Source organism: Ursus maritimus, unplaced genomic scaffold (genome assembly GCF_017311325.1).
Source record: "Ursus maritimus isolate PB19 unplaced genomic scaffold, ASM1731132v1 scaffold_8, whole genome shotgun sequence".
Classification (NCBI taxonomy): domain Eukaryota; kingdom Metazoa; phylum Chordata; class Mammalia; order Carnivora; family Ursidae; genus Ursus; species Ursus maritimus.
The window spans coordinates 47,498,287-47,570,375 of NW_024426996.1; positions in this window are offsets into that span (position 1 = coordinate 47,498,287).

The following is a 72,089-nucleotide window of genomic DNA, read 5'->3' on the forward strand; positions in this document are numbered from 1 at the left end:
GGTCCCTGCTTAGCGGGAAGCCTGCTTCTCCCTCTCCCTCTTCCCCTGCTTGTGTTCCCTCTCTTGCTGTCTCTCTGTCAGTCAAATAAATAAATAAAATCTTAAAAAAAAAAGGGAAATAAGAATGCTGATGAGTTGATGACGGAAATATGATATAAACTATCAACAAGATGATAATATGATAGAATCCTCCTAATTGGCACACCCAGGTGGAAAAAAATATGCTATTTAAGTAAGCATTCCCATTAACAGAGGCTTTTAGGGAGATCGTGTGCTGCAAAATACACACTTTTTTTTTTTTTTAAAGATTTTATTTATTTATTTGACAGAGATAGAGACAGCCAGCGAGAGAGGGAACACAAGCAGGGGGAGTGGGAGAGGAAGAAGCAGGCTCATAGCGGAAGAGCCTGATGTGGGGCTCGATCCCATAACGCCGGGATCACGCCCTGAGCCGAAGGCAGACGTTTAACCGCTGTGCCACCCAGGCGCCCCCAAAATACACACTTTCAATTAAGACATTGTATAAATAATGGCAAATACAGTAGTTTTTTAAATACAAAACTTTTGATTTCTTAAGCACATAGAGCAACATACTATAAAGAAGTTGTCTGGTAATTGATATAACTTGTTGCTAGGAGTATGCCTCAACATTTTTCTTGCAAATAAGATATTTATAAAAATAAATTCATGAATAAAAATATGTCCTCCAATTTGATGGCGACTGGTGTATGCAGCAGATGGAAGCAACCTCATCTAAAAGCCAATCAAAAGTGAGTTCATATCAGACGATAGATTAACACGACCAGATGCTGATAACCTGAAATTCAACCTGAGTCAGACACTATATTGCCACCCTACTAACAGATTAACTGCTAAAGAAACTCTGACCATTTTTTTAATAGGTTTTTACCCTTTTATCTATCCTATTTCTGTGCCATTTTTGCTACCAAAGTAACTGGATTTAGGGGCCAACTCTCTCTCCATTCTGTAGTTAGGGCTTCTCAAATGCTGATTTAAATATGATCGAAGACAACTCAAGTAGACACCTCTGATAGCAGTTGATTGATTCTGTAGTGTAATTTCCTTTTGCATGTATATTCTATAGGATACAGATAGAACTTGATAAAGAACAGACATGAATTATTTCAGGGCTTAAGTCCTGACAGTTTGGAATGGAGAACATCTTTAGTGAATATAGTAAATATAAAATTCTGTAAGTAACAGTGATTGGGTCTATGAGCCAAAGGACAGTTTTAAAAACTGATGACAATATACTGGCATATTGCAGAATTTGATGACATCCAGATATGTGATCTTGTATAAATTGCTAACTACTCCAAGTTTTAATTTTCTCATCTGTAAAATAAGGATAATAATTTTATCAATCTCAGATGACAGGTGGAAATTAACAAGGAGATAATCTATGTAAAGCGTTTGGCGGGGGAAGTATTTAATAATGTTAGTCCTTCCCTGCTCTTGATTTAAATATAGTTTTTCAATAATAATGTAAGAAATGGATATGGAAAGAAGTGTGAGGGGATTATTTCTTTCTTCATCTCTTTTCAAGAGTCAGCTTTGTTTTCTGCCTTGTTACCCTAATTAGAACAATTGAGTGGGTGGCCTCTCTTACTCTCCCAACACAGTGTACAGTTAATGAGTACTAGTACAGGAAGACGACCAACCGGCTTAACCAAAAATTTTGGTTTAAGGTGTGCAGCGTGTTGATTCAATACATTTATGTATTTCAGTGTGGTTACCGCCAGAGCATTGGCTAATTCCTCTATCACATCACATAATTACTATTTCTTTTTTTTGTGATGAGAACAGTTAAGATCTAGTCTCTTTGCAGTTTTGAAGTTTATAATAGAGTATTGTTTATTATAATCACTGTGCTGTGCATTAGATATTCAGGACTTATCTCTAGTTGCAAGTTTATAACCTTAAACTTTTCTCCCAATTCCCTCATTTCACCAGCCTCTTTTAACCATCGTTCTATTCTGTTTTTACAAGTTTAGATTTTTTAGATCTCAGTAATATCATATGGTATTTGTCTTTCTCTGTCTGATTTATCCTACTTAGCTTAACACCCTTAAGTTCCACCCATGACAGTATTTCACAAGGAGCTTCGTAGGGTGGCACTTCGGCAAGGTTGCCTGAGGGGAGAAGTACTTCACAGCAGGAGAGCTTCTGAAGGCAGCATGAGGACACCACCCAGAAGGAGAAGAGAGCAAGGGGATTTCTGGGGGAGAGGAGAGCAGGCTTGCCCATCTGAGTCATGTCATTCAGCCACGGTAGGAGTCTCTGGCTCAGTGAGCTCCAATGCATCGGCAGTCTGGGGTGTGTCATAGCTATAGAGTTTGTCTTATCTATGACTAGCAGGTGTTAAGTGCCATTTCACGGAACATACAAAGCAGGCCAGCTCAAAATAGTGAAACATATGCTTATTTGGACTCCATTTAAACCAATTGGTTGTGTAAGAATTTGAGTTTGGTACTGATGGGTTTTGAGCTAATGGTACTACTCTACTGTAAAGCAGTAAATAACACAGGGGCCATACACAGGGACCATCTTTGGCTCATTTACATAGCAGCACCCAAGATGGAAGCTACAGTCCTTTATAACCTAATCTCAGAATTGATATATCATTGTTTCTGCAATGCGAAAATGATCAAACAAATCCTGGTATAACACAAGGGCAACTTACAAAAATAAGAAATCAGGAGTTAGAGATCATTGAAAATCATCTTCGAAGCTGTCGACTACATCCATAAGGAATCACAGCCTAAAAGACAGGTGTGAGCTACAATTGAATTCCAACCTTTTCCTCTTGCTTCTGGTGCCAGACCTTGCCAAGAGTCAATCTCCGACCGTCTGAATATTTAATTCTGGCCATTTTGCTTTCTAGTCTCTTACTCCAGGTTTCTTATCCTTGGCTGAGCTAATCTTCTGGATTCAATCCTTTTCTTCTTTGAACTCCTGGCTCTTGTTTTCCTTATCTGATCTTCTGGACTTCAACTGAATAAGCCCTGACTCATTGCATTCTCCCAGGTGTCATGTAGGGCTCAACTCTTTCCCAGTTCCCACAAACCATCACTGATTACTTATCACAAAATATGACATGGAGCTGAACCTCTTGAGCACAAGGCTCTATAAAAAACCTCCACCAACTTCATACAAGGAAAATAACTAACACTGTATTATCATATATGATAATAATAAAAGCAAGAATCTTTTCTCAGGGTTCATTCTTCAGTGGCTTCCATTATTCCCCCAAAAAAACCTCTGTAATAAATGAGGATCTATCCAGTGAAACAGTTGTAATTCTTACTTCAGGAAATCAGAGTCTCCACTGTAGACCAGCTGTCTGTTGCTTCACTTGTGTGGGTCTGCTGCCCTTGACTTCATTCATAACAGAAACTCACATTCAGCTTGTTCTCTGGAAAGAAAGAAAAGCATCTGACATTCAACTCTTAGTATCCACATTGTTCTAGAAAAGTTGTTACATGACCTTGAGCAATGGAGAATCTAAAACAATAATTCTATTTGAATCTGAGTTTAAAAAGTAAGTTTTGATACTTATATCTCACTATATTATAAAATGCTCTTCTTTTTTCTATGACCTCTCAGCTTTTTTAATAGAAAACTACTTTCTTATACCTGCCAAATGAGACCATTAGTTGTGAAAATAAATTTATTTGAGAAGATGTGTGTCATGATACTAGTTTTCTATAAAAAATGAATTTGGGAAAGAAGGAGCATTTCAAATACAGTTAAAATTCCTGAGTCCAGATTTCCTGAAAGGATTCCCCCCCCCTTGTTTGCACATGTCATAAAGATATTGAATATATTGTATTCTGCTTTACCCTGATATAGATGATTCCTCTAAGTTGTATTTAGTGGTTTCCTCACCTGATATCCGGTTATATTATAATTTTTAATGTTACTAAACATGTAGTGAACAAGTTGTAGCAGTAAGTATGTCGATGAGAAATATGTCCTTGCATCTTAGAACATTTGGAACAAAGAATCAAATTCTTCCAATGATGAAAGGTGTGTGTATTTGTTTACCTGTGTGTGTGTGTGTGTGTGTGTGTCTGTGTGTCTGTGTGTCTGTGTGTCTGTGTGTCTGTGTAGATATTGAAGAACTGAGGGGATATTCCTGTCAGTTAACATATCATGAATGCTTCTTATTTATTAATACCACAACCTTAGGAAAATGAAGTATCCTGAGACAGTAGTATTGGCGGGGAGCGACACTGTCAAGTGCTTGCTCCCAGGGGAAACCGCTTACATGCTATCTGCCAACAGCTGTATCTGTCCTTAACAAAATCACTAGAACAGGAAAACTGTCCCTCCTTGGGACCATAGAAGAACGATGTGGTGACTCAGGAGTTGTCACTCATCCCTTCTTTGTTCATAATATATTTTTTAAGCACCTGATATAAAAAAAAAATCTCAATTTTATCAGTCTACCTGGTTAAGTTAGGGAAGATTGGAATAAATCATTCTAACGTGTCCTTAATTCCTCTTATTCTGTGAGCAGACATGTGGAACAATCCCTGTCTAGACAGAGCTGATGCTTTCTACTGTCATGCAAGGGTGATCTTTGAGTCATATTTCCAGAGGTGAAACAGATAAACAAATGTTTTGATTGAGATTAAAGATGCCTCTTTATTGGTTACCTGAGTGTCACACTTAATTGGGTTATTTATGGTTCAAATCTGTGTCTGCATAAGAAGAATACATTTAAATTTATTCAATGCTTATTATTCCATATTAGGCCCTGGGATAAACTAGAGAGTGAAAAAACAAATGAATAAACAAAAAGATATGGCCGTCTGTCAGGTAACTTAAAATCCAGCTAAAGAAAAAGACATCAACAAAATAAACATGCAATGGTATAATTGTGATCAGTCTTGTGATAAATACAGAGCACTAGGTAAGCAACGTAGCAGATTCTGCTCTTCTCCGGAGGGTCAGAAGTTTTTTCTTCGAAACTGACTTTTGAGCTAAGGTTTGAAAGATGTAAAGGGCTTCCCAAGAAAGATAAAGGAGAGATGATGAAGAAAGGATATGGAGAAAGAAAGCTAATGATAAAAAAGGTCATGTCAGAGTCATAAAATGAAAGCAGAAAAAAGGCAAGTATAAATGAAGTACAGAGAGAGGGAGAAAACAGCATAAAATGAGAACGGAGGTGTGGGTATGAACCAGGTAACGCAAGTCCCTAGTGTTAAAAACAAGCAAACAAACAAACAGGACAGGTCCAAAATGGAGTCACTTATGCTAAACCCCACACCAGCAAACCAAGACTTAATACTTAATCTAATCGCATTTCTGCCTCTCCCAGGAGTAGAATTTTAAACCAACCAGTCTAACATTTCCTGATTAACACCACTGAGGTCATCTGCAAGGTAGACCCCCCCACGTTTCCCCCGAAAGTGATTGGCCTTGCCTGAAAAAAAAATCCCTTATTTTATTTGTGACTTCTTTGTGCCTGCCCCCCTTCTGTCTATAAAAGCTTTCCATTTTGTACAGCTCCTCCAAGTTCCTTTCTACCTGCTGAGATGGGATGCTGCCAGGTTCATGAATCATTTAATAAAGCCAATTAGATCTTCAAATTAGATCTTCAAATTGACTCAGTTGAATTTTGTTTTTTAACACTATGAATATGGTGACCATACAACTTATCCTCCAAACTAATACATTTTGAGACTGAAAGGTGGGGATACTAATTTTTCCAGGATACAGGCATAAATTAGGACTCTCCAAAGCAAATAAGAATATGTAATATTTCTAAGTATGGGCCATGTTAAGGACTTTGGTCTTTATCATAAGAGCAATGGAAATTAATTAAAAAGTAATAAGCAAAGGAAAGACATAATTATACCGGTTCTTTAGAAAAATCTGTCTGGGGGTCCCTGTGTGGCTCAGTTGGTTAAACTTCCAACTCTTGATTTCAGCTCAGGTCATGATCTCGGGGTCATGGTATTGAGCCTGGGTTTGGGCTCTATGCTCAGCATGGAGTCTGCTTGTCCCTCTCCCTCCTTTTCTCCCTCCACTTGTGCTCTCTTTCTCATCTTCTCTAAAATAAATAAATAAATAAAATCTTTAAAAAAATACAGAGGAAAAAAAAAAGAAACATCACTCCAAGTTGGAATAAAAATGGAGGATGAGAGTCCTGTTAGAAGGCTATAGACCTTGTCTTAGTAGGAGATGCTAAGTTAGACAAAAAGATCATTGCAATGGGAAAAATGGTTCAATTATAGGTTAGAAAAAAAGAAGCCAGGTTGAAGATCAATTGTAGGCTTCTAATCTGCTGAAGCTAGATAAAAGGTGATAGGTTAGGACTGGAGTAGATTGTACTAAGGGCATTTTTTGCATGTTGCCTATACCTTGTAACCAGAGAGCACCAGAGATGCACCCGTAGTTGAATGAAGCTGGGTTCATTGACTCATTGCAGTGAGAGAGAATGCATACCGTGGAGAACTCTGTTCCATCTCAGTAAGAACATGGGAGAAAGAATATATAAAATTTGGTCTTGTGTTAGGTGATTTGAGGAAGGTGAAAAGAAGCAGAAATTTTTTCTGCATTGAATGCTAGTCAGAGAGTAATTCTATGAAGAAAACTGAGGTGTAAGCAGCCTGAGACACATTTCTAAGGTCATAAAGTGACAGAGCTGAGATTTTAACAAAGGTGCCTGAGTCTAGAGTTTACACTTTTAATTGCAACTCCGTAGTATGACATATATATATGAATTGTCATAAAAAATAAACTTCAATATTAAAAGAAAAAGTGAGTCCTGTCCCTTCCACTTACCAATTACATAAACTTGAAGATGTCACTTAACTCATATAAATTTCATTTATCTTCCCTCCAACATGAGACAGCATAACTTAAAAGTCTGTGGGAATTAAAATGCTGATTATATAGGAAAGTACCTAGCATTGTGTACAAAATCTGGTCGGCACACTGTCTATGGTAATTAAATTTTGATAAAATGTTCGTGGCATGATTTGGTACAAAGTTTGTCCTTAAGTTAAATGACATCAAATGAAAATAGAATAGCCAGGGCTGAAGGAAAATAGATCTGCAAAGAGTTCCATTTTCGATGTCCTATAAAGGTTGTATAACCTGTTTGAGACCAAAAAGTTAAGGGCTTGAGAACAATAAAGATGAAGAAATATTGAGCCATTATAAAAAACTAATCATAGCTATGAAAAGTTAGTAGAACTAATATCTAATCAATCTTCTAAAATGTCCCTGAAAAGAAAAAAAAAAGAAAGATAAACGGGATACTGATATGTGCTTAGATGACCACAAATTCCACAAGTCCTCTGAGTTTGTTGGATAATAAAGTTATCTTTTCAAAATATCATGAACGGCCAAAATAAAATTCATGTGGTTGTTATGACAACTCTTTCTTTTGCCTTTTAAGGCAAGGAAAATTTAAGAAAGTAATTAAGTTCCTATATTTCAGGAGATTCATGGTGGCTTGTGACTTGGCACTTATAAAATAAATATCTGGGCACTTAATAAAATAACACGTTAGGAGAAGGAAGTCTGTGGGTAGAATAAGGTATTTGTTGGATGTGATATTCTACTTGGAGTCTGCTATCAGTTATGGAAGTGGCCTTCAGTGATGTCTTCAGCGAACTGACAGGGAAATAGGCATCTTTCAAGAGCTGAGAAATGTGTCTTTCACCGGCTGTCAGAACCATTCATACAGCAGCATCAGCTAAAATGCTGGAAGGGATTGTCCAGTATCCATCTTTTAAAGTTTCATCAAACCCAGTCCACACTCTGAAAATATTATACCTTGAAGCTATTAAAAATATTTAAATCATCAAATTGTCAAGATGAAATTGAAAAAGGTAAGGCTGTTTTGTAAAAGACCATGTCTTTAATTTAGCCCAGACCAGTTTGAAAAACCCAAGGCAATGTCCTATAACCCCACTTGATGCATGATGGAGCGTGCATCAATTCCTTGAATGCAAGTCATTTTTTATATGTCACTTTTTCATTAATATGGAGAAAGCTAAGCACATCTCCACTCATCACCAGGAAACATAATGTTTTCGGTCATTTTTTTGTGCTATTCTTCCTTATGAAAAAAGAAAAAGATGGTATCTAAAAATCGTATCAGAAGATACCAAATTGTTTATATACAACCCACATTATCTCTAATATTCTAGAAATTACAGTTAAATGCAAAAAGAATTATGGTAGCTAGCTATTAAGGATTTCCTGTGGGGTTTGAGATAAATACGTTCCGATTGCTTGGGACAAATCTTTCTGTGATTAATCGTGTAGTATTTATAGCACCTGAGTTGTAACATCTCTTGTAATTGTATGAGTTTTGCAACATATTTGCTATGTACGCTCTAAATTTTTAAAGCACTGAAAATTGTCTTATATTTTAAATTTTAAATATTTGACAGATCCAGCATAGTTTTTCTGTGTTCACTGTTTGTTTGTAATACAGTACATAGGAAAGAGGAGAAATATAGTGATAAGAGCAGTCCTAGTTTGGAATCTAGGTTTTGCACCCATATGGTCTGGGATGGATTGGGTTGGGTGGAGGTTTGTTTTCACAACTGCAAAACGGACACCTACTTTGGACTGTTGCGGTGAGAATCTACCACAAAGTGGTGCTCACAAAGGAATATCCACTCTTACAATGTGTTTTATAAATATGAGCTGCTTCTATTGGACAAGGACTCAGAATATAATACCTCCTTAAAACACCCAGATTTTTATAGAGATTTCTATATGTAAAAGCAGGCTCTCACTTCCCTTTTTTTTTAACCCATCTCTCTGATCTCCTGCTTGATTTCCAGGGCTCAGAATACATATCATTCTCATATAGCATTGTTAAGGAACACTCCAAAATTCAATCTCTTTGCAATGGTGGTGGTTGTTTTTAATTCACCTTTTTCTACATTTGGGGGTAAACAAAAGTCCAAGACCCAAGTGCAGGGATTGAGTCCTCACTGCTGACCATAGGTGAAAATACTTCCCCAATACAGGGAAGTCCTTTCACCCACCCCAAAGATCCAATAGCTCACTTATGTCTAATAAACAGGGAGAATTCAACGTGGTTTTTGCTTTTGTTTTGTTTTTTTGTGTGTTGGTTTGTTTTGTTTTGTTTACCTGTGTGGGTGAATCAAGTACCGTGAAGGAATATTCTATGAGTGCCTAGGAAAATCAGGTACTACCTGAAGCTCAGAGCTACGTAAATTCTTCCATTCAGTGGAAGATACCACTCCAGATACCAACACTATCTTTCCTGCTGTAGAGAAACTTTAAAGATGAGAAGACCTACTCCCCAGTGTCACATTCAATGAAGAGAGCTCTTTTTCAAACTGACCAAAGATGGATATATTGGAAAACTATTGAAGCTTAAACTTTTGAGTCCTTTGCTTGAAACAGGTCTATTCCAAGACCATGGCAGAGCTCCCAGACAAGTGTTCACACAAGCATGTGCTTTATCAAGTGCAAAGTAAGACATTTAGCCACAAACCATGTAAAGAATCTTCTCTCTGATGTCCCATTGGCTGCGTTTCCCCTCATGTGGCATTGGAATTCCAGTGAGGAGAAGTTGAATTAGGAATACCATCACCTGGATGGTGTAGGATATAGCTACTTGGTTGGCTGTTAGTTTTGTGCACAGCTACGTTGGTGCTAGCTTCCAGGAGTATTCCTACTAGCCCCACATTATCTCCACATTCAGGTACAAGGCCAAAAGTTCTATTACTTAGGAATATACCCTACAGTGCCCAGCATGGAAAGTAGATGAGGAAAAGAAACAAGTTCTGGAAACAGAAACTGATTTTCAGGAAGTTTGTTCAATCATCATATATACAATTTTAAGCAGGAGATTTGGTTCTTTTTAACGCCTGGTTGAAATGGGAATTCCTTCCAATCAGAAATATACCTTCTTCTTTTTTGATGGAATCATTCTAAATAGAATTTATTGAGAACAAATTTGGAACAGGGCTACATATACTAATCACTTCTAAGTCACGTGTGTTATTCATCTTAGCATATAGGGTCATTTTAGCACATCTAATGCATCTTGTCCTAACTTCATGCCATTCACATTAAACATGGTATATGACTAAAGTGAAGAGAGAACTTTCAAATCCAAGTAATAAATAGGCTCCTGTTTTATTTGATAATCCAGCTAATAAAAATGACTATATCATAAGAACACTTGTGGAAAATACCAATTTATTTCTGATTTGAAAAGAAATACTGAAATCAATAAAACAAACAAAATTAATAATGTGACTGTGGTAGTGATAGGCAGAATAATGGCCCTCAAGATGGTCTACATCTTGGGGTGCCTAGGTGGCTCAGTCTGTTAAGTGTCTGACTCTTGGTTTCAGCTCGGGTCATGATCTCTGGGTGGTGAAATTGAGCCTTGTATCAGGAGTGCTCAGCGCACAGTCTGCTTGGGATTGTTTCTGCCCCCCCCCCCATTCATGCACGCCTTCTTTCTCTCTCTAAAATAAATAAATTAATCTTTAAAAAAAAAAAAAGATGTCTGCATCTTAATCCCAGAACCTGTGAATATGTTACTTTACATGGCAAAAAGAACTTTGCAGATGCGAATAAGTTAAAGACCTGGAGATAAGGAGATTATCCTAGAGTGTCCTGGATTATTCCTCTGGACCCTACTTAATCATGTATTTCCATAAAAGCAAATCATTTTTTTCCCAGTTATGGTCAGAGGGAGAAGTGACGAAGGAAGAAGGGTCAGAGAGATACAACATTGTCGGCTATAAAGATGAAGGAAAGGAGCCCTGAACCAAGGTACATGAGTAGTCTCTAGAAGCTGAATAGGGTGAGGAATTAGATTCTCTCTAGAGCTTCCAGAAAATGCAGTCATGCTAACGTCTTTACTTTGGCCCAGTGAGACCTGTGTCAGATTTACAACACACACAACTGCAAGATAATACACTTGTCTTGTTTTTAGGCATCAAGTTTGTGGCAATATAATATAGCAGCAATAAACACGAATTCAGTGCCTCTACAATCATCTTAATGAGTATGGCCAATTAGAAGAATATTTGATGAGTTATTGCACTAGAAAATTCAACATGTCCTTAAATATTAAAGGTCAGATATCCAAGTAATGTAGAGTGGCCAAGCGCTCTAGTTGTTGGGGTATCCAGGTTTACACCTGCAGTTCCAGTGTAATTAATAATAACACTCTTTTTACGCTCAAAGTTTTGATTAATAGGTTACGTCACCACTCTAAAGAAATTTGATGGAGATTTTCCGTATTTAACAACAACTTTCAAATTTACCTGGACACTACAAATTACAAGTTGCAAAGTTAAAAGAAAATGTTCTAAGCCAGGAGTTGGCAAGTTATACGTATGGTTCCGATCTGGCCCACTGCCTCTTCTTGTATCATTGCCAATGAACTGAGAATGATTTTGACATTTTACATGGCTACATTTTAAACGGTTATACAAGCACCTATGTAGTATTATTGATTTTGCCTGTTGGTCCACAAAGACCAAAATCTCTACTATCTGATCCCTTAAGAGAAGCCGTCAATAACGAAAACCAAATTTTGAGTAGTCATATTAGAAAAAAGATAGAATTGTCTATTCTCTCTATAGGAAATGATTGTATGAAGTCATTGTTTTATGGGAGATGATTAAAGAGCCTGTAAACAAAAATACGGGGCAGGGGGCACCTGGGTGGCTCAGTCGTTAAGCGTCTGCCTTCGGTTCAGGGCATGATCCCGGCATTCTGGGATCGAGCCCCACATCAGGCTCCTCTGCTGGAAGCCTGCTTCTTTCTCTCCCACTCCCTCTGCTTGTGTTCCCTCTCTCGTTGGATGTCTCTATCTCTGTCAAATAAATAAATAAAATCTTTAAAAAAAAAAAAGAAAATACAGGGGGAAAGTGTTACAAATATGTATAAAGAAATTAAATTTTTTAATGTTGTTAGTTTTAAATGTTACAGTGTTTGTGTCAGCATACAAAATTCATAATTCATTGTTTTATTTTTTCATTTAAGATAAACATTTATTTTCAAACTTCATTTCCCATTTGTAATTTTTTTTTATAGAAGACCCTAAAAATTAAACAAGCTTTAGGTCTCCCTAACCTGGACATGCCTCTACAGGCTGGATAAGTATCTAAATATCAGTGCCCTTTCATTCTTTTCCTCCCCCTCCTCCACGGGGCAGAAGGCATCCCAGGAGGCCAGGTCAGTGCAGGCTCTCGTGCCATCACTTTCACAGGCACGGGAAGGTGCCAGTCTCAGGGCAAAGAAGGAAGTGCTGAGTGTGTACAGCACAGCTCAGGGACCAGGACCCCGCTGGGCTACACCTGCTGAGAAGCTGAGTCTGCGAGGAGTCAACAGCCTGAGGCCATGCTGCTCTGAAGGTACCATCGGGGAGCTTGAGCTGTGTCTGAAGGCCAAGCTGTCTTTCTCTGCCATTCCCCAACTGGCCACTAGAACCTCTTCCAGCTGTATTTGTTTAGATGGAGGGTTAACACTCTGGGTTCTGTTCAACTGCCAGTGCCCCAGCAGGCCAGAGACCCGCAGATGCAGCTCTTCGTTACACCAACATGGCACTGCTTAGGGCTGGGTCTGAACCAGCAGCTGATGTGTCTGGAGAGCAGCCCCATATCCACGTGCTTCCGAACACAGTACCACAGCAAGCCCCATGGCCATGTGTCATGCTCCTCTTGTACAAAGGTATTTCAAGGACCCTCACAAAGACCCCAACACAGCAGTTTTCCAGCATGCCACGCACACCTCTGCCTTGACACTGCATTTGCTTCTCTCTGCCTGAGGTTCGCTTTGCCCTGCTCAAAGCCACCACCTCAGACAGGCTTTCCCTAACAATCCTGTTGAAAAAAGTACTTGTTATCACTCTTCATAACCTCAATCCAGTTCGTTATTCTTCCTGGCCCTTCACACAACCTAATATTTTATCACATACCCAGATTTTTTTTTCTCTTTCTCGCTGATAAATGACACAATTGTAGGGACTTTGCCTATTGTGGTCCCTATTGTATTTTCAATATCTAAAACAATATCTGGAACATGGAGGGACTCCAACATTGTTTACTAAATGAATGATTGAATGACATATGCTTTCTTCAACTGATCAGGGACATAACCTCTAACATATTCATGTAACAGAGATACGCTGCTAGAAATCACAGCAAGGTGATCTCAAGTCTGTATAAGAGGGTATTTGACAGCTTCTTTCCCTGGAGGAAAAAAGAATGACAACCAACTTTGGCAGACTACACAACTAAATGTGATCTTGGATAGAGTGGTCCATATTATATATTTTCTTAAAAAAAAAGCAGAACATTAGAAGATGTATGTTTATTTCTAGATAACACAGCAGTGTCATGGCAACCGTGGCTCTCATATTTGTATGGCACCATTAATGGTGCTTGTTAAAACAAAGAGAGAAATTACTATATCTTTTGCCTGAAGTTGGAATGATAATATCAAACTGAAGAAAAATATACTTTTTGTTTTGTTTGCTTGCTTGTTTTGTGTTTTATTGTATAGTCCAAAGATTAAATTGTTGAACAATGATGTATGCATGGAAATAAACAAGAAAAGTAGAAAGTTTTGACGGATATGGAAATTTTATGAATACTACAAAAGAAATGCTGCCCACAATTTATTTTTCCTGTGATTTATCAGGAGTCTTCAATCTTTTGGCAACTAAAATTGGATAGTGGAATAGAAGCCATCATAGGAGATGGAATTATTTGCCATTCTGGCTGTTTCTATGCAGGTAAAAAAGCTGCTACTTTATGGAAACTCAGCAGAGCACCACCTCCAGCGGAGGCCAAAGGGTCATATTGTACCTTACAGCACCAGCTTCGTCTGATAAACTCTAGTAACACTTAACTAGCCCTCATCACAAATGCTGAGCCACATCAAGAGAGGACAACTAGAGTCGCATTCCAGGAAGACATAAGAGTTACCAGTCAAATGAATCCAGAGCTCACAACAGACTCTGAGTTTATAGATCAATAGACCAGACCTAAGAGCTTTGAGCTAGACTGCCTCACTACTGCACGGTGAATAACCCCCGATACGATCCTGTTTCGAGAAGCACTGAGATGTACGTTAACCATAAAACCCATCAATCAACAAATATATTTAAGTACCTATTATATATAAATAGTGTGTGAGGCATGAGGAGGAGGATAAAGAACTTAGAGAGAGGGTTTCTACATCTTATGCCTCAAGAAGCTGAAAATTGATTTGGAAGACACAAACAAAAGCCAGATACACAGCATGATTTAAGTGACTAATGCATGGCACTGAAGATTAAAGATATAGATTTCTCGCTGAAAGTCAGGGCAATCAGGAAAGATTGGCTTTGAAACATGGAGAGTCTTTTGACAGAAAGGAAAAAGGAAAAGAAGGTGTTCCTGGCAGGGCGGGAGATGACTCAGTGAAGAGGCGTTCGACCAATTTGGCAGAAACAGAGTGTGCACGTTGAGAAGTAGAATATGAGATATAAAAGGAAATTTTGTGGGGCCTGAAATGACAAGTAAAATAATGTGTCATGTATTCGAGCACTTCCTCCTCTGTATTAGATACAAAACTCTTTTTACAGCAAATATTTTGTGATAAAACCTTTAATAATATCCTGAGGTAAATTATAAACAGGTCAAAAATACAAATGTCACCTATAATATGAAGGAAAACATATATGGGAAGTAATTTATAAGGCAATAGTATGTATTTTGTTCCAAAAATGCTTAAACATGTCTACAATAGACCCACAGTTAAGTTCAATGGCATCTATATGCAGAATCACCATGGATGAATGGATAAATGTCTAACAAAGTGTTTAGTATTGTGTCTAAAAAACCATGTGTATCATGAGGGTTAGCGATGTGATTTCAGTGATGTAATTCCAGAAATATTAAATAACTCTTCATCGAGTTCTAAAAAAAGTCATCTTTCAACGTAGTTATTAGTGGCAGCTTGGAGAATGTATTATATGTTAAAATGTATAAAATATTTTATGTTTTTTTTGAAAATAGGGATAGTTTCTAGATTTATGTCATTTTAAGTAGATTTTTTACCAAATGATGGAAATCATGCAAGATGTCATGGAATTCTTTGTTGTATGAATCTGTCCTACATGTTGCAGTCTGGCTCCAGGAGCCCCTCAATTCCAGCGAAAAACAAAACCTTGCCCACAAAATTCCACAATTCTTCTTAGAATTCAGTGTCACCCTCACTGAGAAACACTGGCGTGAGCAACAAAGAATGGTGAAAATGTTTAGAAAAGGAAAAAAAACGTACAAAATCTGGTGGTGCTGAATGAAGAGTAGATATCCCTGGTGGTAGTAAGAGAAATTATGCATTTATTGCAAAACTCCTGTTGGAATGGAGTAGAGATTTAAAATATGAAAATCGCAGTGGAAATATGAAAGAGAATACAAAAATAAAAGAGTCATAAAGGGAAAGAATCAATAGCAATTGATGAGTGATTGGATGTGAAGAATGAAAGGAAGGGAGAGTCAGAGAAGTTTTGTTTCTTACTTTTTTTGTTTCTCTTTGTTTTTGTTTTTTTGAAGTAGCAAATCACCATTGCTTTTTTTTTTTTTGATGACTGTCAATTTTAAAGAAAACTATGTTTTTAGACATTTTTTTCATTTATCATTGGGTTTCTCACCTTTAAACATTGTGCCTTAAAGCAATGGAGTGAACGTAGTTGTTTCTGGAAGAGACCAGCTAGTGTTATGTTGCGTGATGCTTCATGAAAGCTAATGGACACTGATTCCCCACACTCCTGCCACCCTAATGGTCACCCACCCCATTCCAGCGATGGACAGCTACAGCATACCATGTGCTACACCTGTCTGCTACATATATCCTAAAGGCATTCTGCAGACCAGAGTAATTTTCTGCTTAAACACAACCACAACTTACTCTTTTCCATTTTAATTAGCATTCAACATTTGCAGTGGGGATCATGCTGAAGAGTAAAAAGGTGATGGATAAGTAATCAAAATACATCAAAAATGTCATGTAACTTTTGGAAAATAATAGGATTATTGACTGAAACAAAAAAGTTATAGCAGAATGGATAACTGGTATTTGGAATAAGAGGGAGGGTTTGATATTACAAATGTTATTTCAAGATGAAGATTTATTTTAAAACAACTTTATAAATAAAAGCGTACAAGCCTTCTTTTAAAATTTGTGTCTCTGAGAACTGATGAGACCCTCCAATTATAGAAGGAAGTTTTTGCTACGTTTACTGAATTTTTTTCTATATTTAGTAAACATTAGTGTGTGATATTTCTGCAGAAATATATGTTGTCCCTGTGGGAAAGCCACATCATAACAATACTTCTGTAATTCATTGTAGCTAGGAACTTGGATGGGATATTTAGCTATCATTAATACACTTTGTCCATTATTTTTCCTTCTCACCTCTTCCGAATATGTAGTAGAATTACATTAGGGTTCCATCTGACTGAGTCAGGGCATGTGACAAGCTCTAGCCAATGACCTCTAAAAGGAGTCGCAGATATGCCTTCTAAGCTGGTCCTAAACTGGCAGTGTGAAACATCTCAGAGCTCATATTTGCATATTCTCATGCATCAATTCAGAAATGTTTGAGAGGGAGGCTGCTCCTTCAGTCTGGGATCCTAAATGTCCATAATAAGAGGAACCCCTTTCCAGTATATGTACAAATTATGCGTACAGAAATAAGGTTGTTGTTTTAGGCCAATCCAACTGGAGAGTGGGTTACTACTGTAGCATAACTTGGCCTGTCTTGATTCATGCAAAGTTGATGAATGGACATCTAAGAATCTCTTGGAATTATATGTAAAAATTTGGCATGAAATTATTTGTCTATCATCTTCAAAAGTTTTGGACATAAGCTATCTGCATTTGTATCCTAACTTCACATTTTAATACCCGCATGGCCTTGAACAATTTACATAGGATCTCTGTGCCTTCATTTGTTTATCTGTATAAAATGGACAAAAACCAGAACCTCTACATAGTATCATTAACGCTGTTCACAAAACTCCATCCTCTCTTCTTCCTGGCATACTGCAGAATTGTACGCCACCTCCCACTTGAAGCTAGGATGGCCCATGTGTCATGGTCAGGCTGAAGAAATGTGAGCAAAAGCAACATATATTGCTTCTGGGCAGAAGTATTAAGACACAGTACATGCTTCACCATTTTTTCTATCTACTGTGATAATGAATAATTTTATTTTTATTTTTTTAAAGATACTATTTATTTATTTGACAAAGAGAGAGAGAAAGAGAACACAATGACGGGGAAGGGCACAGGGAGAGGGGGAAGTAGGCTCCCTTGAACAGGGAGCCCAACATGGGGCTTGATCCCAGGACAGACCCTGGGATCATGACCTGAGCCAAGGGCAGACACTTCACTGAATGAGCCACCCAGGCACCCCCACGATGAGCAATTTCAGATAATTAGCTACTTCCCCATCCCAGATCTTGACCTGAAAACAAAGCAGTACGGAACCCCCAGTCACCTTTGAATGGACATGTATAGAGGTGTTAGGCCTGGGATTATTTATGATCTGAGCATCACCTAGCCATCAGGGTTGGTTTCTTCTGAAGGCACTGAGGCAGAATCTGTTTCGTATCTTTCTTCTAGCTTCTGGTGGCCGCTGGCAATTCCTGGCATTCCTTGGATGGTAGCTGTATCGCTTCAACTCTGCTCCCATCTTCACATATGCTTCTTCCTGTGTGTGTCTGTGTTTTCTCATCCTCTTATAAGGACATCAGTCATCAGAATTAGGGCACATCCTAATCCTGCATTATCTCATCTTTACTTAATTATATTTATAAAGATCCTATTTCCAAATAAGGTCAAATTCACAGGAGTTAGAAATTGAATGTAACTTTTAGATTTTATTTATTTGAGAGAGTAGAGAAAGAGAGAGAGTATGAATGGGGGGAGGGGCAGAGGGAGAAGCAGACACCCTGATGAGAAAGGAGCCCGATGTGGGGCTTGATCCCAGAACCCAGAGATCATGACCTGAGCCAAAGGCAGACACTTAACCAACTGAGCCACCCAGGTGCCCCAGAAGCCTCTGTTTCTTTATCTGTGTTAATTTTAAAATGAGCTATTAATAGATAATTGTTCAGGTTTTCTCTGGCTTCAAAATTAATATTTAAAAATATATTGAAATGACCAAAAAATTTTGTGTTATAATTTAGTATTTGGAATCAGTTAAATTATTCAACTCATCAAACATCTAACTTGGTCTTGATTTTTCTATATGCTTTCTTGTTTAGCTAAAAGATAATCTGTTACTCTTTTCTTACAAAGGTAAAATCATCGCTCACATGCTCTATATCCAGCCACAGCATCCGTTCATTCATGAACTGACTAAGGTCAGTAGACTCTAGTTTTTGTCTGTTTGGTAACTTGCAGTTGTTCATCTATAGCAAGTGGTATTTGTTTAGTTTAATGAAGACTTCAGGTAAGCATAGCGTCACTAATAAGAACTCTACTAAAGCAATTACTGAGCACAAGGGCACCAAAAGCAAATTCTTTCTGATAATTATCTTTTTTCTTTGCTTCTTCTCTTATGCTTTTGTTCCATATTGTCTGCCATAGTTGAGGGAAGAATGCCTCAGAGCGTGTAAGGAAAATAATGCCAATAAGAGGAATCATCCTGTCAGATCCACAACTCATTAGGTTACCTTCGCAGTGTGATGGTGAAAACGTATACCTTTAACCAGGAAGAGATTGCGCACAGCCTTCAGTTTAGAGGACACTAACTTTATAAAGTCACTACCCATGAATGCACAAAGAATAATACCTATCACTCTGACCGGCACACTTAATTTTTGTGACAGAGATAAAGTTACTGTGGTGACTCTTTCCCTCAGAAAAGGAAATGAGTTGGCATTCCCTTGATGCCTCTACCTCATCGTCCTGTCCTCAGATGCCTGAAGTAGCTGCTCCAATCTGATTAGGACTTACAAAACACTCTTCCTGTATGTTTTCAAAAAATCGAATATGTTCTCAGTTTCGACTGTATCCATGTCTCACATGGCCTTTCCTCAATATACACTTTCCTGTAAACGCATGTAATCATACAAGTCTTTTTTAGACAATGTCTCTCATTATTCAAAGACAGGAAACTAGCAAAACAGGTTTGCACCCGAAATGGGAGGTTTGTTACATTAAAAATGTCACCTGTTTACATGAGGAGTCACAGCTAACAATGACAGCGGGCCCTGCTTATAGTTATTGTGAAATTCTCCATGACAAGGTTTCCAGACCCATCCACAATCTCATCTTGTGCCTCTCACTGGCCTCCCAAATGAACAGCGTATAGCTCATGGCATACAGCTTGGAGCTCGAGGCACGCTCAGTAGTCCCTCTCTGCCTTTATTCATACCCTTCTCCTTCCCAAATTGCCTTCTTCTCCCCTTGAGCTGTGTTAATTCTTATTTGGCCCCTGGTAGTGACTTCCGAGGTAGGAAGCTTTGTCAACTTGCCCAGGATGGAGCAGGTGGTCCTCCACAATCTTTCCCCAGCACCAGACACCTACCTAGTCACCATAGCCTCTGAAATGTCACCCTCTCAGAAAGATCTGCCTGAAGTCCTGGCTCTCCCTTCCTTGTGGCCTTAGGAACACATAAAATAATTATTTGAGTACTGACTTGGTGTCTCTCTCACTAAAATAAAGGCTCCAAAAGGAAGCACCATTTCTCTTTTGTTCACAGCTCTGCCCTGGAATTTAGAACAGTGTTTGGTATACAGTGGGTACTCAATTAGTACTTTTTGAGCAAATGAATGGAGGATGGATGGATTGAATTTGAATTTATCTGTTTATGTTCTAAAAGGGGCAGCAGATATATATAAGAAAACTGTACAGTTTTAAATCCTCAGTACCTACTAAGGACTTAAAACATAATAGCATTGCAGCAAAAGTCAGGAAACAGTTGAATTTAAACGACATTATAAATCAAAGGATCTCTTCCCAAGGTACAATGTGGAAAGGACTTTTCCCCTCATTTCAACCCAGTTAAATATTTTTGTTTTCAAAATGTAAGCTTTCAAATAGGTCCAACAATTTATTCTCTCTTACAGGTGTTCAGTGGTCATAATTTTTTTTACTTCAAACCAAAAATCTGTAGCTGACTTAAAATAAGGAGGTAACTATTATAAGAACTGAAAGATCCTAAAAATGTCCAATTATACATCAAATTGTGTGAATATCTGAATAGAAGACAGTGTTGATTATCAAACAGTTGTTTTGCTCAACAGCTTTTAAAAATATGGCTATGTAATTCCCAAAATTTTCAAGGAAAGTGAAAAGGGGCTCAAAACTCAATGAGGTCCCAGCAACTAATTAAATATTTATACTTTAGGGCACCTGGGTGGCTCAGCTGGTTAAGTGTCTGCCTTTGGCTCAGGTCATGATCTCAGAGTCCTGGAATTGAGTCCCACATCAGGTTCCCTGTTTAATGGGGAGTCTGCTTCTCCCTCTGCCTCTGCCCCTCCCCCTGCTTGTGCACTCTCTCTCTCTCAAATAAATAAAAAAATCTTAAAAAATTATATTTTACTGAATAAAGCATAGTTGGAAATCATCTAATTTCTTAATTTTTGTTATCTTCTAATGTGCCCTGAAAACTATCCCAAACTCAGAAACTTATACCCCCCTAATGGTTAGTTTCTTGATTAAAAAAAATTCCCTAAGACTGAACTATAAATTTTATGGTCAGGAACAAATAGACATTAATTTTTATCAAGACTCATAAAGCATTTTATCAGCTCCTTCAGGAGAACTAAAATTGTTCAGTTCCCGTTTAGAGAAGACACAGTCACAATTTCCAGACATGTACTGACCTGAAATATGATGAACCTGTGAGGCTGGGTACCATGATACTTTTCCCAGATAAAGTGCTTGAAAATATTGTATTTAAAATCTCTCTTCATTTCCTATTTGCTTTTTTGTCCTATCTTGTCTTATCTCTACCTTTTTTCTCTCTCCTTTCCCACTGTCAATAAAAATTGGTTTTCCCATAGCTGTCTCTTTTTTTTTTTAACAGAGATTTAATGATATAATTCACACTAAGGTCATATTAGTCAGCGATAGCTTAACATATATAACTAGGAGTATTTCTATTTGCTAAACCACAAAATATATCCTAAAGGGGTATAGTTTTTACACAAGACAGGAGCTTTTTAGAGCTTTTCAATCCATAGCCAAGTACACTTCGGTATGTTGCGAGTACAAATGGCCCCTTTACATGGAAACTCTATATGACCATTCATTACTTTCATAATGTCATAGTTTTTTTTCTCCGATGAATTTCTATGAATTTATGAAAACAAGAGTAGAACATACAGAAATCATACAGGGAGAAGAAAACTCACACGAATATGCTTTCACTCCCTTTTCTACTCTCTCTCTCATGTATAAAAACATGCAGACACACATGACTCAATTTAGTCCCACCGAAAGTCTCTTTTCTAGTAATCAACATATGAATTTTGGTCTAATGTTTGACCACAGGGGTTAAGAAATTATGGGCAAAACTTCTCAGAGTTGTAAGGTATGGAATAATAGGAAGAAAGTGTCCAGCATTATATTAGTGGGACCAAGAAGAGCACTGAAAACAAAGGATCATCAATGAGAATATTCAAGAGAGAGAGAGAGATAGCATGTTCTGGAGAACATCTTGGAAAATTCCAAGATATGAGAGATTAAAAACTCATTACATATTATATTTCACATCACAAATTACGTACAGGCACATTTTTCAATACAGTTCATTAGAGATTTTACAATTTGATTCAAAGTGAAATGTAATATACTCCATTAATAAAATGTATAAAAGTCATGACCCAAATTCGAATGAACTCTTTCCTATCATCAAATTCTTAGGAAGAAACAAAAGTGCTAAAATTGAATCACTTTTCAAGTTAAATTCCAAAGAACTGAAAGTCCAAATTTTCTCCTCCCCTGTGTCTCATCTTCACAGTCTCAGCAGGAGGGTTTTTGAGACTCCAACTCACAAATTTACTCTTCACCACTTCAACCCACACATATTTTTCTATGTACAACATACTACATCACTTTTTACCTTGATTTTAACAGCAACTATTAATTTTAAAGAAATATGTGTATTGCTTAATTTATCTCCGCTAGCCTTTATCTTAAACTAGTATTTCCTTGGATGATATTGGAAAGTAGATGATTAATAGTTGCCTCTGGAACACTGCCAAAGCCCCTTTCAGAGTCTGTCCTCCCCCCCTCCCCAATAGTGACTGCATGCAATACCTCCCCATTGATTTCTAAAATAGGAGTTGGATAATAATACCTTCAAGTATGGCCCCTGGATGACATAAAAAATATTCAGAAAGTGAACATCTCTCTAAAAGTCAAATAACAATTTATGACATAGACTAAAAGACTTTTCTCCTAGATGTGGAAGACTTTGTCACAAATGGGATGGATGACAGGGAAGGAAGAGAGAAGCATATGTCAAGAAAGGATGAAACAAGATGGAATTGAATAGAGTCTCTATAAATCTCTGGAAGGAAGATATCAGTGATGACCTAAATTACAATGAATATGAGACATAAGACTTTGAATGCTATTGAATTATAAATAAAACAGTAAGGTGGTCTCCACTTATATATTTTAGTCCCATCTACTATGGAAGCCAGACGGTAGCACACTGAGGAGCAAACAATGGCAGAAGAGAACAACACATAAGACAGAGCCATAGCTATGTAACATTTGATCACAGAAGGAAGAAAAGAGTAGAATGACAGCTTAGGGGTGACCAAAGTCCAATAAAAAGAGAACTTGTTGTTGCTTATGTAAAACATGACATTCTGAATCAATCGTATATTTCTATGTGAACTCAGAGTAAAGACAGCACGCGTACAGTCTGAAGTTTCCAGGAACAGAGAGCAGGCCGCATCCTGGTGGAGTTACGAGAGATGGTTAGAAACACAGGTAGGAGCAGAAAAGACAGTGTCTATAATTGGCTGCAGTTTCCAAAAATAATGCAATGCAGATAAAATCTGGAATAAAATGAAGTTAATTTGCTCCTGGTTTGCAAGGCTTTAACTCTGTTGCCTCTGTCAACTAAAATCATAATTCCTGTTAAGAGAGAGTCCTGAATTGAGTATTCTTCTCGAAGATTATTATTTCTACTCTATTTCCTTTTCTTTCTTCTCTACCAGTAGAACAAACAAAAAAAGCCAGCTCAGGAATTCACATAGCAAAGTTATTATCTCCAACCATGATAGAATATGCTACAAACACTTAAGTTTAATTTATATTCATTCATTCATATATATATATATATGTATACATATATTCATCTACATTAGATATATTCATTTCCTATATATAAATATACATAAATGCATGTATGTAAATATACATTTACATATGTGAATATACATATGTATGTAAATAATTTTGGCCACCCTGAAATAACAGCAAAGGAGAACAGTATTAATTGAAAACCCCAGATTTATTCAACAAAGTAATGGTGGTTGTTTAATATTAGTTAAAATATCTCTGTCATAAAAGCTATGTTTTAAGATCCTTATTTTTTTAATTTTGTGTAAAACACAGTATGTGCAGTGCCACTTAAGCCATCTGTCTTTCATATATGTTTTTGGTCTTTTTTTTTTTTTGTCTAAGAAATATTCTAATGAAGGCCTTGCTACTCCATATGTGTTCTGTGGAACCGAAGCATCAGTATATTCTGGAAACTTGTTAGAAAAGCAGGAATCCTAGTCTCTACAGTAAACCTACTGGTTCAGAATCTGCATTTTAACAAGATCTCTAGGTGGTTTATATAACCATTTGCCCCTTGAAACTGAGAAGCTCTGTTTAAAAATAAAGCACTCATTATTTAGGGCAATATAGTACATTTTGTCTATATGACAAAAATAGAAAGCTAGCTGAGCCTTCTGTAGTCTTCTTCACATAGATTTACTAAGATTTATGGTATCTAAAGTTGTAACTTTAATGTGAAGATATTTAATTATAATGTTATGTTCAGTTATGATTTTATAAGTTTTAATATAAGAAATTGCATTAACTCCATTTTAATACTATATTGAGTACAAATTCAAAAAAATGGCCCCTTTGTGGACACTTCATTTTGAAATAAAATTTGAAATTATCATCATTGGGTATGTTCAAATCTGTCTTTACAAATAGAATATCCCCGTAATTAAATATTAGAAAATAGATTTTTTTAATATTGAGAAATAGAATGAGCTAATATATGAAACATTTGATGAATGAGGAGCTAGTCTAGGATATCCCACAATCTTTAATTTGCACAATATCTAACTTGTACAAGTATAGTCAAAGAAGTTCGTTAAAGCGATGCATTAATTCTCCTGACTCAACTCTACAAGATTCTGCAATTTTGAAAAGATAAAAAATGACTCCTGCTAGAAATAGTTTGAGAACTGTATCAGTCATGTTTTGCTAAATAACAAACAATGTCAAAATCTCAGTGGCTTATAATAAACATATATTTTCATGTCCCTGGAGTGCAGGTTGGTGACAGTTCCATTGATCGAAGCTGGGTTGGGCTGGGTCACAGGAGGCTCCAAGCTTCCTCTTGCATTCAGGTCTCCTCCATCTGTCTTCATTCTGGGACTGAGTAAGCTGAAACAGCTATTGTTGAATGCTTTTTTATGCGTGGGTTGCAAGAGCATGAGAATTAATGTGGAAACACAGGATGCTTCTTTGGGCTTCTGCTGACAATTTGCACACCGTTACTTTTCTCCACATTCCATTGACTGAAGCATGCCATTTCACCCATCCCAGAATCAACAGAGCAGGAAAGTAGACTCACCCATAAGAAAAGGCACTGTAAAGTTGCATGACAAAGAGGGTGGATGCATAATTCCAGTACACGGAGGAAGGGATCCAATATCTGTTGGAATAATTAACTTAAAACTTTTGGTATTTTTGACCTAACTTATGTGTCCTGCCTCACTGTAGCTTTTTGAAAGCAAGATCACAATGGAGCCTTTGAGTTCCAATGTTCCCTAACCCCTTCAAAGAGTAGAGACCAAATCGGTTTGGCTGAACGTACCTGAGAAACAAATTTAAGAGAAAAAGAAATGGATTGGTCAATTCTTAAAACAACCAAGAGTGGAACATTAGGTTTAAAACTTCCAAGTTTGATCTTCAGGCTAAGTAATCATCTGGAATACAAAGTGGTCCCCAAACCATTTTTCTTTTATTGCACTGTTCTCCATAACCCTTTCTATGTGTGAAAGGTGTTTTTTTTAATTATACTATTTATTATTTTGAGAATGTGTATCAGTTTACTCACCTGTATAACATAAACAAATTATAACTACAACCTCTTTACATCTCACTGGGGTATTGGTAGGACTAAGCAAGATTATATAAGTAAGAATTTAATATAGTGCCGTGTACAGAATAAATGGCTCAAAATATATCAATTTCTCCTCCTTTTCCAAAGTTTATGTTTTGTCTTTATTTAACAATATTTTCAATGGAATGGTAAAGTTTATGCTTACTAGATTTTGGTATTATTTCTGCCTACCTTGTATTCAGACTTTATATTTTCAAATTGGAAGAGACTTTATCTAACTTAAATATAGCATTTTACAGACGGAGACGTTTATATCAGAAAATAGCAGGGTACTGTTTTAAATCATCCAGAAGATAAGCATCAGCATTGGGACCAGAATTTAGGCACCCAAACTGGCAGTCCGGTGTGTTCTTCCTACCAGGCTATGTGCGCGGTACACACATTTCAACATCTCTCCTCAAGCTCATCCCCGAAGTTCAAGAATGAGGTGCCTGATTCTTTCATACTTGCATTTCCTATGCCCCAAATGCACACCAGTGAAAACATACCCATTGCAGACCTTATTCGTTTGGCACTCTTTATGGGTTCTATACTTTCTTACAAGGCAGTGAACATACCTGAGTTTATTTTTACTAGGTTTGGATGTGTGTAAATGGCCATTTCTGATCAATCTACAAATACAGATGAATTAAAAGAATAGTAGGAAAAGCTGATCTTCCTTCCTCAGTGTGGTGTCTCAGGCTTGGGGAGAGTAGGGGTGTGTGTGACAATACGTTGCCCAACTTCTCATATTTTGCTTAATCGTGGAGACAAACTGGAAAATGTTGCTTGTTGGCAGCAATAGAAGGAATTCAAGTTTGGTGGGTTTGGGTTTTGGGTTTTTTTTTGTTTTGTTTTGTTTTTTTGTAAATTTCTCTATCTTTATTTAAATAAATGGAAATAAATAGACTTTGGCACTACCTGGTACAGCTGTTTGGCAGATATTCTTGAAGCAATTTCTGGTAAATTATCAGTTCAGTTTGAGCATGTATTTGCCCCAAGGGATTTATAATCATGAAACATCCATTTACAACAATATTTTAAAATTGCAGATACTTTCTAATTCTCATGATGTTCAAGTCCTTCTTCTAGATCATCCGTACCAATAAACGTGTTCACTTCCTAAGAGTGACAATTTAGAAATGGAATAATGCATGCATGATCGTGGTTTAACTCAAAGAAACTCACAGTAAACTCTATTCAATCTTATATCAATGCTGGTTAATGGAAATAGAATTTAAATACTTAAAAACCCCCAATTTTAGGAGATTGCCTGCAGTTATTTGTCAGAATCAGAGCATTGGGGCAGATTCAATAACAGAATACTGTCTTTATACAGAATTTATAGAATCACATTTGTACAGCAACAATTACAACAATACTTATTTTTTTCCTATGGCAGAAACATTCAAACAGTTCATCTAACAGGTTGACCAAACTGAAGATACGTTGCAGGAGGGGCATCACGCCTCATTTCCTCACTGCTTTGCCAATGATTGTAACAAAGCAGTTGGTACAGAAAAGTTAGGAGGTCTGAAATTTGGGTACATCATTTTCCATACTTTCAAGAATTATAGCTTAAGAGGCAGCATTGCTTTTACCTTTTCTGTAAGTAAGGTCAGTAAGATACAGCTGATGCTTAATAAAAGCACAGATAAAAATGGCCCATTGTTTCCTTACATAGAGATTTTGTATGAAGACATGGGACATTTACCATCTCTGTCTTGGTTTTAATTTTAACTTCCTACCCTAATATGGTATATGACATTCACCACTACTTTTGACTTGCCGTGTATAAAAAGACAATCACTGCTGTGCCACCATCGAGTTGATGGGACTCAAAGTGATGGTTCTGCCGGCACATATATCAGTTTGATATCCAAGAAAGGGTATGCAAAGAAATGGATTAACTAGAGCAGAACACAAAACGAGTGTGTGAATGTGTGTGCATGTGTGTGGGGGTGTGTACGTGGGTGTGGTGAACTAGAAAAAAAATTCCTAACTACGAAAAGAAAGAAGGATGAAAAGAAACAGAGTTATTTGAGTGATCTTGTTGGCTAAATGCTTTCCTGTGGGAGGCAGAAAACAGCAAGAATGAAGACAGAGCCTGGCATGCTTGCCTGATTCTGACTTGGGCCTCCAGAAAAAGCTAAATTTTCTCAAGACTCAGCCTACACGTAACTTGTTGGCCCTATCCAGTTCCAATCTTGACCAACCATGGTTCCTCTGGCTTCCCTCTTTGGCTGTTCGCACACTTTAATTTCTACAGGTAAACTGAATGTTGGGTTTCATGATCTCATCTATCTGTTTTTGTGGGATTCATGCCTTTATACCACTTTATACCATGCACATGGACTTGATTCTGCCCCCAAATGAGTCTCAATATAACACCCGTTCTCTTTCTCCCACAAGAGATCAAGTCACACTCAGAAGTGTTGCAAGTTTAGCCACAATGTACACACGCGCATGCGCACGCACACAGCACGTTCCCGCACACCCTCCACCTTTCCCTGGCTCTATCTCGCATGACCTCCAAGTGTTTTGACTCTGTTCTCCAGGCTCTGCTTGTTCTGCAGCCAAGCTCCAGTTCCAGGAAAGCCTCCATAACCCTTGGGAAGTCAGCCAGCCTTTCCAGTTTGCCTTCCCCAGCTATCCTGGAATTTTATGCATAACATTCTTTTTCACAAAACTACACCTTATCCCAGTATGTTCTTCTGTCCCTCTTTACCCAAGAGCCCCATCAGATACAAGTGTGTCTGATGAGCCCTGAGCAAGCTGGGCTCTTTCGCTTTTCTTTGTTCAATCTATTTCTACTGAAAGAAGGAAGGAAGAAATCTGACCTCTCACCTCCAAACACAGACACACAGACATACCCCTGCTGTTCTCCATCAGGCAAAATCCTCTTCAAACTATATAACATGACACAAATTTTGCCCCTTAATTGGATCATTCACCCCTACACTACTGCTAAATATCCCAATGGAATTCCTTCTTCCTTTCTGTGTTTTTCTAGTATTTTGTTCCTGCTATTACCATAACACTTATTAAGCATTATCCATTTCTGTATTTCTACATAATTTGTTATAAGTAAGAAATTATAAATACTTATTTTTTAAAAGATTTATTTATTCCAGAGAGAGAGAGAAAGAGAGCGAGCAGGGGGAGGAGCATAGGGAGAGGGACAAGCAGACTCCACGCTCAGCATGGAGTCCGAGGCAAGTCTCCATCTCAGGACTCTGAGATCATGACCTGAGCCAAAACCAAGAGTTGGATGCTTAACCTACTGAGCCACCCAGGCATCCCCATAAAATTATGAATACTTATTATATTAATTATTATCAATAAGGAGTTTGATACATACCATTGAAATTATTTATTTGCCTCTTCCATAAACCTGTAGTTCAGCAAAGTTTAAACGCCAGTTACTTCATGTGTGAGTTTCTACATGTAAGTTGTTTCTATACTTTTTAACAGTGCTTCAGGTCAAATTTGATAGTTAATAAAGCATAAATTGTGATTTTATAGCCTTATCAAAACTAGCTCCTATTGTTCTGAGTCTTTTGCTTCTTCAGAACTTTAAAGAGAAAAGTGCTTGGACCCTTATTTTGTCCACTGCTTTTTAAGTTCCAAAATCCTAGCTTCTGTACATGTCTTTCCAGAGTTCTACATAACTGAAGGTAAAGATTTATCTTCCCTTATGTTTAAGTGTCATAAAGACTAGTTTTTTCTCTTTCTTAACTATCAAAGAAAGTACAGAAGTTTCCCTTTATTTATGATCAGGTTCTTATTTAATCCTGAATTTTCCTTTTAGTGTTTTCTTTTTTTTACTTGTTTTCTTATGAATTAATCCCACATGAAGCGTCCCTTTCCTGCAGAAATTCCTTACTCAATCTTTACCACCTTCGATCTAAAACCTTCACTTATTCTTGATATTCTGGGGTTCCAATTTCATTGTGTACTCTCTAATTCGGGAACTTATTTTTCTATTTGAACGGTCTATACATCTATGCATGTATCTATGTATCTAGCTCGCTATCTTCAACACCATTTCCCTGCTTGATATTTTGATATTTACTCACGTTTAGCTTTCTGTCATAGTTCAGTTTATTGTGCATTGCCTAAGTCTGCTTTGGCTCTGTGGGGTAGCTTCTTTTAACAGTGTCCTGTAATGAGTAATACTCTTATCCAATTCCTAATCTCTCTATTCATCTGAACCAACCAGTTCTCTAAGATTTCATCTGTATGAACAAAACAAGATTAAAATAATAAGCAAACTATACTATTACACCATACTTATCAAAGGAGATTTTGAACAAATTAAAAATAGAAATACCATATGACTCAATAACTTCACCACTGGCTATTTACCCAAAGAAAATGAAAACACTAATTTGAAAAGATATATATACCCTTAGGTTTGTTACAGCATTATTTACAATAGCCAATATACGGAAGCAAACTAAATGTTCATCAATAGACAAATGCAGAAGGAAGATGTGGTGTATATATACAACAGAGTATTACATTGCCAAAAAAAAAAAAAAAAAAGGATGAGATCTTGACCTTTGGGACAACAACGATGGATCCAGAGGGTATTATACTAAGTGAAATAAGTCAGGCTGAGAAAGACAAAAATGATATAATTTCACTCATATGTGAAATCTGAGAAACACAAATGAATAAACAAAAAAAAAGCAGAATCAGACCTACAAATACAGAGAACAGACTGATGGTTGATAGAGGGAAGACGGTGGGAAATGAGCAAAATGGGGGGAGGGGAGTGGGAGGTGCAGGCTTCCAGCTATGGAAGGCAATAAAAGGAATAAAAGGCACAGCATAGAGAATACAGTCGATGATACACAATAGTGTTGTATGGTTTGTATGGTGACCCATAGTCACTACGCTTGGGTGAGTGGAGCATCACGTATATTGAAGTTGAACCACTATGTTGCATCCTTGAAATTAATGTAGCATTGTGTGTCAATTATACTCAAATAAAAAAAGAATTGAAGGAAGCTTTGAACATCTTCTTTTCTCTCTCCATTTTCCTTTTATGCCACAAATCAAAAGGGAAGAGTTTTCAACTCACTTTGTCCCCTCACCTTCTTAACCAGAAGCTACTTATCTCCAACTGTAACCATGAACCCCTGATCTAGAAGTCATCTCTGATTTTGAGTAAAATATTTATCTTTCAAAATTTTTGTGGTGAGCAAGGTTATATTCTCCGTAGTTATTTGGATAGAGCCTTAATGGAGGACTAACATTTGAGACAAAATTAAATTAAAAATGTAGTGTGTTTTATCAGAGGATCACAGATACAAGTTCCATGTATCTGTAACTCCAAATGCTTTTCTTTTTGAGATTTTATTTTTATTTATTTATTTGAGAGAGAGAGAGACAGATAGTGACAGAGATAGCGGGAGAGAGCACAAGCAGGGAAGGGAGCAGGGAGCCTGACATGGGGTTCGATCCCAGGACCCCGGGATCGTGACCTGAGCCGAAGGCAGACGCTTAACCAACTGAGCCACCCAGGCGCTCCTATGACTCCAAATTCTGACTTCTATGTGAGAACATCAGCATATTCTGAATGCATTTCAAGTGATTTGGGAGTTATTACGAAGAGAAATTCAAAAATTATTGTACAAATTGCATCTAAGAAATACTCTCCTCACAGGAAAGATGACAGCAAGCTGCATCATTCCCAGCGGTGCTGTTTTGACAGCCAGTTACCAAACAGCGGGCCAGGTGTTTGTTGAGGTGTTTCCGCCATCCGGCGAAGTATTGTTCCTCTGCCACTCCACGCACAGCCTCCTGCTGTGCGGTATCTACCAGAAAATGCTTTTCTTTTCCCTTATGTGAATTCCTTCTTTGATGCTCAAACTCAAATATAATGCAATGTTGCTACAATGTTGTCTCAGTAACATGAGCAGGGTCTGAAATTGACAAGTAAGTTTGTTCCTCTTAGACAGTGGCAGTTGTGACATTGAAATGTAGCCTGAACTTACTGGACTAGTTTCCCTGAAGTCTTAGAAATGACATTAAACAACAGGAACAACGGGTGGTGAACTATTCTTGAAGGATTTTTTTTCTGACACTGGTCCAGATTTTTCCTCTGCCTCATTTACCAGACACACATCTTTCGGAGCCTCCAGGATTGTTATTCGGGCACCTTGCTGTTTGTAGGACATTTGGCTTCTGTGTTTTAATACCTGAGCAAATGTTCAACGTGAACCAACACTTTTGTTTCCCTTAGGGAAGTTTTATCCTTTAAAGTGTTTCCAGTTTTCATTTCAGAATATCAAAACAATTTTCATTATATAATTCTGCTTGAAAATGAACAAGATAATGTATGTTGACGTTTAAACCCAGATTTATCCTTGAAGTTCCATGAAAGTATTAAGTTATATTTTTTCTACTGTAACAAAGAAGAACACATTTAACTTCATCAGAATAGGGGCAAATGAGATACTTATTTTCTGCTGCATTAGAGTAAAGTGATGTTTTTAGAAATATACTTGTTTTTCTTGAACAAAATTCTTCTAGGTCAATTCTGGGAAGAGTGTTCTAGGGCCAAGTTTTCCATTTAAATCAAACCTAGTAAAAAATTTTAAAGGTTCAGATATGCATCAACTTTTATGATTTTGCACGTCTATCCAATGTTAAATACATATTCCCTAGACTACAACAGAATGCAATTTTGGAAGCAAATAGATAATAAGTTTGATATTTACTCAAATTTGAATTAAGTCAAAGCTCTTTAATGAATTTGTGGAGAAATTCTCCGTTTTTATTTTATTTACCTTGCACACAGATACTGATAAGGAATAATTCTTTTCTTAGAGCCAGTCTGTGATTAGACAACTTCTCATCTCACACTAATATCTCACTTTCCTCAGAAATTTCTATTAAAGAGACTTCCATAAGAACACACTGTTTACTATCCTTATTCTAATATGCAGATATGCAGGTCACATACCCTTACTTAATTTTGCTGAAGAACAGAGCTTGAAGTTAAAGATCATTTATTTTTTGTATTGGTAATACACGATCAACCTACCCTGTTATAATATTCTAATCTCTCTCATTCCAAGGAGATAAAGAAGCATCACGTGAATTCTTTCAGAATTCAAGTGTCTGGACAAACATAGGCTAAAGCCTTTTCAGGGCTGTTATATGGAGACACAGGTCACAGAAGACTACAATATGGTAGAACTTTGAAGAACGTATGTGCACTGGAGCCAGAGCCTCTGAGTTTTAGCCCTAGCTCCACAACTGATGGCTATATAATCTTAGCTAGATCACTTAGCCATTTTGTAGCACCATTTATTTATCTGTAAAATGGGAATGATAATAAGGCTTCCTGGCACATAGTAACTCACCAACATTGCTATTAACTTTACTATCATCAATATTATAATTCAGGCATTTTTATCACAATCAAGATAGTAGAAATGTTTTATGAGGCAGAAGGAAAATGCAAAATGGAATTTGAAATTGTTTATTGATAATAAAGGAAAGCAAAAGTTTTCTCAGAAAGCTGAGTGTATGATTTGGACCAAATAGCTTATTGTAAAAAAGATGCATTTGTCACCTGGAGAAAGTCCTTGAGGTCTCTCTGTAAAATATAAGAATTCAAAAGGTAAATAGAGATTAGAGTCCAAGATCAATTCTAATGTACTTCATTGAACTTGGATTGTTGGATATTGCCAACCCATGTAAGCATCTTCATAAGATAGAGAATATTGATATTGCAATTTTTCAGGGAAAAATGTCAAGCCTCTTAGTATGTTTAGTATATTCAGTATTACAAGTCAGTTTTTGGTCTGAAGGTAGGAGATTCCAAGGTGTCTCTAAATCAGGCCAATATGTTTGCACTGTATTATATCACTTCTTAAATAATCATTGAAGCAAAATATTTGGCTTTTAGTATAAATTCACATTACCTTTAGGAATGAAATGCTTCAACATTTGAAACTATGCTAAGGCAGCAGCATTTGGAAAAGTAATGTTAATTACAGATGATATAGGGATTAAAATGCATGTAATCACTGGTATGCAGATATTTAATTTCAGACTAACCTATAGTAACAGTAACCATCAGACTAACCTATAGTAACGGTAACCAGCATATTTATTCATGTTCATTAAATGCACTGTAACTATCACAGATATTATAACCCACAGTCCGCATGCTGTCATTTTCTAGCAAATCCTATTCAGCATGAAAGCAGTTTCAGGTCACATCCTGGCAAAACTCACCTATTAAAATATAGCATTTTTGACAACATTCAGTTTGATCGATTTTTCTTTCTGTTGTTTTCAATAAGGTTTGACTACTCTTTTTCACCCTGATTTGTTTATACTGTGAAATGATGAACAGATTGATTTTGACCAAACACTCAGGTCAAGAAATTATATTCAGTAGTCTATCTGAGTCTTGCTTAGGGCTGTCAGCTGGAATTTTGGTAGAGGGAACAAAAAGAAAATTAAATTATGTTTATAAATATTATCAAACATTGAATTGAAGATTTTATTTAAAGATCTTGTTGCAATTCTTTTTTTTAGCTAATTAAAAGTGTTTATAAAAATGGTACATTACATAATTACATGGAATAGGTATACCTAGGAATACCTATATATGCTTTTCATCTACAATAAATAGTCCGGACCTTTGATGTGTATAGAACTGTATTTTAAAGCTGTGATTTAAGGAAAAGATCAGTGTCTTGATTAGGTCTTCGTATCTAATGGGAATGAGATAGTATACAGTGAGGAAAGATTTCAAACTTTGAATTTCTTTATTTTTTCTTTTTAAAGATTTTCTTTATTTATGAGACAGAGCGAGAGAGAGAGAGAGAGAGAGCAGGGGGGAGCAGCAGGCAGAGGGAGCAGCAGACTCCCTCCTGATCAGACAGCCCAATGCAGAACTCGATCCCAGAATCCTGGGATCGTGACCTGAGCCAAAGGCAGACGCTTAACCAACTGAGCCACCCAGGTGTCCTCAAACTTAGAATTTAAACAAATTTAGTATAGTAACGCTAATTGCCACGTTTTAAATAAGACTTTTAATATCACATTCTAAAAATTTTATGTATTTGAATGTTTTTTATAATTTACAGAATGCTTTAAGATATCTTGCCTCATATCAACCACACAGCAACTATATGAGAAACATGATAGAACATCGTTTAGCCACATTCTGTTGAGAAGAAAAATGTCAGTGAAATTAGCAAGTCACTTAAGAGCACTCCTGCCCTCTTGAAACCTGAATTACCATATCATGCTGAATCTTTCTTCAAGACTGCGGACAAATCCACATGTACAAGTGTGTTCTGCTATGCAACTAATGCTATGAATTATAAGAAACTACAAAATCTTCTTTATAAAGAAATCTCTTCAATTGCTTAGAAGGAAGTCATTATATGAGCTTAAAGTAAATTTCTATTAGTATTTTATTATTAAATAAGAATTTGTATATTTTTTCTCTTACATATATAATTACCAGTGTATGGAAAACATGATTTACAATATAAAATGAGCTTCTCATCTTGACCTCCATTACCATGAAACTGTTAAAATGAAACTTTCACTGTTATTGAAAAGAGATCTGAGTTTCTGGGCTTAAATCAACTTCATGGAGCTTCAGAGACAGACGGAGCTCTGATTCTTTAGGCTTGAAAATTCAATATAGAGTTGTTTTAATCCACTTGATTTGGATTTTAAAACTTAGACAATGATTTTTTTTTTATGTCAAAGAGTTAACAATTGAGAGCTACAGGTATTTTCCTGATGTCTGAGTGAGTGAATGTGTTGGATATATGTATACATAAATGCTTTTCTCAAAATAAGGAAACTCTTCCAAAAAGTTTATAGATCACCCTAAGTATTTTTGCACTATTATGCAATAATTTATGTCTAATCAATGTCTACTTTCATCAATAGAAGAGAAACATGAGAAAAAAAAATCCCTCCCCTCCTCTTCACCTTGAAACACTCACAAAAGGGAATGTCAGGATGAGGCCTTGTTGCTCTGTCAACGTTGACTAATTCAATATGGAAGCACAAATGCCAGTTCTAACTAATTGTCTAATAAAATCTTCAGACAGAATCTAATTAGTTACATCTTAAAAACCCAAAGGAAAGCAGCACTGAGTGAAGAATGTTATTTGGTCTATTGTCTACATAAAATTACCAGTTTAAAGTAGCCCTGAAAAGAAACCCAAGTGGTCTGGAATTCTACCAAAGCTAGGGTTCTATTATTATGTTATTTTTCTTGACAGCACCCTTCTTATGAACTCAAGAAATAAATTCATATGTACACAGAGGTGTACATGTGCACACACACATACACACATCACAAATATTTTAACATCTCCTAGAAGCTCTTCACCCCACAAAGAGCTAATTTAGTTCACCTTTATTCTCCTCATGTCTCTCCAGGGCTCTCTAACAAGGCTACCATCATTATTATTCACTGGTCTGCTTGAGCGACCCATGATACTGTATCTTTCATGGGAATACACTCTGATGGGACCATCTCAGAGAATGTCCACATTAGTGAGATGAACAGTGAAAATTACAAGCATCAAGGCAATCTGATAAGTGAATTACTCAGGAACAAATTCTATGACATTTATTACTCATAGCACTACAGAGCAGGAAGGGCCTCAGTAATATTTTTGTCTACTCCCTTATTTTAAAGATAAGAAAACTAAAATTCAGTATGATTTAGTGCATTTTTCCCTTAAATTATGCAAGATAACCTGTCTACAGGTATTGAGTGACATAGAACAAAACCTCATTTTGACCTTTACCTGCATGGGTTACCTGTCAATTGACCTAGCTCATACAAGTCACCTGTAGGAAAAATTCAATCCCCTTTAAATATCATAAAAAGTGCTTCCTCAAATGATTTTACCAGTCCCATCTCTCATCATTGGCTACCACCCAAACACGTTCTCTGCACCCATGGAGAACACTTTATACTTTTGAAACACAACTCTTCTCCCATTTATATATTTTGACAGTCTGCTCCCGTACCCAAGTGCTGAATCTGGGTGTTTCTACACCCCACCTCCTCTGTAAAACTTATGCCAACCCCGAAAGCTGCTGTGCTTGCTTGCTATTCTGTTTCCAGAAAGCCTGGAACACATCTCTATTATAGCATGAATCACACTGAGTTGGGATAAACTGTCTGCTTGTTTGTCTTTTTCATTTACCAGAGAATTTTGAGAGTAGGGACCACTCATGCCTATATACTGAGTGTCCAGCCTACTTCTTCACACACATTAGGCCTTCATGAAGGCTTGTAGAACCAATAAATAAATGAAATAAGGAGTAAAATCTATGCATTTATAATATAAATCTGGAAAGCTTCCTCCACTACATCATGCTGACTTGGTTAATCCTAAAATCCTATCTCTTGGTTTCTGGGTGTCTTTCCTATGCCAGCCAGTACTGTGCATGAGGCCAACTCAGCCTCAATTTAAACTTCCATTTAACTCAAATGGCATGAATCCAAACCTTCATTCACTTCAGTTGGAAAGTTTGGTTTGAATTAAAATGGCTTCCTTCCTTCATTCATTTATTCAACACACACCTCAGCTCCTACTAAACTCATCTGAGACAAGAGCAGCTGTCTCAGTGGTGCTTTCTGTCCCAGTTCCATTGCATTGTGCCATAAACACAAAGCTTTAGAGAGCTACTGTCTGGGCATTCCAGACAAGCCGGTTTGGCTCTCACCATTTTTTCAAATAGTTACTCTTTTTGCGTATTTAGTAGTCTACTCTAACCGTAGCCTAAAATCCAGACTGTACTTTTTCTTATGGACTACATTTACTCAACTATCCCCAGTTTTATTGTTTAGATTTATTTTCTGTAACTTCAGAGAAACAAATTACTAAATTGTAGAGTGTAAACTAAGTATCTAACAGCTTTCAAGGTTACCATACACAAGAATAAATACTGGCAAATTTCAATTTTAAGATAGAATTATTTAATCAGGACTCTTTAAGGATTCTGATGGAATTACAGAATTTTCTGTCCCAGGGAACACATCACATCTCCCTGCATGTTTAAATAACCAGATATGTTGCAGAGATGGTGTTTTTCTTGCCTGTATGTCATTGGAACCTAATCCAGGGAAAATCCAGATTATAATCCCTTCGTTCCAGGGAACTGAAAAAACGTAAAGGAAATAGTACAACAAGCAGGTAGGACTCCTAACATGATGAAATTAACAGTCAGAGCTAATTTTCTAGCAGAAATCAGGATTTAAAAAAATAGTGGACATATGGCTTAGAGACATATGGCACACCATTTTGAGTAGACAACCTAGATAAGGGAAAGAAGAATTATTTCAGCTCTCAGGTCTCAGGACATTGTCCCTCCAATTTCAATGAATATACACATATGGGAGTAAGAGACTTAAATTATTTATCTTTTTAACTGTTTATGGTGAAATAGCTTTGTATGACAGATTTTGATCAGCCTTTCCTCAAACTGTTCATTTCAAATGTGGCTAATATTTTATACTGAACCTGGCCAAAAAAAAAAAAAAAAAAAAGGAGTAACTTGGACTTTCTTCTTGGGTAACAGGCTGCAAGCCAGCTGCTTCTCTGAGGCCCTATTTCAAGGTTTTCTGATAAGCAGGGGAGATCCAACTTTACAGGTTACCAATGGTTCTGCCTTCCCATCTGGAATTATCTGAAAATAATAGATTTTATCAAGTGTAAAGTGGCAATTTTTCCTTTTGATAAGAAATCTCAGAATATATTCAGACTTGAGGCTAACCAAGAAATAAACTTAATCACATTCTCACCATAAAAACAACTGCTTCCTAAAGGCCCACATGCAATTAATAAGGTAAACGAAACATACCCACTACGGTAGTGGAAATTCTTACCAAACAAAAATAGTTTTGAACTTATAATCAGACTCTTTAAACTGGTAAGACTCCGGAAATTCAGCCTGATAGAATCACTGATAAGAAATTTATAATGAGCTTGTTGAGAGTAGCAATTTTATCACAGTCAAATCACTTAGGAAGTTGTAACGAGTCTCTATTTGTCCCTTCCCCAAGGATACATTGAATACACCCTTGATTTTCTGTCTTTCCTCCTCCAGAGTCCCTTCTTGCCACCATCTCTGCCTTTCCAAGGTCTACCTGGAACTCAAAACACAAGAATGGTTTCCTCTTTGCAGTGAAAACATAACATTTTTGAGAGATATTTCTCTTTCTAAACACTTAAGGACACTTATTCTCCCTTAAATTACTCATGCTCTTTACAAACCCTGTGTCCCTAAATGTATATCAAATTCTGTCTTACTCTTCTTTATATGCACAGTACTCAGAACCAAGTTCTACACACAGTAGATGATTATGAACAATACATTTTGAACAATTCCACTTGGAGACAGTATTATATGATGATTAACAGCAGAACTCTGAAATCTGATTGCCTAACTTTCACCATTTCCTCATTGTGTGACTTTGGACTAATGACTTCATTGTCATGCACCTGGGTTTCCCCATCTATAAAATGGATATGATACTCATAGATACCTCTGAGAGTTGATGTGAGAGTTAAATGAGTTACTACATACAGATGACTTGCACGAAGGAAATGTTTTATAAGTGTTAGAAATTACTAAACAAAAGAACAGCGTCTATATGAAGCTCTGATATGCGCTAAACACTGCACTAAGTACTTGACAAAAGTTAGCTCATGTAATTCCCAGAAAAAAATATGCTGAGGCAGATTGCATCATTATTCTAAAGATAAAAAAGTTGATGATCAGAGGACATAAAGAATAAGGGAGGAAATTGGGGCGCCTGGGTGGCTCAGTCAGTTAAGTGTCTACCTTCGGCTCAGGTCATGATCCCGGGGTCCTGGGATCAAGCCCCACATCGGGCTCCTTGCTCAGCAGAGAGTCTGTTTCTCCCTCTCCCTCTGCCCCTCCCCCCTGCCTGTGTGCTCTGTCTCTCTCTCTCTCAAATCAATAAAATCTTTAAAAAAAAAAAAAAGAATAGGGGAGGAAATAAGACAACTGGGATCGAGTCCACCTATGTTTGACCACAAAGTGCAGACCCTTTTGTTGCTAATACTGCTACCGAGGAGTATATATTGGGTGCCGAGGTTTAAAGTCCACAGCACCTTTTACATATACCATTATATGTGCTCTTCATAATGATTCTTGCATAGTCAGAGGTATTATTCTTATTTTACTAGTGAGAAGACTGAACTTTATGAAAACTAGTTTTTAAATTCAAAACTAATAATATACTTCAGTGATGAGATTATGAGCTGAGTCTCAATTCCTAAACCTCAATTCCTGAGGCTCTTTCTGCCACATGAGGTGTAATGAGGGCTCTTCTCTCTGGACATTATCTGCGAACACCTTTCGACTGTTCATTTAGTGACAGTGAGTGCCGTACCCTTCCTTTGAGAATACGAGCATATCTTACCTGCGTTCTGCAAAGCTCCCAAAGATGGCTGATTTTCTTCTCTTAGACCACGTGGAGCCAAATGATCGTTATCGTGTTTTGTTTTGCATGTTCTAGAGCTCCTTAACTTCTCCTGGCAGGTAGTCTTATGACTTGTCTCATCTGTCACCATTTTAAAAGCCTGTCACAAGCTTTTGTGAATCATAAAAGACCTAAGACATTTGTGCAAGAGTGTTCATCTACTTCTCTGTTCCTGCACACACTGCTGGTTTTGGAGTCAGACCACACCGTCAGACGCTGCATTTCCTTGCCAATTGGATCAAGCCTTCCCAGGTCCTGTTTATAGATGTATTAGATCCACTAGTGTGGGTAAGAAACATGCAAAATTATATTTTAAAAATCTATAATCTATAAATGAGAGGTACATGATGATATTCTTGTGTTATTTAGGACTTTAAAAGCAGAAAAAGAGCAAATTTCATGTTAGTTACTAAAAATCTATTATGAGTAATAACTAGTCACAGTTCTTAAGAATAAAGTTGTTTAGAGATATAATCCAGTATGTTGCATTCTTACATCTTTCATCTAACAAAAGTGATTCTGAGAAAACACTTTTTGGTCAGCCTATTAACAATTTCTTTCTTGCTCTTACTATCTTGACTACCAATAACCTCCAATACATAGGAAATTATTCATCTTTCTGCTTCCTTATTTTATATGCTGATGCATAGTTACTTTAATCTTTGACCAGTGGTTAATGTTTGGTATCATCTTTACGTGTATGTGTATATATAGACACACATACACACATGTATATATGTATATATATATACATACATATTTAAATAGGTATAATGTAAAAATACTTAGGAAATGTATTAGGAAATGAAAACTGTAATTTTCTCTTATTACTATCATCATTGTTTTATATCGTGGCATGGAAAAGAATAACACAAATTAGAAACATGTTGTGAATGTTGATTGAAGTGTTAATGATTAAATTTCTTTCATTAAAGTAGCTTTCTTTTTTAACTCCCTTCAGAAACACTTACCAGCCAGGGTGACAATTCCATTAACATTTATTGTATGCATTTCTTTAATTTTGTGTAATTCTTATTAATGTTTTTTCAATTTGTTTCCCTTTTCACAAATGTACCCAAGCCAAAATAATATATAGTGAACTAATTCAAATAGAAGGTCTCCAGGTATAATAGTGGCTCTTCACATTTATATGCAGCAATGCCTTTCTTCCAAAAGAGCCCCTTGATACCATAGGTGTATACAGAGATCTCAAACACTCTAAATATCTCTAGTCCCCAGACCATTTCGCCTCCTCACTCAATGTACCCTTTCAATTCTCATGAAAGTATGGATACTTTTGAGTTGAAATAATAAAACAGAATAAATAACAAACCCTGCTTACATAAAATATGTGGCATTTCAAATTGGGCTAAAATAAAATTGATTTAATTTCTGTCTCTATAACTTTGCCTTTTCCAGAATGTAATGTAAATTGAATCATATAATATATAATCTTATGAGTCTCGCTTCTTCCACTTAACATAATGCTTTCCATGTGTTGTTGTAAATACTAATACTCTGTTCCTTTTTATTGTTGAAAACTATTCCATCATATAGAATAGTTTAGCCATTCAACAATTGATGGGTCTTTGGGGTTGTTTCCATTTTGGAGGAGGTTGCTACTGCTTCAAACTGATGTAGTACTGAAAGGGATGTACATATGTGTGTATATATTTATTATGTTATTTATGTATAGATAGATAGATAGATAGATAGATAGATAGATAGATAGATAGATAGATGATAGAGTTTATATGAAGAGATTTACTATGAGGCCTTAACCCATACACTTATGAAGGATGAGATGTCCATGATGTGCCATCGGCAAGCTGGAGACCCAGGAAAGCCAGTGGTCAAGTTCAGTCCAGGACTGAAGGCTTGACAATCCGGGGAGTCAAAGGTATAAGTCCTAGTCCAAGGTCCACAGAAGATAAAATGAGATGTCTCACTTCAACAGTGAAGTGAGAAAAAAGGGGCAAATTCCTCCTTCCCCTGCCTTTTGTTCCATTCAGTCCCTCAGAAGATTGGATGATGTCCACCCGCATTGGGGAAGACACTCTACTGAGTTCACCATTTCAAAGCTAATCTCATCCAGAAATGGCCTCACAGAAAACACCCAGGAATGATGTTTAAACTGGGCACCCTGTGGGCTAAATTGACACCTACGATTAACCATTACATATTCAAAGATCCCAAATGCATACAGAGATGCTCACAAATTTTAAGGAAAAACTTCAACAAAAATGTGTGTAACTCAGGGATTTTTCAGATCTACTTTAAATTGTTTCCACCCCTGTTATCTGCCAGGTAGAATATCGGATATCAAAACTTCTGTAAATTCACAGGGGGCCAGAATTTTCACTATGACCTCTGGTTATGACCTCTGACTTATCTTTGTAATGTCTTTTGATTCACACAGATATTGAACTCATTTCATTTGTTTTTCTTAATTTGCATAAGACAGTCACTCAAATAAAGTATGTGTGTACGTGGAAGACTTTATTATTAAAAGTGATGGAATGAAGCATGAGAGACTATGGACTATGAGAAACAAACCGAGGGCTTCAGAGGGGAGGGGGTGGGGGAATGGGATAGACCGGTGATGGGTAGTAAGGAGGGCACGTATTGCATGGTGCACTGGGTGTTATACGCAACTAATGAATCATCGAACTTTACATCAGAAACCAGGGATGTACTGTATGGTGACTAAAATAATATAGTAAAAAAAACATTAAAGTAAAAAAAAAAAAATAAATAAATAAATAAATAAATAAAAGTGATGGAAGCAAGTGTAAGAGTTTACATTGCAACAACTCAAGTAATTTAGTCTTATGGCAATGGGGCACCTGAGTGGCTCAGTTGGTTAAGTGTCAGACTCGATTTTGGCTCAGGTCATGATCGCAGGGTTGTGAGATGAAGCCCAGTGTCAGGCTCAGTGCTCAGCATGGCGTCCGCTTGAGATTCTTTCTCCCTCTCCCTCTGCCCCTCCACCCGCTGGAGCTCTTTAAATAAATAAATAAATAAATAAATAAATAAATAAATAAATAAATAAAATCCTTAAAAACAAAATTTTATGGTATTGAATCCAGGTACTATAAGCCACTAGGACATTTTCTCAATTCAATTCCCTGCCTTCTGCCTTGCCTGACTATAGGTCCTCCTCTCTCCTTTCTACCCTCTTCTCTATTTTGTCCTTCCTCATCCCTGTTAGCACCCCTAAATTTCCCTCAGATTTCCATTCATTTCTGAGAAAAGAGCTTGGCAACTTGTCTCATTCCTTTGGCCCCTGATGACTCCATGACCTGGTGGCCTCATGTTCCCATGGCTGCTGCCTTCCCCAATGGCTGCTGCCTTCCCTGTGGCATGGCCCAAGACAGGTCCCCCACGAAGAGGAATGATCCATGTCAAAAAATACTTCATTCCCCACTGTTAGTGAGTCCAGAAGCCAAAGATCAGTTAACTTAAAAAATGAAGTGCATGTTAAAGCATTAAGGACATCAAGACTAGAAGGAGGCATGGTACTGGAAGTTAAGCTAAAACAAACAAAAACAGAGGACAGATTCAATGTCATGAAATGCTAATTTGTTGGTTTTGGTTTTATTGCATGAGTACAGAAAAACTGAATAAGCCTAAAGAAAGAAACAAGAGGAGAGAAAGCAGGGCAAGAGAAAATTATGAGAACAAGATTGTTACAAAAAATAAAGATGCAGCTGGCACATAATGGGTGTATCCACATGGAGACCTGAGACCATGAGAATTATCGCTTTCTATTCACTCCAGAAGCCTAATGTGTCTTACCTTTCTCTTGCAGCAACTTGACTTCTGTCGTAAAGATAGAAATACCCTAAATTTATGTGGCTGGGCTAAACCCGTTACGGGGATTGATGTCTTCTACTCTTCTAACTCACGTTGCCTGTTACAAAAGCCACTCCAGCTGGGTAAAGCAGCATCTTAATTGAGAAGAGCTACATACAAAATCTGGGTGATGTATAACCTTTGAATAACAAAATTTAAAGTTTGTATAGTATGTCCAATAGTTCAGTGAAGTAACAGGGATTGTAACGTCTGATCACAATGCGTTTGAATTAATCTTGGTGTCTTTATTAAGTAAACTTGAAGGTGACCTTTTATGTCACCTTTCTTTGTGAGAATTATTTTCAAAACTAACAGAAAAATAAGTATCGTGAAACAGCATTTTCTATCTTCAAATAAGTTAAAATGTAGTCTTAACTTGCAGCGTTTATTCCATCTTAGCCCTATGTCAACAGCATACACAAGTCTGTCTCATGAAATAGAATGTTAAACATTTATTAGATTTTTCCTTGAAGCATGAAATTTACATTTATCTCCAAGATTTTTTTAAATTGCTAGCCTTGTTTTGATGAAAAAAAGTTTCACCCCAATTTCCCCTTTTTGGCGATCATCATACGCTTGAATTTTCAATGCACGCATTGGAGAAAAAGCCAATTTATTTCAACTCAGTCAATTGGACACAATGTGTCATCAGTTCTCCTAGAGTGAGATTTTGGTTTTGTTTTTTTTTTAATCATCAGGTTAATACTCAGAGACCTGAAGTGCCAGCCTGAACATCAGCTTTCAATAGTATATTCAACCAAAACAGTAAGCAGCAAGAGGTTTCAATAGAAAGATATTGAACCTCACCACATCCATAAATGTCCATCTAAAATACAATTTGTTGTTGAATACGTAGCCTCTCACCGACTATTACCTTTTCAACATACACTTTCATTCATGTGCAATCTCTGAAGTCATGCCTTAAAATAAAGAAGTGTGCTTATCACTTTCCTACCTATAAACTTATATATGTATGCAAATGCTATCATTTGAATGGAATTATAATATCTTCAGAAATCATATATTGTGAATTAAACTACCATTTATATTTTAAACTACATACTAGCAACGCTTTTTGAACATGTGAAATATGCTTTCACGGTAACACTGTTCATGTTAAAAGACTTTTGGCTAAATTGAATGACGAGATCAGGTTCAAATTTCTTTTTTAACATTTAACATATTTTTAATTCCAGTTAACATACTGGAATGTTCTATTAGTTCCAGGTACATGAGACAGTGATTCAACAATTCCATACATTATCTGTTGTTCATTGTGACCAGTGCACTCCTTAATCCCTGTCACCTAGTTGACTCATCCCCTCACCCACCTCCCCTCTGGTAACTATCAGTTTGTTCTGTGTAGCTGAGAGTCTGTTTCTTGGCCTCTCTCTTTCTCTCTCTCTTTCTTCCTTTGCTCATTTCTTTTGTTTCCTAAATTCCACATGTGAGTGATATCATGTAGTATTTGTCTTTCCTTGACCAACTTATTTTGCCTAGCGTTATAGTCTGTAGCTCCATTCGTATGCTTACAGATGGCACGATTTGATTCTTTTTTATGGTTGAATAATATTCCATTATGGTTGAATAATATTCCATTATATACATCTCACATCTTCATCCATTCATCAATGGACACCTGGGCTGCTTCCATATCTTTGCTTTTGTAAATAATGCTGCTGTAAACATAGGGAGTGCATGTATCCCTTTGAATTAGTGTTTTTGTATTCTTTGGGTAAATACCCAGTAGTGTGATTGCTAGATGGTAGGGTAGTTCTATTTTTAACTTTTTGAGGAGCCTCCATACTGTTTTCCACCACAGCTGCACCAGTTTGCATTCCTACCGACAGTGCACGAGTATTCCTTTTTTTCCTCATCCATCTTGTGTTGTTGATTTTAGCCACGCTTACAGGTGTGAGGTGATATCTAATTGTAGCTTTGACTTGCATTTCCCTGATGGTAAGTGATGATGAACATCTTTTCATGTGTCTGTTGGCCATCTGTATGTCTTCTCTGGAGAAAGGTCTGTTCATGTCTTCTGCCCATTTTTTTAAATTGGATTATTTGGTTTTGGTGTGTCAAGTTTTATAACTTCTTTATATATTTTGGATACTAACCCTTTATCAGATATGTCATTTGCAAATTTCTTCTCTTATTCCACTGGTTGCCTTTTACATTTATTTTTTACAATCTGGCTCCAACAAAACTGTGCAAGCTAATTTCCTATAATTCCCATGAATTTACGCTTAATTTTATTTAAACTGGTGTGCTACCAAACCCCTCAAAACACCTTACCATTTCCCACCACCTGCTTTTATCCATGCTCTTCTCCCATTTGAGTAATCTATGTTCTTCCTTTCTGCTTGATTAAATTTTACACATATTTCCAGACCTAAGTCTATCTCCAGTTCTTTGGGTTGCATTTTTTTAATCATCTCTTTTTTTAAAAAATTATCAGAAGAAGTGATCTCAATTTTATTTCTGAAATTATCTAACTTTTATATACATAAAAAGTTATACTTGTTGCTATATTATTCAAAATAACCAGAGAAGGTTTTCATCAAATTTAGGTGCTATATCCATAATGGGCTGGTATAGGCTACATGTCTTACACAAATCTTAGGACTTCAAGAATGTGCTACCATCTTCCAGAGCAGCTAAAACTGGGTATTAATCTGCACCAGTACTGTGCCCATAGTGCCACTATACTGTACCAGTAGTGCAGGCTGTGTGACATATGGGAAAAAGAAGGTGGTGTACTTTAGAAAGATAGGCATTATCCCTCTGGACACTTGGAACAGAAGTATAATGAAGTTCATGTCTATAGGTGTACCATTAGTGTCAAATATACCATGGACAGAGAAAATACATAATGGTTCCAAAATGGTTTCAAATTCTCAAGTAAAAAATCACAAATGTAGACATTTTGAACTTCAGGAAAAGAACAGTAATTGTTTTTCACATAGAAAAGACTACATAGCATTCTCCCAGATGAGAAGTAAAAGGGATTTATTTACTTGATCTTGGTTGAAATTGAGGAGGTCAATAGCAATTTATATTTTTTCCAATTACACAAGTACTATTTTAAAATATTGTTTCTAGGGGCGCCTGGGTGGCTCAGTCGGTTGAGCATCAGACTCTTGATTTCAGCCCAGGTCATGATCTCAGGGTCATGGGATTAAATCCTGCATCCAGCTCCATGCTCATGTGGGAGGCAGCTTGAGATTGTTTCTCTCCCTCTGCCCTCCCCCCTTCCACACACTCTTTCTTTCTCTCAAATAAATAAATCTTAAATAAATTGTTTCTATTTTTATCTTGAATAACTTCTGATTGCTATTTCGCTTTTCAACAATATTGCACGTTTTTAAGGGCTCATATATAAATCATCAGAGAACAGTGATATGAGCAGAATAGGTGTGTAGAATCAGTGACTAGTCAAAATATTTCTACTAGGAAAATACCTACTTCAAGAAAGAATTAAATATACATAGGTTTGGGAGGAACACATGAAAAACCATTTATTCATTTATTTATTCACCCTTTCTACAAACACATTAAGTGCACATTATCATATACCAGGCACTCTACTAAGAACTGAGTTTTTGTGTGTGTGTGTGCGTTTTGTTTGGTTTTTTTTTTTTTTTTTTGGTTGTATCCTAACTCAGTGGCCTCATTGTAAAATGAAGATGCTATTTACCTCTCTCTTAGTTTTCTATTGTGAACTTAAAAAACTACCACAAACTTAATGGCTTAAATGACACAACTTTATTTTGTAATCCCATTGGTCAGAAGTTCAACATGGATCTCACCAGGCCAAAATCAAGGTGTTAGCTGGGCTGTAGTCCTTCCTGGAGGCTCTGGGGAGAATCCATTTCCTCGTTCTTTGGGTTCTTAGACGAATTCAGTTCCCCGCAAATAGAACTGAGGTCTTCATTTCCTAGTTGGGTGCCATCTGAGAACTATTCCCAGCTGCTAGAAGTAGCTGCATTCCATGGCTTATGGCCTTCTTCCTCAATCTCCAAAGTCAGTAATGCAAGCTGAGTCTCTCCTGCTTCTTCTTTTGTAGTCATATCTTTCTGACCTACTCTGCTGCCTTCCTCTTCTACTTTGAAAGGTCCACACCGATAATCTAGGATAATCTGTCCATTTAAGATCCTTAACCTTAATCCCATCTGCAAAGTCCTTCTGCCATTTAAGGTAGCAATTCACTGGTTACAGGTATTAGAGGATACAGGGGATCAATTCTTTAGCTTTCTTCACTATCCTAGGTATGTTAGGAATATCAGGTGTGATTATTCATATAAAGCACCCAAAGCACTGTACGGCAGACAGGGAGAGCTCAAGGACTGTCAGCTACCTACCGCAGTTCTCGCTGTTGTTAACATTACTATGATGTGCCCTTAAGAAGTTCACATACTAGCAAGAAAAAAATTGTAATAAAATAGCAAGAATAATTGGTATGTATGGAAAATAATCGAATTATGTATTTCAGGGCTAGATGTGTTTTAAGCTAATCTATTTTAAAGTAACCCATGTAGGAAGATATCCAGCCAAATGTTTTATTAGTGTTTAACCATAGTATGCAAACTGTTTTTCTCTCTGCTTTTTTCCCCAGACTTGAGGAAACACTACCATTGACAGGAACTGAGAATGGATATTTCCTGATAAAAACCTATAACCTAACTTTTATTATTAGATTATTAAAGTGAGCAATAAAAATAACAGACCAGCAAGCATAATAAAATCCCTCACATAACCACTGGGCATATTCCCAATAGGGAACTGGATACGAACAAGACATAAGACCTAAATTTTGATAATTACTATTAATGTAAAGATGACATGACTTTTCTACAAAATAAAAGCTATCTATAAAAATGCAATAGAAGTTAAATAAGTATATCTTACTCTCAACTTTGTGGAAAACATAAGGTCACTCTCACAAAGTCATGATGTAAATTCATGACAAGAATTTTAATACAAAGATTAGTTTTTATAGGAGCTAGAGTATGGTTGTGACTATTTTTAGCCCCATTCTACAGAAAAACAGATAATAGATAAAGCACTAAGAAGGTTAAGTGAAGTTTCTAAGATTAACACTGAGTCAATGCTACCACAAGAAATGAATGAAACAATGGATTCTTCTACCTCTTATCAGTGCCTAACTTGGACAATCTCATCCACTCAGCAAGAAGGCCATTAGCCTCTGCCCATATTTATAGATTGACTGAAAAGACGAGGTGGCAATTCAGTCAATAACCTTTGACACAAATTCAGACAAATCTTGTGCTCCTCACAATGACAAATTACTCAAGAAAATTAACTGTCGAAAGTGCAGCAATATGATGAAGATTGATTATTTCATTCTTGCAAATCTGCTTTGAGTTAGAGTAACAGCCTCATTTGGACACAGACGGCACCTGAAGGGAAGGACAGATCAAGTCTTCGTCGCAGCTGAAAAGGAGAAGATGAATTTTCACAGGATCACAAGGGTGATGATTCTTTTTCCCAGAGAAGGAGCTTGTGTTTTGTGAGTGCCTCTTTAAGATTATTTTTTATCATTTCAGCAAAGAGAAAGATCATATTTTAAAAGCAGTTTGCCACCACTTCTGAATGAACACATAAAGGCAATTTTAGCCCCTTGCTTGAACTTTCCTAAAAAGAAGAGCTGGAGAGACTTTACTTCAACTTTTATATCCTTTGCTGAAAAAATGAAATGGTTTTAAATATTTTTAAATTACATAGTGTTTTCATAAAAGGTACACATATTAGATTTGGGATTTTTTTTTTTTTTCTCCAAAGATGTAAACAATAGGCTACCGGCTAAATTCAGTGAGGAGCTTAAGTCTCTCCCTGAAATTCAGGTAGGTATTTTGGAAAGGATATTAATCATTTCCAGCAAAAAGATCACTAAAACTAAAGTTTCCAAAATCTGTTATTTATTTGATTTCACACTAATATCTTTACAGCCTACTGCCTTATAATAAGATATTATTTTATAGAGGAGATACTTGAAAATTTTATAGCATCTCCCCAAAAAGTAACTGGAAACTCACTGAAGCATCACAAAAGCAGGTCTGAAGTTATTCCTCTAAGGGAATGCTTCCCAATGTATTTTTGCCCCATTATTGACCCATAAGCAAATAGCAGGAGAAGAGGGGGAGAAACAAAACCGTGCCTGTGGAACACAGAGATAAGAAGTCTAAAAATCTTGTATTATAAAGGGTTGGCTATAAAGAAAATACAGAGGTAGGAGAAAGACAGGGAGGGGTGGGGAACGTGGGCAAATGACAGCCCAGGCTTATGTCTGCAGGGATACTGCGGAACTAGATGTGGCGGGGACACTTGTCAAGAGTGTGAAGTAGGATGTGTGTCCCAATTCCAAAGAAACAAACTCTTCAACTAAACAAAAAGGACACTATTGCTGCCCTGTGCATTCTAACTAATTAACCAAAAGAACCAGGGCTTCTCAAACACAATGTTTCAAAGAGAGGAAGAAATGCAGCCGTGATCATCAGGACGCATGGAATCCTGTAGTTAAAATAGCTGGACACTGGACACCTGTTTCCTCTGACTGGCCTGTTTGGACAGAATCTGGTACTAGCAGATGTTGTGGGTATTACGCTGTGCAGCTGTTAGAGAACTGTTATGCTTTGATGACTACTAACCATGCTAGAAGAAATCACCGAAGACCCAACAATTTTTCCATCTCTTTATTTCCATTGTTTCTTCTCAAATTAGGTGAGGCTGTAGAGAGGAATACAGTATTTCCCCAAACTAGAGTGGTTAAAAGAAAAATCGCTTTGTTAGTTTTACAAACTGTAGCATCTCAGGCTACTCTAATTCTTCGGACATTATAATTAGGTAAGATTCAATCAGGGATCCAGTCTTTTCAACAGAGGGAATCTTATGATTTGGACTGCAATGGAGCAGTGGAGCCTGAGTTCGCGAGTCAGAAAGCTATGGCAGGGTTTTTTAAAAGAATTATTTATTTATTTTAGAGAGAGAGAGTGGGGGGGGTGCAAAGAGAAAAAATCTCAAGTAGACTCCCTGCTAAGCGTGGAGCCCACCTGGGGGCTCAATCCCAAGACACATGAGATCATGAACTGAGCCGAAACCAAGAGTCGATGCTTAACGGGAACTCAGGCACGCCCCATGGCACTTTTAACACCAGTTCTATCATCTGGGTAAAAATTACTGTCTTTGGTTTGTACCTCAATTTCCTGAGTTAAAGATGGAAATAACCATAGTACTTGTCTGCTTGTTTTCATTTAGGTAATTTAGGGAAAGTGCTTGGCCCATCATTTGGAATAAACTCTTAATAAAATGCTAAAACTATTAGCATCATCCTTTACTTCTATTGTTATGCTGCTCATGTTATTGATGATTTAACATTATGCCTTTAAATTTCTCCGTAGAAAATTCCCATCCACCACCTTCGAGGCAAAAACACAATGAGAAATTAAGGGATTTTAATGCTGTCTTCTTCCTCCCTTTAGAAGACAGTTAGTGATAAAACACATGAATACTAATATGTTCAATACAAATACCAAAAAACCCAATAATGTAGACTACTGGTAGATTTGGGTGTCATTAGAACTATAGCAAACAATCATTTGCTTTCTGAAATAATTAATAAAAAAAAAAAAAGCCCCTTAACAAGTGCCTCAGGCTTTTAAAAAGCGCTTTGCTTTACAAAAACAGAAGAAAAGATTAATAGATCTTTCCTTGAACACAGATACTGTGTAAATTGAGTCATCCCAAAAGGTTATTGAGACACAGATCTCATCATGACCAACTTAGCTGGTGGCCCATATTACCTACTTTTGATAAAATTGCCATTATCATAGTTCACTGCAGTGGTAAGCAGAGTTTGTGCTGCAAGGCATCCCAGAGACAGAGTGGTAGACTCTGATGATACTTGAGGGCACACTACATTGGCTTTGGAGTTAGTGAGTTTGAGTGTGGTCCCAAACTTTGTTATTTTATAGATGAGTGACTTTGTAAACTTACATAATTTCCTTAGCTTTCGTTTCTCCATCTGTAAAACAGAGCTAATGGCATAAAATCAAAGGACTAGAAATATTAAACAGCCTACAGATATTAAATAAGATTATTATAAGATAATGAATACAAAATAGATGGCACAACCTTGATACATAGTTTTTCAATAAATAAATTTCTTTTTGTAAAAGAAAGAACAGAGACCTTAAATTAAAGTGGAAGATTTAGAATCCATATTTAGCAGTTCTTTATCCCTAAACATCACTTAAATGAAAATAAATAGAAGGTACCTTTTGAAAAAAAAAAAAATAGGGGAGGTACAAATCCCCAAGGGCAAAGAGAATGGAATAGAAGAGAACTCTATATTTTGGACGATGGAAAACAAATGGATGTATGATAACTGACTTAGCAGAGCAAAGAAAGTCAAATCTTTAGCTGGCAGGGATAAATCCAAGAAACATTCAAATTTGCATCACAGAGCCGTAAAAAGCATTTGTACATCTGAATAAGGGACTTAAGGTTGATCAAAAAACAGGAGGATTTCTTGAAAAAAATCTTAAAAGTGCAATTAGATCCTATGGTATTTTTGTGACATAAGCAAAAATTCTCTGAAAGTCCTCCCATCAAAAGGTGAAGTCTGTATACCTTCCCCTTGAGTTCAAGCAGGCTTGTGACTGCTTCAGCAGAGTTCGGCAAGACTGATACTGTGCAGTTTCTGGTGCTAGGTTATAAAAAGCCATACAGCTTCTGCATTGTTCATTGGGATACGTGCTTTTGGAGCCATGTAAGAGGGTCGGTACCGGTGAGACTATTGTGGTGAAAAGACCACAGGTAGGCATCCTCATTGACCATTTCAGGCATCGTCATCAAGATCTTGACTGATGAAAGTATCTTGGACTGGGATTGTCCAGCCACAGCTGTTCTGTTTTCCAGGTATTTGTGTCAATACCAGATATTTATGTCACCCTAGTTGAAGCCCCAAGTATCATGAAGGGAGAAGACCCACCCATGTTGTACCCTTTTTAGAATTCTGTACTTACAAAATCTGTAAACATAATAAAAATTGTTGTCTTATACTACTAAGTTTTGGATAAAGGATGTGGTTATTAGGTAGCAATAGCTAACTGAAATAGAGCTTATCAGGCAGGGTTTCCACAGATTCTTGTCTTTTTTTTTTTTTTAACATTTTAAGTAATCTTTACACCCGATGTGGGCTTGAACTCACAACCCCAAGATCAAGAGTTTCACTGAGTGAACCAGCTAGGCAACCCACAGAGTTCTTCTCTTTGCTGATGGCTAGTGATCTGTCCTTTCCCAAACTCTAGCAGTTTACTGGAGGGCAAAACAGGATTTCCTAGATATCAGAGAAGATATCAGGCATATTTGAGAACAGAAGTATTACATGAAAAACAGAGTATGTAGAAATTTACATACTAAATCTTACAACTTCCAACATTCTTCCTTTACTTGGCACCCACACACATCTGGCAGCTACAGTGCATATCCCAGGCCCTATCTTGGAAGAGTCTTGTCTTGGAAATCTGATTAGACCAAAAGAAAAGACCTAAAATATTAATTCCAGTTTCCCAATGATATGGTGCAACTGAAGATTCAGATAATAAAGCTTACTAGCAAGCCCAAAACTTCAAAACATCCTTTTCATGCATCACTCTTAAATGAGACATTTATCAAGGCTATTTTACAGAAGCAAACAAAAGGAAAATAGTTAACAAAATAGTAACTATCTCGGGAGATAAAAACTCAGAAAATAAATTAAAACCTCATTATCATTAATAGCCAAGGATAAGAGAAGATAACGTATTCATGAAATAAGACATAATGCTATCAAAATAACATTATGAAGAAAAGTTTTTAGCTCTTAGAAATATTACTGCAGAAATTAAAAAATTCAGTAAAATGTTTGAAAATAAGTTTTAGGAAATATCCCACAAGAATAAAAGTGGATAATTATCTTTCTCAGATTCACTTATTTTGCTAAGCATAATACCATCTAGTTCGACCCATATTGTTGCAATGGCAAGATTTCATTTTTTTCTGATGGCTAAGTAATATTCCATTGTATATATATATATACCACATCTTCTTTATCCATTCATCTGTTGATGGACATCTCATATGTGGAATTTAGGAATTTAAACCATTAAGAGTCTCTTAATCATAGGAAACAAACTGTGGGTTTCTAGAGGGGAGAGGAGTGGAGGGATGGGGTAACTGGGTGATGAGCATTAAGGAGGGCACATGATGTAATGAGCACTCGGTGTTACATAAGACTGATGAATCACTGAACTCTACCTCTGAAACTAATAATACACTATATATTAATTAATTGAATTTAAATTAAAGGAAGAATAAAAGTAGGAAGTTGGAGAAAAAATTTTTTTAAAAATAGTATTGGTGGTCCACAATAAAAAAAAAAATTGTTCCCAAGAGAAATGTGAGAAAATTAAAACAGAATCAATCCAAGAAAACTACCCAAACTGAATACATGTTATAAAAAGTTTCAAAGAATGTTCAGCCCAATAGATACAAACAGATACATGCAATCTAAGACCCATCTTTGTGAAAATTAAGAATGCTAGAAATAAGGGAAAAGATTCTAAAAATTTTCAGAGACCATAAGAGAGAAAGACAGAACAAGACAAAGAAAAAATGGGTTTGTGTAAAAAATTCAGATCAAAATAGCAGTGAAATTCTCAAGAGAAACACCATGTATTAGCTAGCTATTGCAGAATAAAAAATCATACTCAAAGTTAGCCACTTAGAACAACCAATATTTATTATCTCACGATTGTTCTGGGCCAGGAACCTAGGAGAGATCTAGTTGGGTGCTCTGGCTCAATCAAGGTGTGTTTGAGGCTGTAGTCATCTCAAGTATCAACTGGAGGAGAATCTGCCTCCAAGCTCACTCATGGCTCTTGGCTGGCCTCGGGTCCTTGCTGACTCTTGCAGACATCTGTTCTTTACCCCATGGGCCTCCCCCTAGAACCACTCAGAACATGGAGGTTGGCTATTCTCCTCAAGAGAGTAAGCCACTGAGAGAATGAAATGTTGAAGGTCCCAAATAGAAGCCACAGTCTTTTTGCCCAATGTTGAAAATGGCTATCCCACCACTTCTCCATAATTCTATTCATTGAAATTGAATAACAGATCTAATCCATATGCAAGAGGAGAGGACTACAAAAAGACGTGAATACCAGGAGGTGGGGATCACTTGGGGCCATTTTAGTGATGGCCTGCCACTTACTGGGAGTTAGAATGAAGTTGAGCAATGCTTTAGAAGTCAGAGGGACTAAATTTCTCTAAACTAGCATTCTATGAGCAAATGAATAATCATGCGTGAACAAAGATAAATAGCATTTTCGGACTTGTAAGTTCTCAAATTTTACCTTGCGTGTGCCTTTTCCCTGTGTGGAGGATGCTACGGTGCACCCCTGGCATCCTCCACACAGATGGAGGCACTGACTCCCCAGATGCTGGGAATACTGCCTACTGCCTGCTCACAGCTAAGCACTTCTTTGGAAATTGCCCTTGACTGAAGAGAGCATTTTTACCTAAAGCTCTGTTCCCTCCCTCAGGACGGCCTGCATCTGGTGACTGGTCAATGGGGGAAGGGTACAGATATTAAGATATCTATCCTCAATTTGCAACAATTCTGAAGAGCCATCCCAGCTCCAGAACTCCCTCTGGATCAGCTGAGATCTATGTTCTGTACTGCAGTCCAACTTCTCATTCTACCCAACTCTCTCACTTCTTCACAAGTGTTCCTGAGAGCATTCCTGAATACACTTCTTGCATACAAATTTCCTTCCTGAAGCTATTTCCTAAGTAACCCAACTAAAAACAATTCTTACCAGAAGTGGATGAGGAAGCAGAGTCTAAAAATGAGAGTTTGGAGCCAGATCATCACCAGATGGCTGGCGACAAGTACAGCATCATGGGTGGTAATTGGAGTGATGATAGCAACTGGCATATTATAACAGGGAAATTTTTAAATTGTGCATTGATTGTAAAGTGGGATGGGAAATCAATTAAAGAAAATGCACCAGCAGGTGCACCATCTCAGGCATTTGATAGGTTCTGAAGAGGCAGTTATTATAACAGCAACAGAATAAGATGGCAGTTGCTCATGCTACTGATGCTTTGGAGAAAGAAAATGAGGTTTAATGATGCCAGAGGCCAAAAAAGCTAAGAATCTGATCTAGCACTTAATTATAAGTGAGATAGAGTTCTAGAGGTCTATTGTGCTATGCAAAAATCAGGGTTCAGATTAGGAAGGAGTGGGACCCTAAAAATTTTATTGGAGACACCTGAGCTTCTCCTGAAACCTGTAGGCCTTTCAAAGTGACCCACTCCTTCCCATTAAAGTCTAACATGCTCCCATTTTTTAAAAGATGATGCAGAGGCCTCTGCGTTTTGAGACAACATACACCATTCTCAGGATCTATCTCTGCTGATCCTCTTAGCTACCAGACAAAAAATTAAGGCCAAATCACAATATAATCCAGAGAGATGGTAGCCTGTTAAAAGAGAAGTACTGAACCAAAAGAGCTATAGGATATAGCCAACACATATCAGTAAGACCCACAGTAATGTGTATGGCTGTGGAATCTGAAAGGGCTGGATCAAGGCAGGTTAGGTAAAAAATTGGATAAGGAGAATTTATTGATAGAAGGACACTCTCTCGCTTATGGAAAACTGATATAGGAGAAAGGCTACACTTGGTTTATAAATGGGTCAGTTCGGTACATGAATAAAAGCTGAAAATATATTGCTGATGCAGAAAAGTCCTACTCAAGGTGGCCTTGGAAATAAGGGTGTGCGAAATCATTCCAGTGGGAGAAACTTTTTGCACCACACCTGATATTTCACATTGTTTAAAAGAAAAGTTGCCCAAGCCAAAACACACATAAATTCTGGTGCAAAGTGACTTGATTTCTTATTCAAGGACATGGAAAGACAAAGAGTGGCAGATAGGAACTAAAAGTTCTGGAAGAAGCATGTGAATGGACCTGAGTGATCTTGAAAGTGTAAAGATCTTTGTATTACATGCTATTGACCATCAGTGAGTACTCACCATGGGAAAGGCTCTAAAAAAACCCAAGCAGACAGAATGGCTTCACCAGTTGACGTAAATCAGCCCCTGTCCTTGGGCATTATCTTGTAACAATCAATTCTTGACCAAAGTTGTCATGGTAGTGGGGATGAAGACTATTCATGATGTCCCACCTACCAAACTGATCTAGCTCCTGCTGAAACAAAGACCAACTCTGAGTCCCAACATGGCAACATCTCTTCCGCCACCCTCCTGGTGGCAAGTTGATGTCACAGGACTCTTCATTCTGAGCGGAGCAGCTTATTTTAATATATTCTAGGTATGTAAGAATTAACACATAGTCTAGATATGTATTTGCTTTTTCTTCTTGCATAACATCAATTAGTCTCTAGGGAACCTGAACCAGGACGCTCCTGAAATGACTGTTGGATGTGTTCCACAAAACGAAAAACTAAACCAAGAAAGAAACTCATTGGATTCAGCTATCACAAGTTCCAACAAAAGAGTTACAGGAGGGAATCCCAGGATGATGACTAGGAAAAATCCAAAATGACCATTGTGAAGCTATTCTAAAGAGATAGCATTCAGAATCTTCCAGAATAGGGGGCGCCTGGTTGGCACAGCGGTTAAGCGTCGGCCTTCGGCTCAGGGCGTGATCCCGGCGTTATGGGATCGAGCCCCACATCAGGCTCCTCTGCTATGAGCCTGCTTCTTCCTCTCCCACTCCCCCTGCTTGTGTTCCCTCTCTCGCTGGCTGTCTCTCTCTCTGTCAAATAAATAAATAAAAATCTTAAAAAAAAAAAAAAAAGAATCTTCCAGAATAGATTTCTTACACAATTAGTATGTGAAAAATCAGGCTAATGTGTGAGTGTGTGTGCTACATACACTATAAACATGGATGGAACCACATCCCTTACAAAAATCTTGGCAAGAAATAGATCAAAACAAATAATTCTGTACATAATTTTTTCCTAATTACTTTGTAAATTTATGTCTTGCCTTGTTCTTAAATGGATTTGGTAAACTCAGCTTGCTATAAAACTTTTATACATTATTTCCAATTTTTACTCCAACTCAGCAAGGTAGGAATTAATTTTATTTTTGCTTATTTCAGAGTATAATCAGTGTCTCTGAGGGGTTAAATAACTTGTTCGAAGTCACCCAAGAGGCTAAGCCTTACTCCAAACCAGAAAAATAGTTCTGTTAGAATGAATATAAGTGATTTCTTTTCTACTTCTATTTTTCAAACTTTCTGAAATACGGTTATGATGATTTTATAGTGAAAATAAGTTGTAAAATAAGAAAAAAGTAGACTTACTAGATGTTCAATACATATTCATTGAATTTTCAAGTGAAACAGCAACACAGAACAATTGTCATTCCAGATCCTCTGGTTCTATTTTAAGAGACTTGGTTAAATTGCATGCCAGGAAATTGCGTTCTTGGCCTAAATTGTCCATACAGTTTGAGCAAGTGTGTTATTTTCACTCCTTTATCTAATAACTCTGAATCATCGTGTTCAACAACTTAGCTATCTACATTTTGGAGATGGCTGAAGACATTCTTATTTAAGTAGGATTATAGTTTTTAGTTAACAGATAAAGTTTTCTGTAGTAGAAGGAAGCAGTCTTTTCAATTATAACAGGAAAATATTGTCATAATAAAAAATGTCGCATCTATTAGTTCCATTGGTAACTTTTGGGTCTTCTCTCTTTTATACAATGCACACTAAGTATACTTGAGATATAAAAAGGAAAGTAAAAGGGGTGGTCTTTGCAGTCTCTGGATAGGCGGCCTCATTCATAAAAGTAACTCATCATGTTCGCTGAGGAGATGAAAAAAATTCAAGAGCTTGATGAACTTAGAGTATATACAACTAAGCCAGTAATGTTGCCCCTGTCATCTCATTCCTTTCAAAATTATAAATGGATCTTATGAAAAAGGATTTTTTTAAAAGAATATGCTTTGTACTACAATTAGATTACCTTAGGAATTTAAACTAGACCTGTAGTCAGGTGCTTGAAATTTAATGAGATCATTATCCTCGTTTTAGCCACTCAGGATAAGAACAGCAGCTATGTATGTAATAGTCTCAATCTAACCTGTTTCTATTACCATAAATTAACTTTGGAAACCATTATTTCTGGGAGAAAATGAGTTAAATATCTCTGGGATAGCTTCACATGCAAAGAGTGTGCTGGGGGTAGGAGTGGACCTAATAACTATCATCCTTGTCCTCCAAATCAATTTCAGAACTAACTGAGAGATACATTAGTATAGGAGTTAAGCATACGGCAATCAAGACACCACTTCATTACTGATAATACCAATACTGGAAAATATGAGCTGGAGTAGGGTGCCAATGAAGCAAGCTAGCCTCCCCCCTCCACCCCCATAATTAGAGAAATGAGTGAGAAGACAGAGACAAACCATGTGTCACTCAAATGAAAGACTGAGTCACGGGAAGACATAAAGAAAGGCAAAAATGGCGCCTTCCAAACTCATTATCCTGGGCCCTTATGCATGATCAAACACCTATAAGATTTAACCATCTCATGAGATCTAGTTAATGATTCCAGTGAGGAAGATAAAAGAATAGTTCATAAGTTGACTAAAATGCTTGTTTCCTCCCCATACTGAAAATTGCTTTAATGGCAGAGATTGACATCTACATCCTCAAATTCTAAGAACATTTTTCTTAATAGTGAATAAAATAAAATTGTAAAGTAAGGACAAAAAATGGTTCAAGGGAGTCAGAGGTCACTGCTTAGTAGATATTCAGGGCCAGTGTCACAGAGGAGGAAGGGCTTAGTCAGAGTTTGAAAAAACAATGGTATGTAAAGAGCGAAAAAAAGAAGAGAAAAAGACTTTTCAGGTAGGGAAAAGAGGTATGAGTAAAACCACAGAGGCATGTTAATAATAAACAGTATATTTTGAGAAAATGGTAGACCTTCTGGGCTGGAGGAAAAAGGTCAAATTGTGATGAAAATGTAATATGATGGAATAGAAATGTAGAACTGGGCTCTTGAAGAAATTATTGGCTTTGCAAATGTGGTTGTTTTGTTTTATATTATTGTGTAGACAGAAGGGAGCTATTGAAGGTTTTTAAGAGAAGCTGTAATATAAAAATAGTAATTTAGAGCAAAAAATAAGCTGGCAACAAACTATCAAATGAATCAGAAGAATATTGAGTCTGGGGCAGAAATGAACAAATAGAATCCTTAGCTTTCCTCATCTAATTTTTCCCTTTCACATCCAGACCCACCATGGTAATTAGATCAAATGTATATGCTGCAGGGAAATTATTTTCAGTTTTAAAAATGTACATCAAAAAATATTTCTCTTATAGTGTGCAAGCTTGTTTTAGTTGATACATTTATGTTCAGCTCTTAAAATTAACTCCTGAAAATATTTAATAGTGAATGACCAAAGAGATTCGGATACAAAGGCCCTTCTTTGACTACTTTCCCTTTTCCCTTTCTTCTCATTCTATTTCTTAAAAAGTCTTTGAAAACTCATTTATTGGAAAATGTCTAGCAACTCTGATTCCATATGTGTGACTTGGCCTTGTTCTCTATCCTATTGAGAGAGTCCATCATCTCCTTTTTTCCCCTTCATCCAATTAATCACCACTTTTGCTTTCTTCTTTTTTTTTTAAGATGTATTTATTTATTTTAGAGAAAGAGAGAGAGCACATGTGCATACACACGTGCACACACAAGCAGAGGGAAAGGGAGAGAAAAAGACCCCCCACTGAGTGGGGAGGCCGACAAAGGGCTTGATCCCGGTCTCATGACCTTGAGACCATGACCTCAGCCAAAGTCACGAGTCGGTTTCTTAACCCACTGAGCCACCCAGGCACCCCACCTTTGTCTTCTTACATCCTAAACGTTTACCTTATGTGTTGTGATCACCCTGAAGAAGCAGAATGGACCCTGACCCAAAATTTGGTTCAGATGTCCAAATTGATGACCCCAGACATATACCAAGAGGGTATGGTAAGTTTCATTACTTAGAATATTAAGCTCTCTGAGGAATTAAGGACAGGCTTCCCAAGCTGGTCTGAAAATGGCTTGAGAAAGGAAGGAAAGGAGATAATCTTGAGGTTTTTGTTGTGGTTAGGATCTGGGGCCAGGATGAGAGTTTCAGTGTGTAGGTGGGGACTGGTGTGGTTTGAATTACCTTCCAGACACAAAAGAGAAAACACTAGACTTTCTTACCTTCCCCAAACAGGGGTCAAGGCTTAAAAGCTGTCATCAATCAAACAACAAAAACCGGAGTCAAATTCATTATAAGACTATGAAACACCATCTTCATCTCTCATTTGCACTAGTGTCCTAGACTCCCAATTAATCTCCCTTCCTCTAATCTCTGTGATCTGCCAATCCATCTTTCACCATCAGACCAGGCTTGCGCATTGGTAAATCTGATGATGCCATGACCCTGTTCAAAATTCTTCAATGTTCTGCATCCCTAAGCAGTAATTCTCAAATGTTCTCAATGAGAATTAGGGGACTGAATACTGGAGACAGAAGAAAATTCAGAGCAGTTCTCTGCAAGACAAATATTTTTGAAGTCTATTGTTGTTATCTTAAATTTCACGCTATTTTGTCTTCTCCTACAGATAGTCATATAAGTTTTAGTATAAAAATAATCTCCCACATACCAATTTAATATAGACTAAACATGGAGAGTACTCTCCTATCTTCCTGGGGAAGTCGCCATATTGATCCTATAGATTTTAGTGCTTAACCAAGCATACCCTTAGAGCATGAATACTTTAGTTACAGAAGCATAACTTCTACACAATGGAATATAAAGGCTGCTATTTTGTATAGGAGATCCTTCACTATCATAATCCATATCCACCCTCAGTGGATCTGCCTCTGCAAACTTTATACAACAAGCCCTCCATGCTCTTGTAGCAACAGTGACCCCCACATTGTTTCACTTCTCTGTGGCTTCACGTGATCCTCCCTCTGTCTACAGTTCCCTGCTTCTACCCTCACTAGACAAAACATTTATTTTGGGGCTCGGTATACTTAATTCTTCAAATTAAGGATTTTAGACCTTCTTTGAAGCATTTCCCTAAGTTATCTCTGAATATTAAACACATCTACATTATAGCAAGTATTATTTTGTTTTGTAATTTTTTTCATATCTACCTTCCCCAAAGTTTTCAGGGACAGGTACAGGGTCCTTTCAACTACATGAGCTGGCACAAAGCCTGCTGTAGACTGGTATTCAATACACTTTTGTTGAGTGAATGAAGAAAAATTTCTGAAGTGACATTTATGATAATGACTGTTGCTGCCCTTTCCCTCAGATGCTATTAAAAAAACATCTCTAGTAATAATATGGTTGAAATTCTTAATTTGCCTTATATGAAAGGTGACTTAAATATAGTTAAAATCACAAGGTACATTCATTTTTAAAGTATTATAAGAATGGCCCAAAAAGAAAAAAAAAAAAATGAAAGAAAACCTAACAACAGAACAGCAAACAGCAAAAAAGGAAGTAAAATAAAAAAGAAGCTTAGAGAAAAAGAAAAGTATGAGCCAAAAAAAAAAAAAAAAAAATCCCACTTGTCTGTGTAAGCTCCCAAGAGTAAAAACCAGGGGCAAAGAAATTCACACAATATCGCAAGGCTGAGTGGTATGGGAGGGGAAAGAGAATTTATACAAACCATGAGGGAACAAACTGGGGCAGGAGAGAGGTAAAAAAAATTTAAATGTGAAGCAAGCCCATGAAAATATAATTATATTTGCTGATAAGGGGACAGTGGGCTTCAGGTGGGTAGTGAGATAAGCTGAATGCATTATTATGTGTGTGTGTGTGATGGGAATATGTAAGTAAAAGATGAACTTTTTACTACTGGTTATAAGTTATAAGTTGCTAAATTTTTATCGTAGTTGATTTGTGTAATGTGTCCCCATCCTCAGACCATTGGAATTGTGGACCCCAGGATATTTGTTTTCTATAACCCCTTTCACTCACAGAATGATAATGAAAAGAATAAGAATAATGAAAATAGAATAATAAGCACAATAATAATACAGCATTTACAACTTATAGTCTACAAATTCAATTGTGTTAGAAAAATATTTCTTTTTCCTCTGACATAAAGTAATTCCTGTTTTGAGCCCCATACCACTCAGTTGGGAGAAAACAATCTTAGTCCTTCTTTGATCTCTCTTCCAATCCAACTCCCCAGGATTAAAAATTAATGAAAATATCAAGGAGTAAAGAGAGAAGAAAGAGAAGGATGTAGACCTCAGTAATCGGTTCCTACAGTTGGCCTCTAAGACACCCACCACCCTGCACACGCGTCGGTTCCCAGTCTGGTGGCTTTCAGGAACCCTTCGCTCTTAGATGGACAGCTCTCTGCTCTCATCTTTCCTTCCTAGAGCTTACAGTGATTTATTTCTAAATTCAGAGAGAATCCTTCTCCCCTCAAATTATGGGTCAAGATGTATTGCCTATATCCAGAATCCTCTCTTCTCTCTGGGAGGAAAGGAAACTAAAAGCCAAGAGAATTGATGACTTCTTTCAGCACTTAAGTCAATAGCATTTTGTTACATAAGGAGGGGTCAATAAAACCATAAGGGAAAGAAAGATTGTCATCCCATAAGCATTATCCTGACATAGCAGTTACCATTCATTGCCTGCTTAATACATGCCAAGCACTGACGTCATCCTAACTTCAGGCTGGTCAGTGTTTTGAGTGGTATTGCTCATCAAGAGGGTCTCTTGAATTGAAGAAAAGAAAATTCTCAGGCATGGTTACTAGAGAAAATATGAGTTAAATCCATTGAATTCAAAAGTGAAGACACAGAGATCAGTGGCACACTGGGGAGAGGCAGAGAGAACAAGGAAAAGGAGACAGAAGGTTTGCAGGTAGCAAGTTAACGGCATAATTGGCATTGGACCAAGTAGAGCTGAGGGCTCAGCAAAGATTGAACTAAGAATAAACCATACTTAGTAGTCTTTAGCAACAGGGCTTTCTCCTTATACAAATGACATTATAGTGGAAAAGGTCGTTTGTTAATTAAGTCAATAGTAACCAGCAAAGGAGTATTTTGCAAAAAGATGTTGTTTAAATAGTTCTGACTTGGAAGAGAATCTGGGAAGCATTTTTTAGAGAATTTTGTACATTCAACAAAGAACAATATAAGGAAGGAAGAATTTGAATTATATACAAAGAAATTAAATCGAGTCTGTGTAAGAGGGAACTTCTTCCATTCCCGAGATTTACCTTGTCTGCTAATGGCCCTTTTCATAGACCATGTAAATAAACTAAATATATACCAGATCTATACTTCTTCAATTGTCATTTCTGATGTTGTTATTGCATGGAAGAAAGCTCTTAAGGGCAAAAAGTGTTCATTTAATACTTGAAAGGTAGCATAGTATGCCACTCCAAAATATGCCGATAACGTGTAAGGGTTATTTTGAGCTAAAGTCACTTGAAAAACAGCAGGTGCCAGAAAGGCTGTCTGACCTCTCCTTTTTCTTTCTGAAAGCAGGAGATAAAAATCTCCATATGGAAGATGCCCTATACCAGAAAGAAAGTAACACTCTTATCGCCAGACACAGGAAGTCTCATACTTTTTAGAATGGCTATCATAAAAAGACTAGAGATAACAAACATTGATGAAAATGTGGGGAAAAGGGAATCCTTATGCACTGTTAGTAGAAATACATATTGGTACAGTCACTATAGAAGACAGTATGGAGTTCCCTCAAAACATTAAAAATAGAACTATCATATGAGGGGCGCCTGGGCGGCACAGCGGTTAAGCGTCTGCCTTCGGCTCAGGGCGTAATCCCGGCGTTATGGGATCGAGCCCCACATCAGGCTCCTCTGCTATGAGCCTGCTTCTTCCTCTCGCACTCCCCCTGCTTGTGTTCCTCTCTCGCTGGCTGTCTCTATCTCTGTCGAATAAATAAATAAAAAATCTTAAAAAAAAAAAAAACTATCATATGATCCAGCAACCTCACTGCTGGGTATATATCCAAAGGAAATGAAAACAGGATCTTGAAGAGAGATCTGCACTCTCATGTTCATTGCAGCATTATTTACAATAGCCAAGATATGGAAACAACCTAAGTGTCCATCAAGGGATAAATGGATACAGAAGATGTGGTATAGATACCATGGAATATTACTTGGCCATGAGAAAGAAGGGATTTCAGCCATTTGCAATAACATGGATAAAACTTGAGGGCATTATGCTAAGTGAAATAAGCCAAACAGAGAAAGACAAATACTGTATGATCTCATTTATATGTGGAACCAAAAAAAAGTCAATGTACAGAAATAAAGAGTCCAATGGTGATTAGGAGTGGCCGAGGGGTAGGCGAAATGGGGAGAGGTTGGTCAAAGTATACAAACTTACAGTTATATACACAGCATGATGATTATAGTTAATAAATACCATGTTATATAGTTGAATGTTGTTAAGAGAGTAGATCTTAAATGTTCTCATCATTTATGTGACATGATGGAGGTGTTAGCCAACACTATCATAGCAATCATTCTGCGGTGTATGTGTATCAAATCAGCATGTTGTGCACTTACACAATGTTACGTCTCAATAAAGCTGGGGAGAAAAAGAAGCAGAGAAGGATAAAAACACGACTGAGAAAAGTTTATAAATAAAAATAAAAGTGCCAATCAAAATGTGAGAGATATATTAAAAAACAACTAATAAAAAAATGTTTCTAGAAGAACATAGTAAGAAAATAAATTTTTAGAAGAAAACAAAAAAATGAAAAAATGCTAGCATCAATGTTATTTCATTTGGAAAATTTTCTTAGTTACCATAGAGATAGCCTCAAAGAGGGAGAGCCCATATATTTTAGGTGGTCATGAAATGATGTCAATTATTTTTTGACTTCACACATGAAATGTTTAGACCACATAAAATAGAAGAGCTGCTGTGAAATTATAAGATCAGATGTTTACTACGTACATACTATGCTATTTTACAACAGTTTAGCAAAATTCCATTTTATTAAAATAGTGAGTAGTAGCTTCCTATTATAGACATAATAGTTACACTTAAAATTCTTTATGTGTGTTATAAAAATTCACATGAACACAAAAACTCAGCAGTTAGGAATATTTCTTTACCCGATTTGGCTCCCTTTGTCTCCTACCTGGCAGTTGTGGAAGAAGGGTATGAACTCTGTGCAGGGGGAGGTGACATTTTCAGATACCAGGGAAGAGTGAACTGCAAAATGCAAAGTGAACATGAAGCTGAAAAATGTCAGAAAGACGAAGATACTAAATCTCGTTTGCTTCAGCTTGTCAAACTTAATTTCATCTCCTACATGTAAAAGATCTTTCGGAAAATAATTAAGTTCAAGAGGCTGCAGGGTCTAAATGGTTCCTGAGGTTACTAGAATTCTTAATAAAAAAATCCAGGGAGTGTAAGTATATCCAGGTGTTCCACAAAACAAATGATTTATATGTGAAATAACAAAAAACTCCAAAAGGAGCAAGAGAGGCCTCCACCACCATCTGCCACTTGTGCCAAAGGGCAATCAAAACTGAGTGTTTGGGTGGGGGAATGGGATAGACTGGTGATGGGTAGTAAGGAGGGCACGTGTTGCATGGTGCACTGGGTGTTATACGCAACTAATGAATCATCGAACTTTGCATCAGAAAGCAGGGGATGTACTGTATGGTGACTAACATAATATAATAAAAAAACATTAAAAAAAAACCTGAGTGTTTGGGCAACAGGAACAAGGGTTGGTTGGAAGCAGATTTAAAGCCAAGATTTCTCTACTTATAATTTTATTAAGAAATAGGTTATAGAAAACATGTTTGTTTTCGGGGCGCCTGGGTGGCACAGTGGTTGGGCGTCTGCCTTCGGCTCAGGGCGTGATCCCAGCGTTGTGGGATCGAGCCCCACATTGGGGTCTTCCGCTATGAGCCTGCTTCTTCCTCTCCCACTCCCCCTGCTGTGTTCCCTCTCTCGCTGGCTGTCTCTATCTCTGTCAAATAAATAAATAAAATCTTTAAAAAAAAAAAAAAAGAAAGAAAACATGTTTGTTTTCAAGAAAGTAGATTACTTTGTTGTTGTTCTTTTTTAACTACAGTTTTACTCAGCTATAACCGACATATAATATGGTAAGATATTTAAAGTGTACATTGTGGGCATCTGATACCCATTGTGAAAGGCTTCTCTCAATCTAGTTAACTCATCGCCTCACGTGTCTCTCTCTTTTTTGGTGAAAATATTCAAATTCTCCTCTGTTAACAAATTGCAATTATACAATAGTCACCATGTTTTACATTAGATTCTCAGGCCTTATTTGCCTTATAGCTGAAAGTTTATACCTTTTACCAACTTGTTCCTATTTCTCCCACTCCACCCACCAGCCCGTGGCAACATTTTTTCTATTCTCTGTTTCTATGTGTTTTCTTCTAATCAACAAAACAATCCAAGGGTATGATGATTTTGGTAAAGATTCCAGAAATTATTTTTAGAAAACAGTTTCTGTTGCAATAAACATGGTGATTAAAAAAATCACAGGAAGAATAAGTTGCTTACGTGGAAAATGTTTACTTTCTTCACAGACTTGCTTAGAGAAGGTCCTACAGCTAATAAGGTGTGGCAACATAGAAGAGAGAGAAGATTTATCATAGCCACATAAAGCAATGTTTCTCAAACTGAAATCTTTACACAACTAGCCGCATTGGTTGTTAAAATATTGAAATACTTAGGTTTGATTGGTAAATAGCTTCTGTCCCATGAGTGATCTATTGAGTCAGCTGTGAAGACCTGGAATCTCTGGTGAAACTGGGTCTACCCAAAGCAAAGGATATTTTTTCTTTATATAATATGTTTCCAGCTCCCAAATATTGTGTCCACATGGATGTGACTGTCAAGAGAAGCTGCATTCCTTTTTTTTTTTTTTTAATTGACACAAAGAAGCTGTCTAAATTAGAAATACTGCTTGCTTATTCTAGAAACTAGTATGTAATTGGTTGGCCACAAATTATATGTAGCTAGTACAAAATAACCACAGAACAGTTTAAACAGTTTTCTACAAGACCGGATGATGCAATTTTTCCAGATAGAACCCTTGGCAACGTGAGCTTCAGACCTCTCTGAGGTTTATTCCTGTGCTATTTCGTAACTGAGCAATGCCATTCCATTCCACTGTTCATATTTGCATGTGTATTTAAGATAAAGTTGCATCAAGTAATTACCTAAAATGAAAGTTTTATTTCTAATATATTGTTAAATAAGTCCAGCTGCCGATAAATAGGCAAGTCCAAACGTCAAAATGACAATTATTCTGTACTCACACTGAATTATGCTAGTGGTTACAAAGATAAAATTCATTTGCCCCATGTAATAAACATGAAAATAGATGGTACATTCAAAGGGTTTACATGAAGACAGTTAAATGGAGTATTCAAAAATGTATTTGCAGAATGAGAAGAGCCAATAAGGGATGATGAATTACATTGGGACCAGTAAGAGCAAAGAACATTTGCCACATCTAAACCCAAAGAGGTAAATGGGAGAACAGAGCTATTAGAACCCAGGAAGGGCCAGAGCCATGAAAAAAAAAAAAAAAAAGATCAACCATGTACATGACTATGTCTGGCATACAAGGAATTAGGAGAATAGATAGCCACAACTGCCTTTCTCTCAGCTCCTCAATTTTCAACCAGGGGTAAACACAAACGGAAGTCAAAGGGTGAGGGGGTGACGTAGACCATGAAAGTCACTCTTCAAAGCCCTGGATTCGGCAGAAAAGCACAGAGAATTAATCCGTAGGGAAAACAGAGGGAAGTGTTTATCATTCGTTTTCTTTCAGACTCATTTACTTGCCCTTTCCTTGATATGTTAACACGGGAAACTGCATTTCCCAGACTTTCTTACCGACTTCTGTTTAATGATGTCTGGTCATTGGGAGCTAGTGGGCAGATTGGAGGACTTAAGGAAATCAAAAGTTGTGATGTCTTTCCCAATTTCTCTCTACTTCTGACATTATCTCTAGAGCGTTTGCATATCTACTCCATGGTCTGGCTACCATTGAGCAGCCGTGGTCCCAACTCCCACCGGGCTGGGCAGAGCCCAGGACAGAAATACTATTTCCATTTCAACTGTAAATTTAAATTTAGACTGAGACAATATTATCTCCTGTGTCCCTCCAGCCTGGGCATGTTAGTAGGTTCATGCTGTTTCTACTGTCTGGCTTGTCTCCGGTTTCTCTGCATAAATTCTCAGGTCTTCCATCACCTGCATATCCAATTACCGCTATTAAATTTCCCCTCTTCGCAATACCAGGAGTCATTTCTGTTTCTGACAGAACTCTGATAAAATGCTGGGCTAATTTGTGATCAAAAGACATTTTCATAGACTTAGACTTTTACTTCCTAAGTTATTTAATAAATCGAGAGAGTGATTTGCCATCACAAAAAGGATATGGTATCAAAAACTAATGAGGTACTGTATGGTGACTAACATAACATAATAAAAAAATAAGAAATAAAAAAGATATGGTGGGGCGCCTGGGTGGCACAGCAGTTAAGCTTCTGCCTTCGGCTCAGGGCGTGATCCCGGCGTTATGGGATCGAGCCCCACATCGGGCTCCTCCGCTATGAGCCTGCTTCTTCCTCTCCCACTCCCCCTGCTTGTGTTCCCTCTCTCACTGGCTGTCTCTATCTCTGTCAAATAAATAAATTCTTAAAAAAAAAAAAAAGAAATAAAAAAGATATGGTAAATAACACTATCATACTAGTTTTTCTCAGGCTAATGAGATAATAAAACCAGAATTTAACAAATGAATCAAACATGTATGGCATACCCAAATGAAGTCATAGCATACTGTATGAAGAAAACTAACAGTAGTTTGAATTGATAAAAGTAGTGGAGAAATTGAGTCATTCCATTGCATAATTGTCAGTGGAGGCATAAAAAAAATCTTAAAAGCACCTGTGACTTAAAAGTCCGTTTCATATTCACGTTTTGAACAGATACATTGTTCAGAGCCTGCTTCAGTCATGCAAGATCGCCATTGTTTGTTAGCAGGAAAGCTAACAGTAAATGACCGATGATGGAAAACACTAGACAGCAAAGATAACTGACGATTCGTTATTAGGTTAATTATGTAGCTTTACTGTCATTCAGTTTCTCATAACAGTATTTTTAAAAACAAATTTCAATACTGAATTTTTCTCAATATATAAAATGGGGAGAAGCTGGAGGGGGAGTTAGAAATGCACACATGGATTGATCCTACTTAAGTGCGGAGAATGGCCAGCAATCCCTGTACCGACAGAGGAAAAATGACTCCAAACTTTGCTGTGAAAGAGACGAGGAGGGCAACGGGGTCAACACTCAGAGACGAAAACCCTTTGCTCTTCTTTGTTTCCACTTTTATTGGTCCTTCACTGTCCCTCAAGCACATGATGTTGACAAGGGGTCTTACTGAAAACTAGGGGGATCTGTTTAGGGGGAACATACAGTATGCTAATTTGGGCCAGTTCTATGAGTTCTGCTAAACATAGCCTGAGGGATAATGCCTGCGTCTCTTAGATCACAGGGCGACTGTTTGGGCTCGGAAAGTTTCCAGAAGGCAACTCCTGGCAGCATTCCAGGGACAGAGCAGCACGCAGGCCTCACATTCCAAAGGCCTAGCCCTTCCCCAAAACCTTCCCTGCCCTCGGGGGCCTCTGCGTTACATTGTAGCAAGCCAGGTATTATGGCTGATTTCATGCTCTACGTTAACCCCAACACTCAACATCTATTTATCCCTGGAAAGATTCACTGTATTTTACTTTTTTTTTTTAAAGATTCACTGTATTTTAAAGCAGAAATATGCCTATTGAAAAACCCAGTATTCCCAAGATACATTTGAAAACAGGTATGCCTAATAATATATAAGCAGAAATCATTGGGTGGGGCTTCCAGAAAATCTCTTACAGGGGGATTACTCATTAAGCAGGTTCTTTTTGCCTTCCCCCCTCCTTCCCATTTATTCCTGATTGTAGACGTGTTAGTTGGTTTGTAGGTACGATGGCGAGCTTTGAAGCCACACTTTTTCAACCATGAGGCAATTTTAAGCTGAAAGATACTTCCTAAGAATGGCAGTGAGAATGGAAAGCTGAAGTCTGGAACACTGATGATACCATAAAGCCACAATAGCAGGCCTGGACAACCAAAATCCAGATTTAATTACGTGAGAAAAAACAAACCTCTGTCTTCTTTAAACTAATGATATGTTGGCTCTTTGTTCATATCAGACAAATACAATTACTAATTCATATTAGCCCCCTTTATCTGAAAATCTTCACCACCTGACTCAGAAAGATAGAGAAGAATTAAATAAATGAAAAAAATATTATTTTTCTTAATGAAAGTGAACTAACCTCAAAGTTTTCCATTAGTCCTCCAGGTAATTTATACATGAAATAAACTCCCAATAAAAATAGATAATATTTTTAACTTGAAAAATTAATCTGAAAAAGTAATAAAATGAAATATCTGAATGAAATTTTAGAAAATACAATAAGAGGGTCATATTCCACTTTAACTTAATTGACATGGAATACGAATCAATAATCATTCAAACAGGGTGATACTGACAAATAAATGTATCATTAGAAAGCATAGTCCTAAAACAGACTTAAAGATATATGACTTTGATCATAAAGCACCTTATCTAATAAAAAATAAGAGTGAAAATAAGAATTTTATAGTCTCTTTCTATGACCTTAGATTTTCTCCTATTGTACTCACTCTGTTTCCTTAAGACAGACTCCTTGGATATCAACATAGTAAACATTAGGACTGTGAATGAGATGATTAGAGAAGGGAAAAGAGATGGCTTGGTTCAGTGGTCTTGTCAACACTTGTTCTTTTCCTTCCAAGCAAAATGCCAGTAATCTGGTTTTGCTGTACATGTATTGTTTCAATCGGAGTACTGACGTAGACAGTGAAACCAAATCACAGTCCTAGAGAATAAAGTCTGTACCTGCTGACCTCCACTTACGGAACATTATCTCTTTTGAACAAGTACTCATAGGAACACGCATCTGCGCTTAGAACTGGGGTAGGGAGAGCTGCTTTTATTGGGGGCTATTTGGAATATCACCCTCGAAGGAGACATAATGGGATACAGCCAACCAACCTAGGTACTAAACAACCATGTTACAAATCTATTATAAAATCTACAACTTTAAGGCTAA